Here is a 69,824-nt window from a genome sequence, read left to right on the forward strand (position 1 = left end):
TCAGCTGCCTTTTGCCTTTAAATCCCTCCTAAAATGAAAATGTCCAACCACAGCTCCCATCTGTGCCTTTCCTTACACCCAGTTCTCACCATCCCTGAGGGGTTTTTATTCCTTTTTTTTAAAGTCTCAATCAGTTTTTAAGGACTGTCTGGAAGAGTTAACAGCACCTCTGCACTTGCTGGGGGTTAAGGAGTTGCCTCTTCTCCAAGGTAGGAAAAAGGAGCACAGCTTGGTTAATTGTGCTCAAGGCCACTGCAGATTATTTATAGACCCGGGTTTACTCACCAAACACAAACTGTTCTACCCCATAAACTGTTTTTCTTCAAGAAACTGCAAAAGCTTCTTCTCCTTTTCTTTTGCAACCAAAAATGGGGCCTCTCTGCCATTCCCTGGTCAGGTGCTGCTATCTGGTGGCCCAGCACCAGCAGTGCCAGCAGGGTCCCCAAACCAAAGCACATTTAAACCCTGCTACTTTCCCTCCGTTTTGTGGGATTAATGAATGTTTTGGTGATTCCCCAATTGTTAGGGAATTCCAATAGCTGGCAATGCACAGGCAGCATGGGGACACTGAGGGACAGCCCTGCCAGGCTGGCCTAAGCCCAGGGCAGCTGGTTTGCACTGGGACAGGTGAATTTCTGCACAGAGGTTTGTCCAGGGGTGTTCAGGGTTTGGGATAGGACAGGGATGAGGACTCAGGGATGTTTTTGACCCCAACTCAGCCCAGGGACAGCCCAGACCATGGTGGAGGGTCCTGGTCAGCATACGGAGCTGAGGAAGGAGAAGGGAGACAGGAATTTTGGTGATGGGAAGCGCAGGAAGAATTCCATGATTGCTTTTAGCTTTCATTTTACCCAATAATTTGCTTTATGTCAACGCACAGGGCTCAGGTACCACACACAGCTGTAAAGAGGAAGGCACTTGGAAATTGAGGGATCAGGGTTTGCCCTTATGGAGGGGAGGATTTCTGCTGGGATCCTGGGGAAGGATTCATGGGAATGGCTCAAGGGGAAACATTTGGTAGCGTCTTGAACATGAAACATTTCCTGGAGCATCTGTCCCAAGCTCCTTCCACCTGGCACTGCTCTAGGAACTTTGACAGACTGTAGCTGCAATACAACTACAGAAATACAGACTTCGATAGCAGTGGATTCAGAAAATGCTCTGTGTCATCACCAATGACTGCTGGAAAGGCCACCCAGAGCCACCTCCCCAGCCAGCAAATTCTCCAAATCCAGTCACCACGGACCTTTCCTGCAAGGTCAGATACTTCAGCTAAAAATTCCCTCAAGACCAAGTAATTATCCAGGATTTTACACCTGGAAGATTTAAGCTGGACTTGATATCAAAGGTCTTTTCCAACCTAGTAACTCCAGGATTTCCTGCCACAGGTCAGGAACAACCAGTTCAGAGTTCTCCCAAAATCCATCCAGAGCCTAAAAGCTCAAGCAGCACCTGGTTCCAAACCTCTTTTCCCACTGCAGTGCCCACCTGGGTCAAGCTCAGAGAAGCAGCAGTTACCTGGATTTAGGTTGTTTTCCCTTTATTTCCACAAACAAGTGAAGGCAGAGACAGTGTGATGCCCATTAAATAGTTTTTATTCTTTAGGACATGAATTGCATTTCCACTCATTTACAGTACTTAAAGTGCAATGGTATCATCTCCCACCTGTGCACATTTTCAAGTATTTAAAATGCCCAGAAAATGTTTTGTTTCATTTTAATTCCTTTTTTTTTTTTTTTTCTCTTTACAGCAGCTCAGTTATGGAGTTCTTAATCTGGCAAGATAAACCCAGATGTGCCTACAGGTTTGGGTCCTTCACTCCAACCCCCAGGGGTCTCCTCCAACACTAACTGCTAGTGGAATGCATTTCCCAGTGTCCTTAGTCCACCTCCTCGATGGTTGGGCCAGAGGAGGCTCCCCCAGATGGAGGAGCTCCACCCCCAGGGAATCCTCCAGGCATCCCACCGGGCATCCCTCCTGCACTCTGGTACAGCTTGGTGATGATGGGGTTGCAAACCTTCTCCAGCTCCTTCTGCTGGTGCTCAAACTCCTCCTTCTCGGCCGTCTGCAAGAGAACAAAGAGCTCAGGTGCTGCTGCTGGCCCTGGTGGACACAGCCCAGCAGAGAACCAGCACTACCCTGGATCACACGTTCCAAGATCTGGGCTGGTTTAGCCCCACCAAGCCAGACTTGTATTAGACAAAGATCATTTCTGCTTGGTTTAGCATCTCCCACTGCTCCTGGAGCAACAGGATCTTCTCTAACACATTCCTGGAAGAAAACCAGCCAGGAGAAGGAGGGATTGGAAACTATTTGTGCTCCCAAGCTGTGGTCGCTCAGACATCCAAGGAAGGTACTTGGACCAACAGCAGTCTTTCGACTTCTGGTGGAAACTACGAATGGCTTTGGAATCTCTTTCATCACAGCAACCAGGGCTTCTCCTCCATCCTGACCTTTCCTTGTAGCTCAGCCAGAAACTGGGAACTGAACATGGAATCCAACATACCTGGTTCTTGTCCAGCCAGTTGATGATCTCATTGCATTTGTCCAGGATCTTCTGCTTGTCCTCATCAGAGATCTTGCCCTGGAGCTTCTCATCTTCCACAGTGGCTTTCATGTTGAAAGCATAGGACTCCAGGGAGTTCTTGGAGGACACTTTATCCCGCTGCTTCTCATCCTCTGCCTTGTACTTCTCTGCCTCCTGCACCATCCTCTCAATGTCCTCCTTGCTCAGTCGGCCTACAGAGAACAGAAGTCTTGAGTTTGGACTCAGTCCTTTATAGGGAAGGATCACAAATCCCCCAAAATTACACTTCAGGCTTTGGGGGGGGGACAGAGGAGGCCCAGAATGTGCCTTCCTAGGAATTCATTAATTGCTGCACTAAAAATGAACGCCCACAGACATAAATCCATGTGAAAATGCCAATGACAGCCAAATTCAGATTACAACAGAAGGCACAGCTTGACGAGGCCATTTTTAAGCCCTATCCAGTGTCCCACCCTCAGGACAGCAGATCCTTACCCTTGTCATTTGTGATGGTGATCTTGTTCTCCTTGCCAGTGCTCTTATCCACAGCAGACACGTTCAGGATGCCATTGGCATCGATATCGAAGGTGACTTCGATCTGGGGGACCCCTCTGGGAGCAGGGGGAATGCCAGTCAGCTCAAACTTGCCCAGCAAGTTGTTGTCCTTAGTCATAGCACGTTCTCCTTCATACACCTATGGAGAGAAACCATCAAGTTACATCACTAATGCCATAATGACTTATTTATTTATTACCCTGAAGGGATGTGGTCGCTCAGACATCCAAGGAAGGTACTTGGACCAACAGCAGTCTTTCGACTTCTGGTGGAAACTACGAATGGCTTTGGAATCACTTTCATCACAGCAACCAGAAACTCACAAGTTACAAGAATTTAAACACCTTTGGCCTAACAGTTCCTTTAAGCACCAACCAGTAAAAGCATGGACAGTGTCTTGTTATTGCCCCAGAGCTCTCTGCTTACCTGGATCAGCACCCCAGGCTGGTTGTCAGAATAAGTTGTGAAGGTCTGGGTCTGCTTGGTGGGGATGGTGGTGTTGCGCTTGATCAGGACTGTCATGACCCCTCCAGCTGTCTCAATACCCAGGGACAGGGGAGTGACATCGAGCAGCAGCAGGTCCTGCACGTTCTCAGACTTGTCTCCAGACAGGATAGCAGCCTGCACAGCTGCGGGGAGAGACAGAGCATTAAAAACCCTGCAGAGCAAACACTCTACAAACTGTCAGGATGCACATGGCTCGCTCAGACATCCAAGGAAGGTACTTGGACCATCACAAGTCTTTCGACTTCTGGTGGAAACTACGAATGGCTTTGGAATCTGATTCATCATTGCAAGTCCAAGGGAAATTCCTACAGCTTTGGAAAGCTTTAGTGATTCAGGAGGAAAACCCAGGCCCTACACCAGTTCGCACCACTACGAGCTGCAAAGCGTGAGTAATTAATTACCTGCCCCATAAGCCACAGCCTCATCAGGATTGATGCTCTTGTTGAGCTCTTTGCCGTTGAAGAAGTCCTGCAGCAATTTCTGGATCTTTGGGATGCGTGTGGAGCCACCCACCAGCACGATGTCGTGGATCTGCGACTTGTCCAGCTTGGCGTCCCTCAGCGCCTTCTCCACGGGGTCCAGGGTGCCACGGAACAGGTCGGCGTTGAGCTCCTCGAAGCGAGCCCTGGTGATGGAGGTGTAGAAGTCGATGCCCTCGTAGAGGGAGTCGATCTCGATGCTGGCCTGGGTGGAGGAGGACAGGGTGCGCTTGGCGCGCTCGCAGGCGGTGCGCAGGCGGCGCACGGCACGCTTGTTCTCGCTGATGTCCTTCTTGTGCTTGCGCTTGAACTCGGCGATGAAGTGGTTCACCATGCGGTTGTCGAAGTCCTCCCCACCCAGGTGGGTGTCCCCTGCTGTGGATTTCACCTCGAAGATGCCGTCTTCGATGGTCAGGATGGACACATCAAAGGTGCCGCCACCCAGGTCGAAGATGAGGACATTCCTTTCAGCACCAACCTGAAAAAAACATCAATTTTCATTACTCAACTCACCTTCTACTACTACTTTTAACAGTTTACTCACTGGCCAAACACAGTGATCCCTCCGTACCTTCTTGTCCAGCCCATAGGCAATGGCAGCTGCTGTGGGCTCGTTGATGATTCGCAGGACATTGAGCCCTGCAATGGTTCCAGCATCTTTTGTAGCCTGGCGCTGGGAGTCGTTGAAATAGGCTGGGACAGTCACTACTGCATTGGTAACAGTCTGCAAACAGAACAAACAGATCACTTATGGGTGCTAAATGCTCAGAGAAAATTACTGATCACATTTCACTCTAGTCCTAGTCTCACCTTTCCAAGATATGCTTCTGCAATTTCCTTCATTTTCGTTAAAACCATGGAAGAGATTTCTTCTGGGTAGAAACTCTTTGTCTCGCCTTTGTACTCAACCTGGACCTTAGGTCTGCCAGCATCGTTCACCACAGTGAAGGGCCAGTGCTTCATGTCAGATTGCACCACAGAGTCATCGAATCTGCGCCCAATCAACCGTTTTGCATCTGGAAAAGATGATTTGACCATGTCAGTGTTTATTCACAATTAAAAACATGGAATTCTTACTATGAAAGCAAAAAACCCTGAACCACCATCCTTAACCTGGAATTATTACTGCCTTGTTAAGACTCAGGAGGAGACACCAAGTTTCACCTCTTTGATATGCAGAAACTCAGGCTCTCACTCTAAAATACTGCAAATGCTGAGCCACAAACCAGCTTGAGACACCTCATATTAAGGCTATTCAAGACTGACTGCCCAGAAAAACGTGCTACAGGGCTAATAAATCTTAACTTCCAATAGCGCAGTTGCAGTCAGGCTAGAAATAATTAGGATGTTTTCATTTCCACGAGAAAGCTTAAACCTTGCTGTTAATAATTCTCCCAACCAAGAAAAATTTCTTTAATCACTAGCAAGTGTGTCAATGCTGCAGGCTTACCAAAGACTGTGTTGGTTGGGTTCATGGCCACCTGATTCTTGGCAGCATCACCAATGAGCCTCTCTGTGTCTGTGAAGGCCACATAGCTCGGCGTGGTGCGGTTGCCCTGGTCATTGGCAATGATCTCCACCTTCCCATGCTGGAACACACCAACACAGGAATAGGTGGTGCCAAGATCAATCCCGACAGCTGGTCCCTTCGACATCTTGTCTGAAAAAAAAAATTAAAAAGAACAATTTAGTTAAAAGTGAAACTGATACAGCTTGCATAGAGAAATCGTAGCTAACCCAGGCTTTAAATGTTCAAGAGCAGGCTAAATAGAGCTAGGAGCAACCCGGTCTAGTGGAAAGTGTCCCATTGCAAGGGGCTGTTAACTGGATCCCTTTTCTGCCAAAACCGCTCCGGGAATTCCGGCCCCGTTATCCCACGTGGCCCCAGCAGCGCACACCGGATGCATTCTCCGCTTCGGCCGCTTGGCGTCCCCCCCGCACACCGCGTTGCGCGGGACTCCAAGTCCCAGCGTGCACCGCGCCTCCCGCGCAACGTGACCGGGGTTGCGGGGCGTGTCCGGGGGCTGCCGGGAAATGGAGTCCCCGCCGAGCGGGCCGCGTGTGCTGGCACAGCCCCAGCCCCGTGCGACACCGAGCCCCCCCTTCCGAGCCACCCCCCCCTCCCCACATCCCACACGCGGCCGTTCTCCACCCGCGCGGCTTCCTCCCTCCGCACGGCCGGGCACTGCAGCCCCCGCTATGCTCCGGCACCGCCCCGGGCCGCCCACCAGGGAGGCGAGATGGACGCTGCGTCTCCTCGAGCCCTCCCCTCTTTTCCCCTCCCCCGTTCCAGCAGAGACTAAGGGGGGCAGGGGAAAAGAACCGAGTCTCCGCTCCGCCCCACCTCCCGCAGCAGATCAGATTTAGGAGACAAACGCGCAAAAGCCGGGATTAAAAAAAACTACCGCAGCAGCGAAAAACGGCTCTGTATTTAACATTCCCTCCCTATCCCCGCAGCGGGACGATCCCTGAGGACACAAAACCACCCAGGAGTGCCCCCCGCCTTTCCCAAGCCGCCCCAGAGCTTCCTCCGGCACCCTCCCTACGCCATTCCAAGGTAGCTGCACTCCCGCACACCCTCCCCGTGCCCTCCCCCAGCCCCGTTACCCGCAGTCCGGCCCGGTCTCTCGTTCCCCCACAGTACAGGACGCCAACCCGGCTCCGGCTCGATCAATGCCCCGCGCCCGCCGCGCCGCCCTTTTATACCCACCCAGAACCTTCCAGAAGGCCACGCCTCCCTCTCACAGCTCTGACCAATCAGCGCGCTGCTCCCGCCCCCTCGCCCGGCAGTGATTGGCCCGCGCCGTGCGTGACGCGCGCCGGAAGGGGGCGTTGAGCGCCGGCCGGCCCCGCGTTCTCGAACCTTCATGCGCTTTCCCCGCGCCCCCCCGAACCCCGCGGCGGGCGCGGCTTTCCGCGAGTCTCGGCCAATCAGAGGCCACGGCTCCGGTGACGACACGGCTGATGGGCGGGGTTCGGGGTTCGGGCGGGCGCGGCAGCCAATCGCTGCGCGGCGCGCCGAGGGCTCGTTTGCATATTTCGCAATGGGGCGGGAGGGGCCAATCGGCGCGCGGGAATGGCGGGTGATTTGCATAGAGGGCGGCGGGGAAGGCGAGCGGCGGGGAAGGCGAGCGCAAGATGGCGGAGCCATGAGGGGTGGCCCTGGGCAGCGCGGCCGGGGATCCCCCCGTGCTTCCCCAGCCCCTCTGTGCCCGCCGAGATCCCTCCTTCCCCTCAGGAGTGGCGGCATTCCCCGTCCTCATGCTCGCAGCCATTGCCTGGCGTTTCCCTTGTGCTCCCCGCAGCGTGTGCTCAGTAAATCTCCCGAGTACAATAGTCGGCATCTTCCATGTTCCCTTCTGCAAGGCAAAGGAACATTCCCCGGTTTGCCCCCGCGCCCTGTTTCTCTCGCAGGAAGCCGTGTTTGTGGTGTTTTGGACAGTGGCAATATTTCTTCCACAGAGCAAAGCCCATCTGAGCAGCTCCATGCTTTATAATCCATCCTAAATGTTCCCATCCATCCTAAATGTTCCCATCCATCCTCAGCTCCAAGCCAAGCCAAGGACGCGGTGTTGCTCCTTGGCGTGCTGGTGCTGCTCGCTGCATGGATAATCCAGCTGCCAGCATGGATTTATTTCCATAGAAAGGAGAATGGTGGAAAACCGCGGGTGCTTTGTGTCCCTGGGGATGGGGGGAGCTGGGCAGAGGTCGGGAATCGCCTGAGGTCACACTCAGGGCTGTGACCTGCATCCAGTGCATCCAGTGTTTGCACGGAATAAAGGCCGAGTGGAAAAGCCGGGGAGTTTCATTTGGAGCAGGGAACACAAGCACCGAGTCCTAGCCAGGCTCTGGGACACGGCACAGTGGGAAAACAGGCAAAGGAACTTACATTTAAAGGGGTAAAAACTGCACAAAAAGGCATTTCGGGTGCTCCGAGGTTGGCTTTGGACAAAAAAGCTCCTGCTGATGCTTAAAAGTCCACTACAGGGACACAGGAAGAGATCCCCCAGCCTCTTCCTTATGTTTGGCTGTGATAACTTGCTGTGTGCAAGCCACATCCTGAGACAAGGGTGTCAACGTTGCTTTTCATGGCAGTTTTGGGTCACCTCAAAGAGGGGACGTGACGCAGTCCCCCAGCCTGGCTGGTGACCCGCTGCCAGACCACGAAACCAGTCCCACACCACCAGTGGCAGATGTGCTGGACCCACGGGAAGCCACTGGTGTCGAGCCAGTTTGTGGCTCCTGTTCTTGCTCTGCCACAGAACCTGAGCAGGGACTTTAGGGTGGTGTTTTGGAGCTGGAATCTGGGTGCAGAAGGTTAAAGCCAGGACGGGGGAAGGGGCTCTGTGTCGTGGAGCACCAACTGTGCCTCTCAAGATGAGGGCACTCCATACAAACCATGCTACAAAGCACACTCCACCCTGTCCAGGGTACAGGCTGCTGTGGTATTCTGCTCCCAGCTTACTCCAGAGATGCTCCTCAGTGTAACTCACACTGAACCCACCATGGGAGCCGTGCTGTTCGCCGGGGGATTGCCTTTGGGGTGGTTTTTGGGGTTGTTTTTTTTTAAAACCATGGGCAGAATTTTGAGGAGGGCCTAAGAACAGCACTACCTGCACCTTGGGATGCCACAGTGACATTTAGATGTGCAAGCACACTTTGCAGAGCAGGCTGAGAGCAAGGGGAAGCAGCCTGAAACTGCAGTGAGTCAGTGCAGGGAGGAGGGCAGTTTGCAAATGACTCATTACATCCGAAATTAGAGGCTGTTAAACTGGACAAAAGGAGCTCATTTACTGTATATCACAAAAATTAAGGCTTGGCAGGCTGGACGGGTTTTAGTGTGGAGGGTTTTTTCAAATTGTGGATTGAAACGTTATTTTTGGGAGTGAATTTAGTATATGAAGGATCCAGCACTGCTTCTCCTTTAAGTGTTTAAAACAGAATTGGGAGGAGAAGAGAGATTATCAAAGGCGTTCCTCCTGCTCACAGCAGCAGCGCTTATTTATACAACACTTGCATCTGCTGAAGTTTGAAAATCACACATTTCCAAGGCCATCCCTTCCCTTTCCCACGGAGGGGTTCCCCCCCCCCCCTCAGTGTGTCAGGACAAACTGCTCCCGGTTAAAAATAACCCCAAATTCCTGATCCCGTACAAAAGTCTGCAACTGCACAACTGCTCTCAAAATGTGCATCACCTGATCAGGGTTTTTAATGCCATCAACTCCAGCGGGAGCAGGAACAGCGTTTGCTCTGGAATTAGGGACAGACAGGACACACCTGTGAGACCACTGTGTTGTCACCACGCTTTGTTTTAAATACTGCCTAATTATGTTGCAATTTTTACTCCCAGATTTCAGTAAGGAGGATTGCTGATGTCTGGAGATCTCTGCAAAACACCCTGGGGGGAAAGAAGGCTGAGAGAAACCAAGCACCAGCACCTTTAGCTACCCTAAATCCCACCCACAGCTCCTGGCTGGAGACTCCTGTGAGCTGGCTCCAAAGGTTTATCTGCAGAGGAGATCTGAACTGTCTGAACACAGCTCAAGGTTTCCTCCTCACCTCAGAGCTCATGAGGAAAGCCAAACACGTGGGCTGGTTCAGCAATAAGGTTACAGCAGGGCGAGGATGAAGCCACCAGTTGTTGTTGTGCTGGCATTATTTATTTACCGCCCTGGCTTCCAGCACCTGCATCCTCAGCCAAAATATCCCAGGTGAAATGGCCACATGGAAAACAAAACGTTTACTTCCATGCACGCAGGGTTTTGCATCTTTTGTGAAATGTCACCTAATTTAGACTGAAAAGTACCCAGGAAAAAGCCCAGCTTCCCCACGCTTCCCATGCAAATATGCACACAGGCCTCCTTAGCTTCAAAATGGTATTTTTAACTTCATCCTTTTTTTCCCCCTTTGGATTCAGCTTGACAGCATGAAACACATCCCAGAAAATGGTACAAGTTGAGTTGAGCTGCAGCACTTCAGCTGCAGCACCTTTATTTATAAAACAACCAACCAACAAAAAAAAAAAAAAGTTATGAAATCATTGATTCAAAGGAATCAATAATAAATATTTGCTTTCCTCTGAGTTGTTCAGACACAGTACAAGTACACCAATCATAGCAGGTAGCAGAGATGGAAGCTTAGTTTAGCTGCTGAGAAACAAAAAGCTACATAACATGGTAGGCATTTAATCACACAAGTAATAGCTGGTATATGACAGTAAAAGCTTTAATACACTATTTTACAAAACAGGGTTTGGCTTATTTGCTTCCCTTGTGCAGCTCCTGGTCATCTGGAACTTGGAAAATAGAATACCTTTGGAGTGATCCCTTTCTCCTGTTCCCTTTGGATGATGAAATTTCCCCTTCCCTGTGAATCCCTGATGTGTGGGCTGGAAGCAGATACCTGGACAGGGCTTGGAAATTCCAAGCTGATACCTGGACAGGGCTTGGAGCAGCCAGGATTGATCCCCCAGACCAGGTTTCAGCCACTGCACCTCTGACTGACCTTCCCCAAGGCTCCCAAACCTCTCAGCCCATGCCATCAGACAGCTCACGGCACAAGGAGTGGCTTCTCTGCTGCAGGACAGGGCTGCTGTGTCCTGCAGCCCATTCCCAAACGCTCCAGGAAAGCCCGCCAGGGCAAATTCTCCTCCCTCCAGGCTGCAGAGCCTCTCTCAGCTAATTACCAGTCTGGGCTGTGACTCAAAACTACCCCAGAGCCTCAGCTGTTGGAATTGTCACCCTCAGTTTGTGGTGAGGAGCTCCTGGATGCTCAGGGATGCACGGGAAAAGCACTCCTGGGTCTCTGTGCAGGAGTGAGGATCCTCAGGTGCAGCACAGGGAATGTTAAGCACAATGAGCACCCACAGAAGAACCCACAAGCTGCTTTAGCCATCCTATTCCTGCTCTTGGGATTTTCCCAGCTCTGGAGTGGTTTGGGAGTGCTTTGGAGAGCCTGAGCCTTCAGGGCTCAGGAAAAGAGCAACTGCAGGGGAATCACAGACACACAGAGCTGCTGCTTCAAACAAAGCTGATCCAGGGGTGTGTTCCCGGAGCATCCAGGGTGAGATGACAGAGAATCCACCACCAGGAGCTGTCATGGGAGGAGCAGCTTGTCAAATACCTCATAGCAGGTCTTCTGTATTTAAAACTGACTTGGGATTGTTTTCCTTGCATGGCATCAGGAATTTGTCCTGCCAAGGGTTAAATCTGGGGTAGAGAAAGCAATGGAATTTTGGTACATCTGGTGGAAATGGGTGGCTGCTCCTAGGAAGAGAAGTTCTCACATGGTGTAGGGCAAGTTTGAAAACTATCTCCCATGTGGAAGTAGCCCAAGCAGGGCTTGGCTTTCATCTGGTTGTTAAAGATCTCAAGTAAAGAAATTAGAATTCTGGGTCTCAGTCAGAAAGGGAGATTAATGACAGTCCAAGAGTGAAAGAATTAGACATCTGTGGTTCTTCTGTGCTCATCCATCTTCTGTAGGCTCTTTCCACAAATTGGAGAAACCCCTTCCCTCCCTCAAATGGGGAAAAAACCCCAAAACACCCTCTTTTTTAAATAGAAAATCACCAGTCTAGGAATACAGGACTCTAGAACCTACGAGCTCAGTGTCTTGTGTGTAGCAGTGGTCAGAGCCAAGTCCTTCAGAGGAAAATATCAGTGACAGAACTCTGCATCTGTCCCTACCTCCCATCCTTTCCTAACTTCATATTCCTTGGAAATGCTTATCCTGGTTGCTCACAAAAAATATTTTTTACAATTCCTGCAATTTTTAAAGAGTCTTGCTAAAGGTTTCAGCCTCAGCTCTAGCACGTGGCCCAGCATTTGGTGTAGGAGTGGGACAACGCACACAAAGGTTTCCTAATGGAAGCAGCGTTTTGTGCTTGTTTACCTGTCCCAGGTGTGTTTTCCTCTGTCAGGGAATCCTTCAAGCCTTCCCTGGGGGTCAGCTCAGCAGTGCTGTTCCTTCAGTCTCGGGAAGAACTTTCCATAAGGCTTCTCCAGCACAGCTCCCCCCAAACGTGGCCAATTCTCCACCTGGCAATAGCTGAGAGCTCTTCCAAATGCTCCATCCAGGCTTTTTGGTACATTGGTGGCCCTTCCCATTCGGGGCCCTGCCTCCCTGCTGGATTCAGTGCCCAGTTCTCCTCTCTCTAAGGCTCATTAGCCATGGGCACCCCTCCAGTGGGGCTCCCGTGGCTCTGCAGTGCTGCCCACGAAAGCAGAGTCAGGCTCCTGGGCCTATCTCTGGGTGCATCGTTAAGTTTATTCTGGCAATTAAAGCACCTCTGTTTTCTTGACAGAAAAGGTCCTTTCTTTTTAGTACAGAGTTTAGTTCAGACACCTTAATACTGCATCTCTTGTTCTTTGGGAGTGATCCTTTCATTTCCACTTTAGTTACAGCCTCCAGTACTTCACTGAATGCAGAAAATGTGAAGCACCTGTCAGTTCCCTTTGAGGCTGGAAACCCTCAGCCTCAAAATCTTCACTTAAGACAATACATCTTTGAGAAACTTCTCCAAAACCAGTCCAAGAGACTTCTCCCTCCTCACAAAACCTCGCTGGAATATTACGCATCTTTAAGCCTCTGTTGATCCCTTTTAAAAAATCCTGAGGTTTGGCTTCTTTTCACTCGTACAGCGCTTTGCTGTCGTAGTTTTTAGATGCTCAGTGTTCCATTTTCAAGAGAGGAAAAAAAAAAAGATAATTTAAAAAGAAGCTCCCTTTTCCCTCCAACTTATCTTTCTTCAGTAAAAGAAAATTCCGTATCAGAACCTCAGTGTGCTGCAAGACGTTCAGAAAGAACTGAGTGGGAGGGCTTCTCGTGGTGTGAATAATCCCAAGTGATTAAGATTAAGCTGACCAGGAAGAGAACTAGCTACCCTAACGATCGCTACGTGGCTGGTGGTGTGTGTGAGGTGTTTGTTCTGGACAGGGGACACTCGCTGGGCAGTCACACGGTCTGGAACGCCCGGCTCTGGGCAGGCACCATCACCGGCGTCACTCCCATCTTCACCAGGTTGTTGTAGTCGACTTTCTTTGGCTCCGTCTCTTTCCTGTCCAGCTGCCGCTGGCTGTACTGGGGAGGGGTGAGGTGGGGAGTGGCTTCGGTGGACAAAGTCCGCTGGCTGCGGGAGGCACTGTTGGCTGTGGACCTGGTGGACGAGGAACCCGAGCGGGAGCTCCTGGAGCCGGAGGAGGAGGAGCTGGGCTTGACGAGGTGGGCCTTGGGTGCCTCTGCATCCTCCCTGCAAGGGAACACACACAGGGCTCAAACACCACGCGGAGAGAACGGGAACACTCACTGAACCCCTCTGCAAACCACCAGGGTATAGCCTGCGTTTAAACTGTCCGAACTCTGTGCTGTGTGACTTTGTGGGCTGAACTCCCCTTTGCCCCGCAGAGCTGTTGGTAAATGGGTTTGGAATAAACACGTTGCTCACAAACAGCTCTGTGCGTGTGCAGTGAACGCCAAGTGTCGGAGCAGGCAGCGCAGATAGAGCTGTCTGCTCTGTAATCCTCAGCCAGAACGACAAATGGCCTGGGCAAGACTGCCTGGAACCGGTTCTTCCACTTAAAACCACCCCTGTGGGGAGTGAAAGAAGCGCAAGAGCTGGGTCCTGACAGAAAGAGAGAGAGAAGGAGGGAGAGGAGGTAACAGGCAGGCATGAAAGGGTGATACAAGAGGGTGAGGCTCAAACTGAAAAGGCAAGATGAGAAAGCAAAGGAGACGGGAAAAGGGGAAGAAATCAGCAGAGGCTGCCTTTGTGCTGGAGCAATCAGCAGCTGCAGGGATTACGGAGGTGCCTGATGGCGCAGAGATGTCACACGAGGCCAGGCAGCAAATAGACACAAAGATGGATCAAGGGTTTTGTTTCTTCGAGGGCGGCAGCAGCTCAAACTCATTCCTGGAAATAAATCTTTCCAGCGCCTTCCTTCCTGAGGAGTTTAGGCCGGGTTGGCTGGAGCCCAAGCTCTGCTTAGGGGAGTTCAGGGGCCAGGCCCCAGGCAGGGAACAGATGAGCTCCAGGAACAGGAGTCAGCATTCCCAGTGCTCCTGCTCCCCTCCGCACTCGGCTCAGGGTGTTGCTCACCCGGAGCTAAATCCAGGGGAACAGTTGTTCAAAAGGCTCAAGGAAGGCTCAGAGAAGCTGTCAGCTTCATGGTGGGTCCAACAGAAGCTGCAGTTGAAAGGAAAAAAGGGGGAGAGAAGGGAGAAAGGAGGAGGAAAGAAGGGGGAAGGAAGGGGGAAAGAAGGTGGGAAGAGGGGAGAAAGAAAGGGAAAAGAAGGGAGAAAAAATGGGGGAAGAAGGGGGAAATGAAGGGAACGAGAGGGGGAGAGAAGGGGGAAAGAAAAGAGGGAAGAAGAGGGGAAAGAAGGAAAGAAGAGGGGGGGAGAAAGGAAAGAAAAATAAAAAAAGAGAAAAGAAAGAAGGAAAGAAAACCACCCCCAAACCCTCTCAGAACCACAACGGTTAAGCTTTAATTGAACACCATAAAAGAATATGCAAATACTTCAAAATACCGAAATTGCAAATGTGAGAGAAAACAGTTGTTTGAGGTCTGTGCTAATTCGCCCGGGGGGAGGAGGGGGACTTTCCTATCATTTTCTGGAAAGTCTTCATCACAAGGATTCTCACAATCAAGAAATTTGTCGGTGAAAGACTTTAAAAGCTTTTTGGAACAACCTTTGAAGACACTTAAAGCTACTTACAGTTACTTAAAACGGCGGTGGAAAGACGTGTGAAACTGTGAGAAGGGAGTGGGGGAGGTGGGATTAAATAAAAGGCGTTACCTGATTTCATTCGGTGCCTCCTCTTCCTCATATCTCTTCTTTTCTTTCCTCCTTATCGTCAGCCTCACCACCAGGAAAAGCAGGGAGAGCCCCACCACCACTCCACACACTGCCCCGGCGATCATGCCGATATTTTGTGCATCTGTTGTCCAAAAAACAAATGTATTGGTGAACCCTTGTTGGTGTGCTCAGGTTCTAGTCCACGCTACCCCTCCCAGCACTGGGTGTAACTCGGGACAGAACGTCGTAGTTTATTTTTTTAGGCGTGTCTCCGCACTGAAGTTGAACCAGTTTTTTCTCCAGCTAAAGCTGAGCTGACAGCGAGTGAAGCAATCACCTCTGGAAAGGTGAAACCACAAGTGCTGTGCCTTCAGCTGTGGGGCAGTGATGAAGTAAGGAGGCAAAATCCCCTTGTAAGAGCACAAACCCACAGAAAATACAAAGGCAGGACAGCCCACGTGTGACACGCGGCACCAGGCAGCGCCCCAGAGGCAGAAGAATGTTTCATCTGTAAATGTTTCCCCATGAGGATTTTTTTTTTTCCCCCCTTCAACTCCCTTTGAACGATTACAACCCACTTGAGAACGAATTATTCAAATGTGGGGGAAAAGTGACCTGGCTGAGGTAGACAAAGGAGGAAAGGAAGATCATCCTGTGCGGGGCATTTTTCATCCAAACCAGCCAAGATCATGAGAGAACATTTCCCATGGATTGTGGGCCCTTCGCTGATGCTTTATGACAACCTCTTCTGCTAACAGTGGTTAGGTTGGGCTTGGCTGAAAGTTGTTTCCTTAAGGCTCAGTCCCTACGGAGGGTTTAGCAAAGCCAAGTGAGGTTTTAAACCAGTTCACTTCAATTGGCGTTAAAGCTGCCTGGGCGCTTTTACTTCACATGCCTGGGGCAAACCGGTTTTCCTTATTCCATATTCCAGTTATTTCAGGCTCGGCTGGGCAGAAAAATTCCAAAGCTGTGGAATCTCCAAGACGAAACTTCTTTGTTAGGAGTCTTATCACAGCAGTTCCAGCTGGGAAAGCTGCTCAACTCTATTGTTGGGGTTTGGGTGATAAACTCCACCCTTTTCCTGGTATGCAGATGCAAAGGACACCCTGCCGAGAGCTGACACACCCTTGGTGGGTTAATCAGGAGATCTTAACTGCTGCTGTTCAGGACACAAATGGCTAAATCCCGATTAAAACCAAACTATGTCAAAAGTTACTTTTTATCCTGCGAAAATCCAGTCAGCCTTTCCAACTGCCTTTAGATATTTTGCTGTCCCAAGTGCAATCAGTACGGAATTTGGAGTGATGGAATATCCAGAGAGAGAATTCATACCCGGGAGTCACCCCATGCAATCACTCCAGTCAGAAGAACCTCTAAACTCACCAATTTCCCTGCTTGTATTTCCTGAATCATTCTGAAAACCAAAGGTTCTAACACACCCAGACCCATCTAAAGTGATAAAAACATCGTTTGGGCTCAGGTTTTGATGCTGTTACCGTTTTAGGTGAGGGCTGCAGTGCGAATCAGAAGCGCAATAAATAGAGAGATGTATTTTTATGCGATTAGAGTATGAAAGGGCAAAGGTGCAGAGTTTTCCAGGTGGGAGAGCTGGGAGCAGCGTGTCCTACGTGGAGCAGGGACACGGCTGTGGGCAGTACTTACGCTGCACTGTCACCTGCACCACGCAGCTCTCCTGCCCCGCCTCGTTGGTGGCCACGCACTGGTACAAGCCCGTGCTCATCTGCGTCACGTTCTTCAGCAGGACCTGCCCTGGGTTAGAAATGTCTGGAAAATGGGAAAAAACACCACTGGGGTTCATCAGATGCACCAAGAAACTTCAGCTGTGGGTAGTGCACAGAGGCTGGGTTGGAAATGTGTGGAAAATGGGAAAAACACCACTGGGGTTCATCAGATGCACCAAGAAACTTCAGCTGTGGGTAGTGCACAGAGGCTGGGTTAGAAATGTGTGGAAAATGGGAAAAACACCACTGGGGTTCATCAGATGCACCAAGAAACTTCAGCTGTGGGTAGTGCACAGAGGCACAAATTGATCTGTGGCGTCAAATCAACTCCAGAACAATGCAGAGGGGGAAAGAAGGGGAGAAAGGTGGAGCATCCCCCCAGGTGCAGCCGCAGAAGTGGGAGGAGTGTTTGAGCACCACTGTCACCACCACCCAGTGACCCCAGAGCTCCGAGGGAAGGAGGGCTCCACTTACTGACTCTGGCGTTGGGCGGGAGGTGCTCGGCTCTCTCGTCCTCCTCACTGATGCGCTGCCAGCGGTAGGAGATGGGGGCAGTGCCCGAGGCGGAGCGGCACTGCAGGGACAGCTCCTTCCCTTCCAGCATCTCCCCCTCCAGCCAGCACTTGGGCTTGGAGGGTTTCTCTAGAAGCAGCAGGAGACAGGTCATGCAAACACAGCAGAGTTTGCTCAGTGGAAGCCCTTCCTTTGGCATTTAAACAGCTCCCAAGGCAAGGGCTGCCTTCCCTGGAATGAGTTAAGGAATCACACCAGCGATGGTTTTTAGGGGACTTCAGCTGCAACCCCACAGAGGAGCCATGGCAGTGTCATTCCACCACTCTGTGGCACTTTGCCTCGTGGCCACTTGCATCAGTGGAGCTCTAGCACCACATTCCTCTTCCAGGCACAATTTGGAGAACATCTTTCCCTCCCTTTACTTGTCCAGTTCTTCCTTCTCCCCACAGCGCCTGGCAGGCCGCAGGGTTCTTCCACGGGATCACGGAGTGTGTGAAAAGCTGAGCAATAAACTGAAATCAGGGAAGGGAAATGCCAACCTCAGCTGCTTGTTTGTCACCTGCACTGACTTGGGTCGGGTTGCGGGGCTGGGACATGAACTGCCAGTCCCCAGCAGGAGGTCTGGGCAGGGTGATGGTCAGCTGAGATAGAATATCAGCCTGCTTTGGGTGATGAGATCATAGTGATCATTTGGAAAGAATGGTTGTGCAGCTAATCACACCTACCTCAAACCGTTCTTCAGGCTCTTCTTCTGGCCTGTCCTTTGCCAAAAAATGCCAAGGCAGATATAAAGTTGGGCACTGACACTAGATCTGGAGGTGTCTTTGTGTATTTATACCCCGCTGAAACAAATCTCTCCCCAGGAAGTGAGTCTGGGTTTCTTTTTATCCCTTTGGGAGAACAATATACTCTCCTTACCTACAACCTTGAGGGTGATGCGAGCCCATTCGTACTGCCCAGCGTTTTTCACCTTGCAGATGTACTTCCCTGCATCGCTGGACTGCAGGGAGATGATCTGTAAGGATGCATCTCCAGCAAGGAAGTTGGAGGTGAAGGAAACACGGCCCTTCTGCTCCTCATTCAGGTCATCATAAACACGGCCCCCGGAGTAGGTGATCACCTGAGGAGCAGAGCAAACACCGAGTTGTCATTTTATTTTCACACAGATCAACAAATCCAAGCGTTTCCAGGAGCTGCACACCACGGTTAAGTGACTTGTCAAGGGTCACACAGGAAGCCTGGGGCAGGGTGGGAAAGCAAACCTGGGTTCCTACCCTGAGAATGATGCAAAAAGTGAATTTATGCTGGAGATTTACATTGGGCACTTAAACAAGTGTCAAAATAGGCAGCAGTTTATGCCACAACACATCAAAGCAGGCTGTGGGTTTGGCTGTGCTAATTTTAAGTCACTGCAGACCTAATTTTTATAAGGACTGAACTACTGTGTTTTGTACTGAAACCAAGGATTCGAAAACTGGGCCTGCGAAACCCAAGGTTGTTTTGAAAGCCTGAAGGGCACTTCTGAGCTTTATCTAATGAAGACTGACTACATTAAAAAAAAAATTCCATTGTAACACAACACACGTGGATATCAAATAACTTCTACACGTTATAAATCTCTCTGAATCAGCTCTGTTTTCTAAACACTGCTCTCGTCATCAGAATAACTTGCAAAGATCATCACAGGAGTGCTGTTAAATCGAGGGCTGGTGGTGTGAAGGCAGAAATAAAGTGATTTTCTCAGCAAACCCACCGCTTTCTGCACCGTCTCGGAGATGTGCAGCAGCCACTCGATGTCCAGGCTGCCCTGCTCCAGCAGCCCCAGGCGGTGGTGGCAGGGCAGGGTCACGTTTTCTTCAGCCACTCTCTTGAATTCGGTCTGAGCCTCGCAGAGCCAAACAGAACAGGAAGCTGGAAGACAAACGCCAGTGCTCAGGGTGCGTCTCTGGTGGGGTTTGCTAAGCCAGGTTTTGCTGGATTCTTCCTTGTTTTCTCCACAGCATCCAAGCAAACCCCCCAGCTCGACTCCCTGCACAGATCACAGCTGATTTAAGGAGACAGCTCTACGTTCCCAGGCATTTTCACACTGAGATTGAAGCAGGAGCAGATGGCTTCACACTCCGGAGCTGTCAGTGCTCGAGCGGCACCCACACCCTCTGCACACTCCAAATTTCAGATAACCTCCCCAGCTCTGCCCTCACCTCTTATTACCTGATTTCAAAAGCAGTATTTCCACCCAGAAGACCTTCGATTTATCCCTATATCCCTATATCTGACAAAGGCTTGGAGTCTCTTCCTTAACACCAGAGTCCCTTCCCTAACACCAGATGATATTCGTGTATTTCAGCAATAAGAAACCAGCCTGGGAAGAAGAGGGTTAAACTTAAGGAAAGCGTGGAATAAATAGGGTTGGGAAGTATCTTTGGATAGCAACGTCCGAAAAAAGTATGAGTTGTCAAAGACGGTTTGTCAGGATTTAAAAAAGAAATGAAAAGGAAACTGCCAAGCGGACCCACTAGAGGGAAGCAGAGCCCTTGGAATGCGAGACAAAATCCCCCAAAACGTGTGTTACCGCCCTAAAACCTGGCCCAGGAGATGATGCACCGCAGGAGAATGGGATGTTCAGCCAGCACTACGTTAGGCACTGTTTATCTGCATCCGCGCTGAAACTGAGCAAAAATCTGCCATCGATCCTTGGCTTTGCCCATCTCCGACTTGTAAACGTGGACCCACCGTGGAAAGTCCAAATTCAGTTAAAACTGACTCACAAGGTCAGGGGAATGGGAAAGTGGCAGGCGTTGGGGCCAGGGATCCCCCAGGTCAAAATCAAGAATTTCCCAACCAAATTTCCGTGGGGCACCGATGCCGTTTGCCCTTGGGGTATGAATCTTCACAGGGCACTTGGGTTGTTCTAAAGTTTTGCTGTTCGAGACAAAACCCTAAAACCATTTCTTTTTTTTTTTCCCTGTGAAATGAAGTGGGAGGAAGTGTTTTGCTTCCTGGGCCAAATATTGTGAAACTGATGAAAACTGGGGACGTTTCCAGCACTGGGAAGTCCCATGTGTGACTGAACACACAATCCTGGGGTGGCAGAGCAGCAGCACAAGAGGTTCCAGCTGCCCAGGCTGGATTTGTTCCTATACTTTTTATATTATTACATACTAATGATATACTTTTGTGCTATTTAAACAGCGGATCCTGAACCTGCAAGTGAAAAACAGACGGAAAATTGACGTCCAACATGATGCTTCCTCATCTTTTTCCTCGTTTCTTCGGGACCAACTTTTAGAAAATTCCTTCTGTTCCTGCTCGCATTCCCAGACCTTCCTCTGAGTCACCACGACCATCCCTCAGCCCCCGAGATTCTGGTATTTCATTTATCCTTCCCAAACACTTTAGCAGAAGTTATCACCTACTACGTGCATTAAATACCCAGAATTTTAAGGCAGGTGGAGCCTTGCCAAAGCTTCAGCTCTCCTCCCCTGCCGGAACTGCTGGCAGTGAAAGCTCCTTTTCAGCCACATGAGCTGCTTTCTTTAACGGGAAAAGTAATCCAGTTTATCACTGGATTCGCTGGTCTCAAAGCTCCATCTGCCAAATACAATTAGAATTCCTGCCCAGGACGAATCCAGCTTTTCCCTGGAGCCCACGTTGCTGCGGGCTGCCCTCATTAGCACTGACACTCGCTACATCACTGATCAATAACTTTAATTTAGGCACCACAACAGGGACATTCACACGACATTTGCAACATTTCCCGAGCCTTGTGGAGCTCTGAGGGTTTGTGCAGAACCTCGCAGGTGTTCTGGGTTTTAAAACTTAATCCTGGGTGAGGTTTTTAATGTAAAATGATACATATTTTGCCAGATTATGACAGCATTTTCATTCCTTTCTGTTTTAAACACGCTGGGTTTAGCAGGGCTCACACCTCAGCCTAATTCTTGCTGCTCGCAGGAAATATCTGTGGATTTAAGGAAGAGTCCTGTGCCTATAATCTCATCATGTGAATGGGGAGAAAAACCAGGGAGACATCCAGTGGAATAATGACAGATTCCTATAGCACCCTTTACTTTTTCCAAGAATCAGCAACAATTCGGAGCTGATTCACCACTGAACCAATAACCAGATTCTCACACACCATGCAAACTTTTCCATAACGTTATTAGGAAAAAAAAAAATCTTATTAGAAACCCCCCCCCCCGCGATTTGTCTCTTTAATCCTTTTTAATGCTTTAACAATGCCTGAAAACTCCCAAAGGAGTTTAAGTTTTGCAGGTTCTCTAGACAGGACTCTCACTTTATTTCCTTCCAGTCACCTGCACCTGTTTGATCAAAAGGAGGCTCAAAACAGCCTCTTACAATTACCCAACCTAAGGGCCAGGTAGAGAAATTCCCCACAAAAACATCCCAAGAGAGCTCAACATGAGCAAATCTCACATTTTCCCTAGTTTGGGTAGGGTCTCGCTGCAGCAAACAGGGATGAAATGGTGATTTATGTTTGGATATGTGCTGGAATTTATGGCACATGAGAGAAAAAGGAGCTGGAAACAGATGCAGGGGGCTTCAAGGTTTTATTGTCCAAAGAAGAATAAACGCTCCCCGAAGCTGTCGGTGTTCCTGTAGGTGAGACCTTGCAAGGACAGGCCAAATAAATGAGATGCTTTTAACCATTTCCGTCCCTCCCCAGCTGAAGTTTCACCTAAAAGGCTGCCAGAGGAACATCTGCTCGTGGCCAGCCCCTTCCAGCAGCACTGGCCAAGGCACAGGGCTGGGTTGCAAAGGGATTTATCCCTGGCATCCCTTTGCTGTTCCAAACCTTCCCCTCATAAAGCTCCGCAGCCCTGGGTGGCCTCAAGGGCTGGATCCTGCAGACAATGGATGAAAAAAGGGATGATTTTCCCAGAAATCCCATCCAGAAGCAATGCCACATTTATGCAGGCTCCACAGTTCTTACCCAAAAAACCCTCTTCCCCTTTCCACATCCTGTGGGCAGCTCTTTGTGCTGCGAAGAATTCGGGAATCGCTGCTTTTGGCTTTACTCAGCTCCCGTCCCATGACTCCAGGAGGAGGTGGGATTGGTTTTCCTGCTTATGCCAACTCTTTTTTTTTTTTTTTTTTTAATGCTTTTGGAAGCATTGGCCTGAAGGCTTTGGGTGCAGTGCCAGGCTGGGTGGCACAGCAGAGGGGAGGAGCAGTGACCCTGGGTGACTGTTCCCATTGTTCCGAGGACAATAACTCACCCCACACCCTGCAGACCAGGGACAACCATCCTCTCATCCCTCCCCATGCTTAAATCTCCAGGGAAAACACAGCAACAAAGATTTTAATCAAGCCCCAAGCCATCCAGACAGTGCCCACATGAGCACGGGTTGAGCAGGGGAAGGACTCAAAGGGGTTTTTCGCCCTCTCAGCCCCTTCTGCCTTGCACACATGGCAGAGTTTAAATTAAAAAAAAAGGATACGGACAACAGCCTGGATCCCTCATGCAAAGATGTCAGTCTTGAGGAATTCCTCAGAACTCATTTCAACGTTTTAAGGGCTTCTCATTGTGAGTGTATGTCATAAAAGGGTTTGAATTTCAGCAGAATCAGCCCTTTGAAATGGGTGTAGAGGGAAGGGGCCCTTGCAACACAGCAAGCAGCAAATCCTGAGTACACCAAGACTCTATTTGGCCTTATAAATTGTGTCCATCCCAAGCAGTGTTTTCATGCCTGAATCCTTACCAGGCTCCCACATTTTCATGTCCGTGCTGTGCTGAAGCCCAGAGCATTTCCATACCCGTTACAGCTACATGTCCACAAACACACACATCCCAACATCAAATATACATTACCAGACAAGCAGAATCAAAGGGAAAATAAATGCTTTGCTGACGTTTTTATTTGTAGGCAAATTCACATCCTAAAAGCTAAAGAGCTTCCAGACTTAAATCTTTCATTAAGTTCAGAAGGTTTGAATTAGGGAGCAATGCTAAAAATAGATGCTACTATTTAAAAAGTAATAAGTTGTGCTGTATCACTTAACTGCTGGAATTAGGAGGAACAGCCTAGAAAAGATTCAGAGAATCAGGATAAAAGAAATGCATAATAATCGTTTCTATGGCCCAAGCCATACCTACACCAAGCTCACTGAAGATGTGAATATCCATACTTCAAAAATTTCAGCTTCTTCAGGAACATCTGTGCAGTTTGTCCTTCAGCAACGCTTTTTATAATTTATTTTGGCTTTTTATCAAAGACGACATTTGCAACAGACTATTCCAAGGCCCTGATGCCCAGGGAGGAGCAGAAAGGCCACCTGTAATTTTCCTGCAGCTCCAGACGTCGGAAGTGACTCAGGAAACGACCGGAATCTGCTGCTGAGGGAAACGTTCTTCCACACCCCCAGCAAGAGCAGGAATTCCAGTGGTATCCACACACACAGTTTGTACCCTGTCCAAACAATTCCCAGCTCACCTGTGATAGGTGCTCTGCCTGCTTTTGTTCGTTAAGATCAAAATGTTTCCTGGGTGGAGGTGGGACAGGAACAGAACGAGCCCTGGTGTCAGGGCACATCACGTCCTCCCTGGAACAGGAACTGTCCCCTGCAGATGAGTTCTCCAGTGCATCGTTCTGTGGGATACTCCTAAAAGTCATCCTCACTTCTCTGACTGGAAATGGGATCCTTCCGAGAAGGAATGTTTGTCCCTGTGGTCCTGAGTCACACACTCTTCCCAAAATCCAGGCTGTTGGAAAAAACACCTCAGCGCATCCAGAAATCCCATGTTATAGCTGCTCTCAGCTGGACCTGAACTGCTGAAATACTTCATTTTAGTAAAAATAATCCAAATATGCAGTAACTTCCTACTTAAATCAGCTCAGAGAGAATAAACATCCACAGAGCTACACCAGAGCATTCCTTCAGCTGAATAATCCTGCATTTGCCTCGCTATTTGGTGCTAAAATCAAAGTATCTGGAAACAGAATGTGTCTAAATTAGGCATATGCAGGGATAATATGTTTGGGAGCTCAAAACAAAAAGCCCAGGACAGCCTGCCATGTTGCAGCTCTGAACCACTCCCTCACGCCAGGAATTTAAGACATTTCACATCTGTTGGAGTCTCATCTTGCTGGAGTCTTGTAGGAAATGATTTACTAAGTTTCCTTACGAAAAAGCAGGAGCCTGCCCCCCATCCAGTGCTAACGAGAAAAACCTGAGTGTTTTGCAATCAGCAGATTGAGAATTTTAGCTGCCGGAGCAGGAGGCTGACAACGACTTTTATGGCCAAGGAATTACATCTTGAGTCAAACTTGCAGGGCTGCTTGCGTGACTTGGGAGTTAAACCAGTGGAGTGCTGAACACACCGCAGACGAGCTCCACACTCAAGTATTTAAGGCTCAGTGGGCCTTAAAATTAAACTCTTGAGAAACCAAACATCTTCCCCCACTGGTGCTGTTCAGCAGTGATGACAGACACGGGCACACGAAGGCTTTTATGTCCCCTTGGACTCTCTTCCCCAGTTTCTGCTGCGGGTAAAGCGGGACAGGGAAAAGCTGTGTTGGTTTATCCTGGAGTTATGAGGAGAACCCAGAAAGGTTGACACCCCCGCTCATGCTCAGACCACACCAGCCCTAAGAGTTACCCCGACAGCATTTCAGGCCAAAACAAACATCAAACAGTGTCTTCTTACAGACAGCTCTGCTGCATTCCTCGCACAAGGGAGGAGAGGCTGGAGGCGGCCACAGTCTCCTGAGGATAATTAAGGGAGCGCAGGCTGCGCTCTGGGACATCTGCTTTCTGTATTCCTTGGCTGGCACAGACACAGAGGCCAAGGGTTGCCTTCTCCCGAGAGCTCCAGTGCTCCCAGTGACCAAGGCCTGGCCCCAGCACGCTGCCTGCAGCCCGCCTTGGGTTGCAGGAATTCGGTTGTGAAGCGAAAGCATCCCAGCTACGAAAAAGGCCAGATAAGAGGCGGCTCCCCCTCCCCAGAACGGGCTGTGGTGAAAGAGAGGGGTCAGCCCAGCCCCATGCTGATCCACACAGCGCTGCAGAGCCTCTGGAATTGGAGCCACATGTGCTGAGGCCGGGGGAGGCTGTGCAAACAGAAGGCACAGGGGAAGAGTTCTGCATGCAGCCGAGTTTCCAAGTGGTGACGTGAAGCGTTTGGAATTGAGGCTGCAGAGGAGTGAGGAAGGCACAGGGAGAGCAAAAAACCAACATTTCACAGAGCAAAGCCTCTGGTTTTTAGAGGTTTGCAACAGCTGAGCAGGAATTCCAACAGCAGGCTGGAATTGGGCTGGTGATGCTTTACCTGCAGAAATACCAACAGCGCCCACCAGTCCTGCCTTGGAAATCTTGGCTGAGCCAGGGAAGGGATGTGGGATGGCTTCACCAGCACAGCATCAGTGCACGCCCTGTGGGAGTAAATGCGCTGTTCCTGGTGTCTAAGTGAGGTGGTTCATCAAATGCCTCCAGCAGCGAGGGTTCAATATTCCTCAGGGAAAATTTAAGGTTCCTTTGTGGATTAAAGACAAGTGAAAAACTAATCCTTCAGTGCCCAGCGACCACATGCAACTAAAAATCCTACCTACAGTAAAAAGGCCAAATTCTGTCCCTGAAATGCCAGAGTTAACTTTCAGCACCAACATACATTGGATCCAAAGTCTAAAGAGGCTTGGGAATATTGGAAAAAAAGCATTGAAGCACTCCATTAGCCGAGGACCTTCCCAGGCAGCCAGCAGCTGTGGATGTGCTTTCCTTTCTCTCACTGCACTTTAAAAAAATCCAGTGCAAGCAGGAGATTCTGGCTTTACATCCCTGAGGACTCAAGAACAGAAAACAAAGCACTAGCACTGCATCTCCCAATTCAGTGGTTCACGGAGTGCTCGTGCACAGGAATGTGTGAGATCCCTTTGCCTTTGGTCCAGGCAGTTTTATCAGGGAATTAGTCCAGGTGTCTCCTGTTTCTAGCACCAGCTCAGCCAAGCCTTCAGTGATGCAGCTGGGAGTTTGTCAGTGCAGATCTCAGATTCCTGGAGGGAAGAAGCACCGATGGCTGTGTGATATTCCCCTTCTTTCCAGGCATCTCTGTGCTGCTTTGTGTACCTTAAAGCTTTGAAAGCAAGAAAACTAAACATTCCATCCCTAAACATCAGAAATTCCGCTCCTTCCGCCTGGTTTCAAAAATACCGTGAGGAGGAAGATGGTTTCAGTAATAATTTCTAGGATTTCTTTTGTCTGAGAAATATTCTTAGGCCTCCGTCTCCCAGGAAATCTCTTGTTGCTGTCAGTTCAGGGACACACAAATGAAGGCACACAGAAATGAAGTTCTCTGCCCAAGGCAGACACCGAGCAGAATCCAGAGTACAAACCCAAAGAGACAGCAACAAAACTGTTTTCAAAGCAGTGTTTGTCCATCAGATCTTTCCTCACCCATTCTGAAATCCAAGGAGAAGGTTGCATCAGCTAACTCTGAAAATTGGGGAGGTTGGAAGAGACTTGAGAGATTGATAAGGATTCCCAATAAAAATGTTGTGATGAGGATTCCCTCTCCGTTTTTTTTGTCCCTTTGCAGCAAGGCGTAAGATTTTAATCAGCAGGCGGTGAACTGATTGTGCTTTTCTGCTGCTTGGTGTCCTGGAAATTCAGCTTGTTCTAAACTTGCCAAAAAAGGGACCAGGAAACTCAAGGTATTCACAGGGGGAACTTCATCCCTCCCTGCAGCTTTCCTTCAGATCCCATTCCCGGCAGGGTTGGGCAGAGTTTTAAGGCACAGCCTTCACTCCCTGCTCAGCACATCCCCGTTACCTCCACGGGATGTTCATCTGTGGGCTCATAATTGCACGTAACAGGCTATGACATCTCACTTACCCACTACAAGCACCACTAATATGATACAAAATGAATGCCTAATGTATTAACACCCTGTCACTTTTCATCTCCACTCAGCCTCAAACCCTCGGCCACAGCTGCCCTAAGGCACAAAATGAACAGCAGCAGCTCCTCCCCAGCACCCCCAGAAGTCTTGTAAGGGAGACATTAAACTCTGCAACACTTCAGGGGTGGAGCCAAGGTACAATCTGCACAGCACCAGGAGCAGCAGCAGCTTCACTCCAGAGTAGTGATGGTCACACTCTGCCAATCCAGATGTTTGCAGCTTCTTATCAGTCCTGTTGTAGGCAGGATCAATTATTTTGTATTAATCCAGAGGTAAGAAAATTAAAGATGCCTCATTCTTTAATGCTCATCTTTCACTGGCTTTAGTATGAACCTGACGTTAAAATAAAGGATCGAGGTTTGAATTCTTATCACTGAGGTTCAGATCCCTGCCTGCACTTTCCCTGGAGTTTGGCACAGCCCTGTGCCAGCTGCAAGCAGACTGGGAACATCTTTCCTCTCACTTTTTCCACTCCTAGCAGGGCTTGCAGCATCTGGACGTTGCACTGAGCTCTCAGAGTGGAGGTGGAGTTTTAAATCCAGTTTCTGAATCAGCACTGCCAGTGGGGATTACTGAGGAACGCAAACCCCACTGGAAAGGCTGGAAGAGACACCCAGCTGCGTTTTAGGGAGCTGGAATCACACAGGGAATTCACTGTCGCCCTGCACACTCCGTGTGAGCTCACAGTGCACTGAGCGCGGTCTCACCTCGCGTTTGGAGAGGCCCTGTGCTCCAAATGATCCCAAATTTCTTCCCAATAACACTTACAAGCCAAGGATTGGACTGAACACTGTATTTCTGAGAACGTGGGTTGACTTTAAAAGTATTTGGAAAGGATTCTCCCTTCCCAAAGGGGAGCACAGCAGCTCTTTTAACTGACAGCACTGCACAGCTGCCACAAGGGATCCTGAAATTCAGGAAAAGGCAGACACAGGAAAAAAAGAAATGCTATTTGACACCAAGTACGATAGATTCCTGAATATTTATATATATATATATATATGTGTGTATGTTTTTGTTTTCAGTGACCCAAGGTGTGCTCCTGCAGTGACAAGAGCCAGAGACAAAAGCCTGAGGGGGATTCTGCTCCCCACAGGGTTCCAGCCTGGGAGCTAAGGGCCAAATCCCAACTTCTGGTGCCATTCCACTTGACAACAGACCACAAACCTAAAAAGGACACGATCATACACAATAAAAAGTGCAGCAACACTGCTGCAGCCTAGGAAACAGTCTAAGAAAATGAAGAAATATTAATTTTTGGTTTGCTTCTGTCAAATTTTTGGGAAGATTTAAAAACATCTGGAAAATCATGTTTATTGTTTTTTTCAAATCATGTTTATTGGTTGGTTTTGGGATTTTTTTTACTTATAAAGCTGTGCTCTTTCTTTTTCAGTTTTAGTGTAGATGTACGAAAATCCTGATCTTTAAAAGTTCAAAGCACAAGTTAAGTCACCAAGTTAGATGCTTGGAAAAGGCATAAGGACTAAACCAGAAAGCAGCTCCATTTCCCTTCCCTCAGAAAGATGCTCAAATTACAACTTTTCAATTCCAATTTTAGCAGCCTGTCAAAAATGCAGGTGGGAAGACCGAAAATAAAACTTCACTATTCCTTGAGGTAAAATAAAACCTGCAATCTGTTGGGAAGGGGGACAGAGAGGGATGGTATTCCAGAGGCAGAGAGCTCCATCCCTCACAGCTGAACCGCTCTGAACTCATTCCTGACGGTCACATCCAGCTGCCTCTGGAGCAGGGATGGGGCAGGGAGGGAAGCAGATGCTCCTCCCTGCCCACCACGGGCTCCCCTGCCAGCAGCTGAGATGTTACACAGATTTTTCATGTTTGCAAATACCAAGGGTCCTGCAGAGCCACCAGATCTGTGAAAGCCCAGGGCTGTTGCTGGGGGGAACCCCGAGCGAGAAGATTTTGAGCATCGCGCCTGCCCAATATTCCAGTGACCTTTGCTGGGAAAGAGCAAAGGAGCTCCCTGGCACAGGGCCCTCCCTGCAGAGAGGGATGCCCCGAGTGAGGCTGGAGAGGCAGAGCCCTTTGGAAGGACAGGAATTGGGGATCAGCCTGCTGAGAGCAAAAAAAAAAGCCCCTGACTGAGAGCTACAGCACAGAGTCACAGAGCCAGCTCAGAGTTTCCAGGATGCTGAGCAGGAAGAGGGGCTTGGAAGGGAGGAGGAGGAGGAGGGTGAAAATGGGATTCAGGCAACAGTTGAAGTGTTCTGCTAATTGGATGTGAAAAGGTCAGGCATCTGATCAGGAAACACGCTGGAAAGGTCAGGGGAAGGTGGAGAAGTGAGGCCGGGAGGAATGGGGGCACCCATGACCAGCTCCACCACCGGGGCTGGGTTTCTGCCCTCCTCTCCAGTCCATCTCCCAAGCCTTGGAACCATCACCCGGCTTTTCCTGTGTCCTGACTCAGACTGAGGTCCCTACCACAGCTTGACCAACTGATTTCCTCAACACCAAGAAGTGTTTTATCAGCAGCCCTGACTTATCACAAAGCTGAGGTCGAATCAATATTGGAAAGCATTGGATACAACAAAACCAGACTGTACCGCACTGCTCCCATCTTGGGAACAGCTGCTGTGGGTTTTGTTTGATCAAAACATCATCTTTCAGAGCCGCTTTTTGAGGACAAGGAAATACCTGTAGCACCCTCTGTAAACTCCTGGTATCTCAGTTTTACCACAAATGCTTTAGAACCACAGGACAGAGGAGGTCAGAAGGAACCTCCCAAGAGGTCCAAAGTCCTGCTCCAAGCAGACACTCAGTCCCTTAATCATCCTTGTGGGCCTTAGCAGGACTCATCCCAGTATTTATCTCGCAGTGGGGAGCCCAAAACTGGACAATATTTTAGCTCAAGTTGAAAGAGAACCTCAAGCCCTGATGCACAAGTTTGGTTCCCTGGACAAGCTGCAGCTTCTCTGATCTCACTTCTGTCCTTTCCAATCTGTGTAAGAAAACCTGCAGTGCCTCAGGGGGGAATGTGTAAAGCTGACAGAGGGAACAAGAAAATTAAAGGAATCAGAGCCAGACTTCTCAGAGGTGCACAGCTGGATGAGAGAAGTCCTAAAGAGGGGAATCCCGGTCAGATTTTAAGAAAAAGATTTGCTATGAGAACAGCAAAGCACTGGAATAAGGGCCCACAGGTTGTGGAATCAGCATCCTTGGGACTATTCCAAACTGGACTGGCTGAGCTGGTGTGAACTGGCCCTGCTTGGAGCCAGGCACTGCCAGAAATCCCTTTCAATTTGCTCTGTTCTGTGACATGCTCCAAGTCTGGAGTCAGAGACAGATGAGAGTGAAATCCCACTCCTTAAACCTTCAGCTTTCACTGCAACTTCTAAACTGCCCCAAAAGAGCACGGGAAGCTCTTCTCCCACTACAGAGAAGTCCCTGAAGTGCCACAGTTGGTCACACCCCAGGCAGCCGCTCCATGAGGGAGGAGGGGTCTCCCTGATGAGCTCCAAACCCCAGCTCCCCCAGCCTGGGTGGTCTGTGGGATAGCTGAGCTCAGAATGTGATGAATTCAGCCTCTTTTCCTGCTGAAATTTGATGAATTCAGCCTCTTTTTTGTGCTGACAGTATCTGTGAGCAGGTCCCAGCTGTCCCCACTTCCAGTCCAGTACCAGCTTTTTCCAATCAGGTGGAGAGAAAAATAAACATATTGGTGATCAGATCCATCATCTGATATTGTTTTATGATTGCCTGAGTCTGCAAGTAAAAACATCCATGAACTATTGGGGTTTTCCCAATATTTACTTGGGCAGCACTGAAATTTCGAGGTGCCAGAAAAATGACTGTTAATAAATCACGAACTGACCACAGAGTAGCACAAAAATGGGCACGGAACGTGCAAATATTAAGGTTTTACCTTAGCAGAGTATTTGATATTATTCAACAAAGCTTTAATTTGGGGAATTGAGGCAAGAACTGGGGAGCTCAACCACCCCAGTTTGCTTCCTTTGGCTCCCTTCCCTGTTGTGTTCCTGGAAATGCAAACAACCCCAGGTTTACATCTGCAAACCCCACAAAATCTGCTTTCCTGCAAGGAATTTGTACTATTGCAATTCTGTGTTCCAATGGGTTCATTTTGGCTTCAAAAATTCCCAGTGTTCTGGAGCCAGAATAGCCTCGAGAAGCCACCAAAATATTTGGCTGCTCTGTGCAGCACTCGTGGGGGTTTTTTTGCTGGCTTGAATTCTCTAGAAAAACTCATCTTCTGTAATAGGAGCTGACACAACTTCTCCCCCCTACTTTAAAAAGGCATTTTCAGGGAGAAAAACGCCCAGATAAAAGCACTGAGCACTCTGGGCTCTGCTGTTCGCCCTCACCCCCTTCACCCAGGGCAGCCCCAGCTGGAAATCTCCAGCACCTCTGCAGAACAGTCCCAGAAAAGCTCATCCCTAATTGGTTTTATTTCACAAATCCAGGAATTGGGGATAATCACTCAGGGAGATGTTGTTGGGGTGTCCTGTGCAGGGCCAGGGGTTGGATTTGATGATCCTGATGGGTCCCTCCCAACTTGGGATTCTAAGCCTCTCTCAGGGATGTGGGTAGCAGCAAAGAGAAGTAGAAAATTGCACAGAAAAGGAAAAACTGTGTTCAGTAGTGTGGTTATTTACTTTTTTAAACCTCCTTATTTTCACTTTTCTTTCTTGCATGAGCAAAGACATCCCACAGTGCTGCCTGTGCACGCTGGACAACGAAAAAGGACAAAAGTCACAACTTTTGTTGTGACAACCTCCCTGCTAAAATCTCAGTGTTCTCATCACTGAAGTCCCCAACTCTCCCTGTTTTCAGTTTGCAAAGGAAAAATCAGATTTTGAAAGCACAGTGGATAACTCTGGATGTAACAAGACTGACCAAGGTTGGAAGGAATCAGATTTTGGGATAAATCTACAATCCATGAGGTCCAGGCAAAGGAAACCTCTCACCAAGCTTTAACTCCAGCTAAATGTATGGCACAGTCTTTTTGCTTAAAAAAATGTAAATTTTATGGAGTGTCATGCAAGGTACCCATGGAAAAGAGGCTGCACCCCCCCTGTGCTGACTTCCAGAGACTGACACCTCACTGTGGGAAGGGAATAACCCCAAAATCAGCTCATTACTTCTGGTTTCCAGCTAGGCCAGCGAGTGAAGCCAGCCCTGAGCTCAGGCTGTGAGGAGGTACCTGGCTTCTTGCCCAAAATATCCCTTCCTTTTTCGGAGGCCCCTCCAGCTCCACATGGCTAAAAAAGGCAGTTGGAGAATGTTGTCCTGGAAGCACGAAATGCTGCATCTCTGCCTCTCTCTGCCTGCCTGCGGGGAGCAGCTCTAGGTGAGCTCTAGGTGGGCTCTGGCCGAGCTCTTCCCACTTTGGAAGAGCTTTCCACACTGTCCTTGCCCCACAAAGTGTGGAAATAATTCCCATTCCTGGCACTCCCCATATTCCCAGGTGTCAGGTTCTACCACAGCCCCTGCAGCTCTGAGGAACCCCAGGCCCTGAAGAAAAACTCTCAGTTTCCTTTTCACTCCGTGCTGGTGCCACGGGAGCTGAGCTGGCAGCTGGGAATGTTTCCTCCTGAACCTGGCACCGTTGTTACAGGAATGAAATATTTTCCCATTATTACTAAAAATGGCAACAAAAAACGGCCCGGTTTACACTGGAAGAGCCAAAGGGGTTTTTGTTGGAGTTTGGGGTTTTTTGTAAGGTCTTTTCTGCCTGGAATTGTCGCAGCACCAGGAACAAAGGCTCCACACCAGCTCTTCTCCAACATTCCAGTGATGGATGGAGCAAAATGATCCCGTTTATCTTCACCTCCTGGTGCTGGTTAAGAACCCAGTGTGACCCTTTCTGTGCCAGTGCTGAATATCTGACACCGATTTACTGGCTGGGGAATGAAACAGCTCTTCCACCCCGCACTCCCACGTGGAGAATTCCAAGGAAACCCCTTCTCCTTCCCATCCCAGCCACCCCTCCCTCCAGGACCTCTCCATTTCGGGACCAGTGGTGGGGAAAGCAGTTACATAAGTGCTGCAGGAACTGAGGGGGAGAATGAATGTCAAAGCTCCCTGGAACATGAACCCGGGAGCCTTGCGGATTCAGTCTCTAGCATCCATCAAACATGATTAATTTTAATGTCACAACATTTTAATGTCAATTACTTTTAATGTCACAGCTTCCTATTTACTACCACAGCTGCATTTCTGAGCTGATAAAGAGATTCCCCCAAAGAACTTTTAGGATCAAATAAATAAACAATCCAGGATAAATGCTACAAACAAGCAGCAGCCTCCCTGCTTTTGGAAGGATGTGGGGAATCTGTTCCAAAGGCATTGAGAAATGGAGCATCTGAGGCTTTCACATCTAAGGCCAAATTACTACTTAGTAAAAATTCTCTTCTACTCTTTTTTTCTGGCCGTACAATTTGGCAAATTCCAGATGCCAGCTGGAGATGTGGCTTGATATTATTTGCATTAGCCAAGGATGTGTTTTATTTAGGTGCTGCATAAAGAATAACAGTGCTGTGATCCGGGGCATCTTAAAATTTGTGTGCAAAAAGAGACACCAGGCAAGCTGAGACGGATGAAGAAACTCATAAAAGAGGGTTTGAGACTTCAAAACTTTAGGTTCTCAAGTGGCTGAGAGAAAAAACAAACAGCTGAAGTTTTTTTTGCAGTGCAACTCCTCACAATTTAAAACCCATTTAAATGCCACCCATTTAGCAGTCTGGACTTGCACTCAAATTCCTCTGGCTTTACATTTTTCCTGAACTTCTGTTTGCTAAATGTTATTTTAAATAGCTGGTGAGGTTGACAAAGCCTCCAACTCCCCGGGGTTTCTCACGAGAACAAAAGCAGCCTTGTGGATATCTTTAGAACAAATTATAACATTGAGGAGAAGTCAGGCCTCTAATATGAAACTGAGATGGGTCACAAAAGATACTTGAACAGACAAACTGAAGTCAAACAGGAAAGCGAGTCAGACACCTGCGTGGTCTTTTTTAGAGCCCAAGCACTGGTCCAGTCATTGAAATAAATTCCTGTACCTATATTTGCACCTAGTGGTGATTCGTGAAGCAGCTTTATCTCAGAATAGAGATTTTAAGCCTATCAAAATTCAATGGGACCCTTTAAGTGAATAGTCCCACCAATTTAAGTCCCAAGCAATATTCAAACTGCAAAAATGAAATGCACCATCTAGCAATAGATCTTCCAAAGCAGAATGGGTGAGTTTGGATGGAGTTTCAGCCGTTTTCAGTGCAGCAGAGAGCACAGAACATCACCACGGTGTTTGCAGCTCGAGGGCCTGCAGTTCCAGCAGCATCTTTTCCTGAGAAACAGCCCCGCTTGAAATTTAGTTTCTATCCTGCATTTGCCAGATTTCCAGCTACCGGACCTTAAAGCCCCTCATGTTTCCATTTTTGAGAGTTCTCAGAGGGCTCTGCAAAGGCAGCAGGGGCTCTCCTGATCCCAGGGGGGTTGAGCATGAACCAGCCTCAGTTGTCAGGTGCTGTTAAGATCCAGGGCTCATTAAGAATCGAGGCTGGAATTTCCATGACTCAATGAGCTTAGATTCCCTGAAAAGAGGGAGGATTATCACAGCACTCTGCCTCTCCATCTGGGCTGAGTGTAGCACACTTGTGTTCACCTGGACACGGATCTGGGAATATTTACCCTTAAAGGTGAGCGGGTAAAGCAAGAGGTGCCAGACAGCACAATCTGACAGAATTCTGTGTGTCTGACAGCAAACACAGCCTGGAGTCATCTCCAGCCTCCCAGAGTTCACATTCCTTGAGCTAAACCCAGCTCAGCTGCTGAGAGCAGCCTGGGGTTTGCTGCAGGGCTCTCTACACTGACCCAGACTAAGCAAAGGCTCTCCAGGCACCAGCTCCTAAACAAAGCCCCACATTCCAATTATTTACACATTTCTTCTGTCCTGAACCAGCCAGAGAGCGAGCCTGGAAGGCTGCAGGGAGATGTGGGAGGGCAGCTCTTCACCCCAGGCTACCCAAAACTCTCCCAAAGCCAAGGCTCAACCCCCTCAACAGGTTCCTCAGCCTGTTTTTGGTTCAACTCCTCCATCACTCTGAGAAAACCTCTTTTCTCTATTACATCCAACTCATCAGATCCACTCAAATTCAGCAGTTCAGATCTATAAACTCAGCCAGTGTCTGCACTTTTTATTTACACTCAGATGTTGGCCATGAAACATGAAAAGTCTCAGTCAGCTCAAGTTTCCTTCCTAGTTTGGTTCCCTTTTTCCCATGGCCAGCTGGGTCCATCCCATCGAGGCTGTGTAGGGGCTAAACAGCATCCCAGGTTTTATTCTGAGCACTCAGTCCTTAAAATCCTTTAGAAGACAGACTTGGAGTTACAGTAATAAAACTGTACCGGCAAGACCTGACACATTTTCCTTTCCCACAGCCCAAGAACAGCAGAAGCAAAACTTGACTTTGCAGTTTTTTAAACAGATTCCCACCTTTCCTTTCTGGAGATTTCTAATCCTACAGAGCAGGGGTTATTCCCAAAACTGGCCTCATTCATGGCATTGGGCAGAAGATGTGATGCTAAGCACTGGCAAAAGCAGAACTGGAGCCATTTTCCTCAGGAATTAAGGAAATTATATCAAGAAATGGAACATCCAACTGCTGCAAAACAGATTCAAAGTGCTTAACTCCTGTTCAGAAAGACATTTCTGTCTGTTGAGCCTATTTGGGAAGCTCAATAGCAAGTGAAATTAGATTTATTTCTTCCAGAGTATCAATACATGCTTTCCCCCAACTGCCTAATAATCAGCAATGGGTTCTCTATAAAACCATGTGATTCCCCATCTTGTGGGTTATCTTTCACCCCCACCCGATCCTGGATGATTTCAGAGTGAAACAATCATTGAATCAACTATGGTTCCTGGCTCCTTATTCTCATGTTTTGTCTCAGGCAGGAGCCTGACTCGCTGCCTGAATCCAGGCAAGAGAAGTGAAATTCTCATCAGGCTGCGCAGAGTTCCCTGATGCAACTGTGAGAGCTCACAGAGCTGAATCAGGGGCAGGAATAACTCAGACAAACCCAGGGGCCACAGGAGGAGGAATTCAGGCTAAACGAGTGCATTGGCTCTTGCTGATGGGGAAAAACTGGCTAAGGAAAAGTCAGGGGTTTTATTTTTTACCCTATTGCTGCGTTATCTCCCTCAAACCAGCGCCTGTTAATAACTGGAAATAAGCTAACAGCCTATGTGAGTATCTTAAATAGTTGGAAACAAGAGAACAGGCTGAGGAATTCTTTTAAGAACTGGAAACCAGCAGGTATCCCAGGCCTGGCTGTACCTGCTCTTCTGTAACACATCCTCATTACATCCTGGCACCCAGTGCAGGACTCAGCTTTAATGTGTGACTCTTAATTAACATCCCCGTTTTCTCCTCTTGCCGCATCCGGAGTGACAGGAGTGCACATCCCTCACTTCCCTGCTTCCAGCCTGCATTTACCCTCCCAAACCTCCTGTGCTCCTCCAGCCCAGCCAGCTCAGCAGAAAGAAGCAACAGCTTCGTAACGCTGGAAATTGTTTGTTATTTTTGCTTAGTCGAGAAGGGGGGAAAAAAAGAATAAAAAAAAAAAAAATCAAATAGTTCCACCCTGCAGATTAGAGCAGCCCAGACTGCCCCAGCCTCCATCTGGCCCTCATTAATATCCAGAAACATCCCCAAAGTGTCTGCCAGGCAATATTCGACATTCATACAGAGCAAGCCGAAGAAGATGTGCCCAATGCAGGGTGCTGATTGATCCTGGAGGATTTTTTGGGGTGGTTGTAGGTACCAGCATGGCTGGAGCGGGCAGGACGGGGTATCCTGAGCAGGATTTGGGTAGTGGTGAGGCCAATTCCCCTGCTCAGAGCTGCCCCCGGCATCCTGCAGGATCCAGGCTGCTCTGGGGGTGGTGCAAGGGGAGTCGTGGCCATGGGTTGGCTCAGGAATGTTTTATTCAGGTTGTTTATCCCCAAAAGAGCGTTTTCTTTTTAGATTAAATTATCTGGACTCTGTTTATTCTAAACACAGGAGACAGGACTCAAGCATTTCCTCTTTTAGGAAGTATGGTTGAGTGTATTTCCTACAAAATTTATAAAGAATTCAGGCAAGGGCTTGTGTGGCTCCTTGAGATTTCAAACCCTTCTTCCCTAAATGCTGAAAGAGCTGGCTCTGTCAGGGCACAGCTCCATCCCAGTGACATGGAATACAAATACAAGCAGACAGCAGCTATAAGCTCTTTGGAAAGGGCAGCCTGATAAAAACCATAATCAAATTATTTACTGATACTTCCCATTTTGTCTGAAGACCATAAACTCCATTACATAATGAGATATTTCTTTTTTTTTTTTACAGCTGGGGTAGCCAAGGCTCCAAAAGGACTTGTTAAAAGCCCCTCCTGGGACTGGAGGTGAGATGAGATGAGTTAATCAACAACAGAATTGAATTTTAGCAGTGAAAATTTTCATTCCAGTAGACAACAGAGTCACCACTGGAACTGGAAGCAAACCCACGGATTCCTGTCTTCCCACCTCGGCTCCTTACAAAGAACTTTTGACTTTTTTGCTCTAAGGCATCATGTTTTAAATGCCATTTGCCATGCTTTAGTCACTGTGCTTCCTGCAGGACATGGCTACCTCCGCCTGAAGCACGAGGGAAGTGTCCTGCTCCCTTTTCCAGGACACCTGAACGCCGGATCCTGATCAGAGCCCCATCAGGACAACCTGCCTGAACACCAGAGCTCAGCCCAGGCCTGATGCTCCAGGATCTTTACTCTCTCCCAGCTGCCCAGGACATTTTCCCTGGCATCTCTCCAGAACGTTCATCTATTATGCACAACTCCTGGATCCGAGAGGGACAGGAGGAGATGAGCAGCGCTCATCTTTAAACTGCTGTTTGAAGTGGCTGCAGGAATAACCCCTATCTGCTCCGTCCAGCCCTGCCTGTGCGGCTCCAGCAGCGAGGGAGGGTGTTCAGGCACCCTCATCAGCATTACCTGCTTAATTACTGCTGGTAGAATGCGTGGCTGGCACCAGGAGCTGCCCCTCCTGCTGCTCCACCAGCTCCCTCCACCAGGGGAATTCTTCCTGGTTTATTTTTAATTCTGCCTCATAATCAGGCCCTAATTTTATGCATATTGGCTCAGGATATTTTCCCCTTTCTTCTACATTGTCAGTCTGCTTGTCACATCCTTGCTGAAGGGGATTCCTCACTTGAAGTCCTTCTCTTGGTAGGGTAGCACGGCCTCTTCTGCTTGAGGATTATAGGCTCTGACAGTGCTGACACAGAAAAATAAAGCCCCAGAATGATTTAAAACCACGAGCAGGGCTGTTTCCTCCAGATCAGGAACACGGAGCTACTACTGCCCTTTCCTCCCAGAACCCAGACCCAGCCTAAACCCAGCTCCTGCTCCTCACCCAGAGCAATCCCAGACCCTCTGACAGCCTCCTCCCATCCTCCACTCCTCGCTTGCTGATAAGATTAGCGAGTTTTAGTAACAAGGAGACCACACACTGTGTCCCCAGCATGAACTAAAGCTTTCGGTGTCACAGCAGAAGTTATAACAAAGCTGGGACATTAAATCATCAAGGGAAGAAGAGAACTGGATATACTCAAAGGCAAGAACATCACAAACCTCCTAAATCCAGGGCAATTAACCCTCACTGCCAGGCAGACCCTACTTCCAGGTAGAAGACATCTTTTCTAGGAGAGAGCACTGGGTGAGCTCAGTTCCAGTCTCCACACAGATATTTTAAGAAAACAGGATTTATTTGCTTTTTAGTCTTGGGGTTTTTTTTTTTTTTCCTCCATTCTGCTTTTACAAGATGATCATAAAAAATGAAGCAGCATTTAGATCAGCAGCGAGGGGGGAAGAGTAGTGCTAATTCCTGCCTGAATCAGCTCCCTCCTTGCAGGAACTGGAAATTAATTTGCCTTCTGCCTTTGCTGAAGCTGTTCCTGAGCTCGACTTGCTAAACCAGGTGCTTTCAGTGTAGAGAAATGCCAGGGACACTGCGAGAATCAGAGAATCCCAGACCCCACCAAAGGCTTAAAAAGCCCCAAAACCCCCAAGAGAAGACGCGCACATGGAGTTAAAAGAGCTCCAGCGCACTCCAAGCCTGTCTCATCAGCACCAAGGCAGCCAGGAGCTATTGGAGCTGCTGTTTTTTCTGGGCAGGCTGGGTTTTCCACGCTGCAGAAAAGGAAATATTGAGAGGACAACCCCGAGGCCAGGAACTCGAAGGAAAAGCTCCAGCCAGCAGCGAGGGATGCTGCACACATGGGTTTGCATCACAGCGTGGGGAGAGGCTCCGAGCCTGCTCTGGGAGGAGGGAAGGCGGGCAGGAGTGGCACTGGAAGGGGAGAGGTTCTTGCATATGCCATGTGCCATTGCAAAGTGATAAAAAGGATTTGCATTCAGAGCCTTCTCCTCGGGGAAGGCGAATTTTGTTGGTCAAAATAAAGGGCAGCACAGCCTCCATTAAGGGATGCTAAAAAAGGGTGTGAAAGCAAAGTAGCAAATCACTCACAGCAAATAATTAAGTTTTTAATTCACTTAACATTCACTCAGAGGGGGTAGAACGTGCCCTACACCACCCTTAAAACCGAGCAGGTTGTGCTTTATCAGAGCATTGGTGCCTGTGAACAAAGAACATTCCCCAGCAGCGCTCAGAAAACCACTAACAGGGCAGGAAAATGTCAATATTGCCTAACTGGCTAGTTAAAATCATTCTACATGCATGAATAATCAGCTTTTGTTATCAGCTTTGTTTTATCCCCCTGCATGTTCTTTGCTTAAAGGTGGCTGTCAGGAGGAAGGGAAGCAAGTAAAGAACTCATTTAAGCTGGATACCTTCAGTTCCCAGCTTTTCTGCAGGAATTCGTGCCCTGGAATGACACAGAGAGATGCTGACCAGGTGCCTGGCTTGTTTGGGCAGCAAGCAGGGACAAAACCAGGTTTAAGACCGCTTAAAACTTAGGATTTCCATGCAAACCTTCGAGGCTGCAGTGCTGGAAGGAACAGTGCAAACAGGCGAAGAAACAATTCCTGCCTCAGAGCACTTAAAACACAGTAAAATACCACCCTAAATACTTCTGGCTGGTGCAACAAGGCCAAATCTCCTCCATTCACGCCCTGCTTTCGCCTTCTCTCGTGGATGATGTGGAGAGGGGAGGATGCCTGCTGACAACCCCGCAGCCTCCACTGCATTCAGAGCCTTTTCCTAATGGGAACGCATTCCTTGCTGCCCCACAATGGAAGCAGCACGCCCAGGGCACTGCTCAATAGGGGAAAGATGCGAGCGCGAGTCATTAGAGGAAGGAGCCTTGTGTCATTCAGGATGGTTATCTGCAGAGCAGAGGAGCCCACGAGTTTCGAGCCTCCCTCGTACCAGGTCACACCGGGCCTGAATTAACTGACAGCTGCAGAATTGTGGTTTTTGTTGACTCCAGGGGTAGCCTCGGGCTAAAGTGGAAGGAGCTGACAAAGCCAGAAAAGCCGGGATGCATTTGGCACAGCGAGTGGCGCCTATGGGAAGCCTCTTCCCCCATTAAACCAGTGGCTGGCTGGACTCCCCAGCTCCATTCTGCAGCGATTTCAGGGCACTTTGCAGCTCAGGAGGGAAAGGCTGGCTCGTTCTGAGTGCTCTTAGTCTGCAGAACAAGCACAAAGCAGATTTCCAGTGCATCCCCAAAGCTTGGGATGATTGAAGGACACCTCATTCGGTGTGACCCAGCTCGGGCGTCCCCACACTCACAAATTCCAGAGTACTAATCCTTTATAACGCTCAAAACGGAGACACTCAAAACTAGCAGGCACTTAAAAATGAAGCCTGAATCACTAAATCATGAATCACTGGCAAAATCCAGGCTGGAACCTCGACATCCTGAATGTTTCTTTGACCAGAAGACACTCACCATTGCTTCAAATTCCCCTTTGAATAGAAGAAAAAAAAAAAATCATAGCATTTGCCAACACAAAAGCTCTGCTTTGTCTGGCTAAAATTCCCTTTGTCTCCAAGCAAGAGCTTGGAACAATGGAAACGAGGAGAGGTTTTGCCCAGAGCACAGACCACAGACAAAGCTGCACTGAGGGAACATCTCCATCACGTTGGATGGATTCAAACAGTTCCTTCTGTGAGATGCTGAGGCTCCTGGGGGAGCAGCACCAAGCCATCCCAAAGTGCCACCTCAGTGACACTCAGCACTGGATGTCTGCAATGAACCGACCTCATCCAGGCATCCAAACAGAAAATGCCACAAAAGCATCAGAGCTGATGACCAGGAATCCTTTGAAGGTCTCCACACAAGCGTAATGTCAAATTGCTCAGGTGGAACTGAGCTGCTGAACTTCACTGACAAAAGATTTGTGGTCTGCTCCGTGCTCAAGTGACAAATATACCCCGTGTTTGAATGTCACAGAAGCAGCAATTCTACAAAGACATGCTGGTTTTGCCTTGCAGGAAGGGATGGAGCTGGCACAGGTGGCTCCCAGAGACATCCAGCACCTGCAGACCTGAATAAACACAAGAAAGGGAACACTCCCAGCACTCAAACAGCAACAGGGGGTGAAGGCAGAGAGAAGCAATCACCAGAACACCACTCAGCCAGATCACTGATAAACAGAATTCCTACTTTGAAAGTAAAGGGTTCTCAGTCACCACATGAAGCTGAATTTCATTTGCTGCTGCTTTGGAAATGTTCAGGCTCAGCATCCCAAATTAACTCTGGTTCTTCAACGGCCGGCTCTAAACACCACACCAGGCCTGCTGCTCATCCATTTGCACAACGTGCAAATAGTAAATAATCGTGAATACAATATAAAAATCCCCTTTTTGCAGAGCCCAGCTCTTGCTGGGGCCTTGCACCACTGTGAAGCAAATGAAGCAAAGAGCTGCCAACAACCCCCGCACTCAGCAGAGCCTCACGGCCCAGTGCAGCATCACTGCGGGAGTGAGAGGCTTCACTACGTGTGATTGAAAGCTCTGACACCATTTTAAGACTGTTTTTATGCTCGAGGAGTTCCAAGTGATGCTACCAGAGACTTCTGGAAATCAGGCAGTGCTCCTGCTTCATTTTTTGAAGGGCACAGCGGCCTGGGCTCATCTGGACCAAACACACTGCACCAAATCCTGTGTTTGGTGTCCCTGGAAGTCACTCAAGCTCCCCCAGCAGATTCCTGTGTCCCTGGGCAAAACAAACCAGCACCAAATCCTGTGTTTGGTGTCCCTGGAAGTCACTCAAGCTCCCCCAGCAGATTCCTGTGTCCCATTTTGAGCTGCTGGCTCTCCCTGAGCAGCTCCTGTGCCCGTTCATGTCTCAGGAGGGGCAGGGAGGCTCCAGCAGCCGCTCGCAGGAGCCTGATGCTGCTGCTCTGAAGCAGTGCTAGTGCCAGCCAGTGCCTGGGGAGAATGAAGCAATTTCCCTAGGATTGCTCAACAAGGCAGGATCCACAGCAGCATTCCCAGCACCCCGCCAGACGCCGGCCTGGAGTCTCACTCCAGCAGATTCACTCCGGAATTACCCCGCCGCAGCACAGCTCCAAATCTGGCTCTGCACCTCTCCCTGCAGAGGTTTGAGAAATGGTGCTTTGTTCAGGAAAAGGGGAAAGGAAAACAAACAAAAAAAAAAGCCCTGATGCTGGAGAACGTGGCTCCTTTTTTTCCTCTTGTCCCTGGAATTGTGATTGGAAATAATTGGAAGTGTCACTGGAAGTAATCAGAAGTGACAGTCCCTGGGCTACAAGGCTTTTGCTTCAAGTCTAACGATCCCCCCCCGCAAAACAAAACCTAAATTTAAACAATGAAGTCATAAAGTGATTTGCCTTCAAGGTTGAAAACCCTGCAATATTTTTTTTTTTTTTTAAATAAAAAAAGAGAAGTGCCTGACTCTGGTTCAGTTCAATATTCCAGGCTTGCTGTGTTATATGACAGCACAGCACACACAAAGACACCCCGTGATTCTGGCCCTACCTGGCCAATAAAGGTCCATATCTCTATTAAATATTCCTGTGACCTTTAAAATTCCATCAAGTCTTTAAGGAAAAACACAGCCTGGGTAATGTGAGCTGTGAGACTCATCCAGCACACATCTCAAATATTCCAAGCACTGGAAAACCACCTAATTCCAATATTTTGCTGAAGCACAAAGGGAATGGGATGGAGTAATTATTTTTTTTTTAACTCCAGTTCTGAAAAGGCCTCCTCACAGCCCATCCAGGAACTTAGGGAAAAAATCAGCTCGGAGGAACTCACAGCCACAACACACTCCAGGTATTTGCTAGATAGAAAAACTCATTTTTCTTTTTTCATATGCAGCACAAAGTAATTCAGAGACCCAGCACACAGAGCCCAGGATTTCCTTTCTATGAGGTTTCCACTGTGAGTGTGAGTGGAGTTTCTCAGCACATTGTTACCAAAAAGCCATTAATTTGTGATAAATATCTTACTAGAACGTGAGGATAACTCCCTCCAGGTGGCAGGTGAAGGATTTCAGCTTGGTGGATTTGGCTGTTCGTTAGTGATCTGCACATCACTGCTTGTACCCGAGTTTGGGGTCACATCACAAGGAAAATGACTTTAAGTCAGAGCTGCAGAGGTTTTAGACAAGTTCCAAGTGCTCCATCACCGTCAGCAGTGTGCACCCATGTGAGTCTGAGCTCCCTCCTCTCTCAGATGGGCTTTGAATGTTCTCTGGGCAGTATGGCCCTGCTGGAGGGAAGGAAAGCTTTATCTCACCGTGACCCTCCCCACTGCAAAAGCAGCAGCAGGGCTGGGGCAGCCCAAACCCAGCCCGGCCGTGGTCATCCCTTGCCTCTAACTGTGCACGCTCCATTTCAGAGCAGTTTCCAGGAGAGCAGCCTCCCTCCTGCCAGGCAATGTCACAAACACACCAGAATTCTCACTGACCTTTTCCTTCCAAAGGCAATTAAACTGCAGGCACTAAGCTGAACTCCAACCTTTCCACCCAGTCAGTCGCATCCACCGAGGGTTCAGCCTCGTTTTCCTGCCACAGAAAAATTCGTGGCAGCTCCCCAGGAGGAGAGAGAGGCTCGGAGCGTGCTGTGATGTGTATTGATCCTTGTGGGACAGCAAATCTGACACCCTGGATCTGGGGCTGGCCCATTAAGGGAAACGCTGAGTTAAACATTTGCCTTTTTCAGCTGCCAAATGATTTCCTGGAGAAAGGGAAGGAGCAGATGAGGACAGGATGGGTTTTGTGGCCTTCTAATCACACTCACCGCCTCAGAGCTGCTCAGTCCTCTTTACAACTTGTTGCAGAGAAGAGACAGAGCTCATTAAGGAGTCAGATAAATAAACCAAGGTACCAAGGTGTGGCTGAGGAGAGCCTGGCCTGGTGCCCACCCTCCTTCCCTAGGACTGGGATATTTCTGGGAAGAAGGAGCAGCTTTATCCTGGGTTGATAGCCCGGTGTGGAGCTCCAGGTGCCTGTTACATTCACCTTCCCTGTACTTTGCCCAAGGAAACACATTTTAGCCTTGGCTGGCAGAGGTGGCTGTCACTCCCTGAGCAATGCTGAAGGGAGGAGAGAGTGCAGGAGAGGAACAAGTTGGAATTCAGCCTCGTGCCTGTTGACTTTTCACACATTTTCCATCGTGGTGCTTCCTGCCCCGCCGTTCCTGCATCCTGCACTGTCCTGTCATTCGAGTCTCTATTCACAGACCTCCCTGACCTGACTTCACCCTTGACTTTTTGCCGGGCTGCTTCTGTAAACCAACCATTTCTAAAAACAGATGAAGACACAGCTTTGGGGGGGAAAAAAAAAAAGGCAACAAAGCCCAACCAAAACAGACCCATTCATCTTTTCAACAAGGCACCACCAAGCTCCCTCTGCACCCAGAGCAGCCTCTTCTGTAGCACACAGGATGTGCACAGTAAAACCCATTTCAGAGGCACAAACACTGCCTGCAGCCTGGGCTAACACAGGGCATTGTTAAATTGGAAATACGAGGTGCATTTTTACTAACTCTGTGGGGGAAAGGCATAGGAAGCAGCTTGCAGCACCCTGTTTTATTGTTACTCCACACAGTTTTTAGTCCAGTGTAACAAAGGATCAAACACAAAAGATTTTCCAAATACATTTAAGGCTGGCAGAGTGACTGTTTGCATCTCTTTCCAGTTCTGAAAATGGACAAATCCCAGATTGCAAACCTGCTGAATCCCCTACAAAACCCTGTGTTTGCCTGGAGGAGAACAGGGGCGTTTGTTGTGATCCTGAGGATAAACACCAGGATATCTCCGAGCCAGTTGTGCAATGGCATTTCTGGGAAGGAGCTTTTGCTGCTCTTACACAAAATGTCCCTCTGAAGTGGGTCAGGGCCCCCCCAAAATCCAACCACTAATTCTATGTGGAGGAGACAAGGCCAGGGTGGGTACAAAGGCAAAACACCACTTGTTTTCCATGGGAAATTCAGAAAAGTTGCCTTCCCTCAGGCTCTATTTCCCATAAAAATGAATTCATCTCCACAGTTTTGGCACGCTGCTTTTCCTCTCTCTGGCAGGTTACTCTTTTCTCCCTTGTCTTCCTCGTGGTAAAATGGAAAAAGAAGAAAGGATAAAAAAACCCCCTCCAAAATAAACTGTTGGTTTTTAGATGTTAAAAATCCCAACTATTTCATATAAAACAAAGCACCACTAGAGAAAAACAAGCAATTTATCATCAAGTGTCCTGACAGCAAATATTTGATGCAAACCATCCCTGGCTTTGGAAGAATTGGAGTGTCTCACAGGAAGTGTTAACCCTGATATTCTGCCAGAGAGCAACTCTGCTGTGTCTGGCTCCTTTGAATTCCCCCTGGAGTGCCAAATAGATCCTCTGCTTCCCTTTCCTCAGGTATTCCCAGAGCAGTGTTCTAATAAAGAGCTCTTTGCCCTGGCCTAGAATTAAATCCACACTCCTCTACCAGGCTGAACATCTCACACCGTTGATGTTTTGTTGCCTGCCCTTGGAATTTGAGAGGAATTACTATCAATCCCATGAAGCTGTCCTATGGAGAACAGTCCTTTTTTTAAGCTAAATACACAACCAGGTTCCCTGCGTTCCTCCAGATGCCAGGGACAAAGAGGAAGTGAAATCAAGACACGAAAGTCACACACAAAACCCCTTTTCACAGCTGCAGGTTGGTTTTTCACACCACTCCTGAGCCAAGGATTTTGCTGAATGTTGTAAGAACGTGGGGGCAAAGCCCTTGTAACACCAACCTTCAACATCATGAAATGGCCAAAGGCAAGAGAAGGAGCCGGAGAAAACTAGAAAATAGCAAATATTTTATATATTCTAGTTATGACTGAGGAATTTTGGAAATATCTGGAAAATCAGCAGAAACAGAGATCCACAAGCTTCGTTTTAAGCAATGTGAAAACTGTCTCCTTCGGAAAATCAGTAGGAATAAAGGTCCACAAAGTTTGTCTTAAGCAACCTGAAATCTGTCTCCTTTAGTTTTTACTCCTGGAAGATCAGCAGCAAACAAAGGTCCACAAGCTTTGTTTGAAGCAACCTGAAATGTGTCTCCTTTGGTTTCCACTACTCCCAGGCAGCAGCAGCCCATTAAATCCACAATTCCCAGCGAGCTCACCGGGAGCGCCTTTAAAAAACAAACACCGCAGTGGGTTTTGCTTTGCTGCGGCGTAGGATAGAAGGGTTTAGGGAACAGGATCCCGAGGACAGGGCACCCTGCAGGTTTGCTGAGCTCCCAGAGCAGCAGTGGACAGGGTTTTACACCAGAGCACAGCCCCAGGCAGCCCCAGCACTGCTCAGCGCAGCTGCTCCCGCATCATCTCGGATTTCCCAGCTACCAGCCCGTGGATACCTGGGCAAATGCCGGCTGTCAGAGCCGATTCCTCATGCCAGCAGGCCCTGCAAGGAGCTGCTCCATAACCTTTTTCCCGGTGCAGTGAGACAGGAGGAGTCTGGGTGCTCAGTGCAGCAGCTGCAGCCCCCTGGGACAGCGCTGAAAGAGACTCCTCGACCTCGGAGCGTGGAGGGCAGAGCTGAGCCACACAGGAGGCACTTTTTGCTCTCAACACCACCCCAGAATGACACCCCAGCTCCCACTGAGCACATCTCTGTCAGACAGTCTCTACTGAGGTGACTATTTCACGGGCATTGTGGGGGATGACCCCTAACACTGCTGGAAAGGGTCACTGCCCACAGCAGGACGTCAGGAAGGTGGCTGAGTGATTTGGGCTGGCACATCTCCTGCTTTGATCCCTGAACCCAGCAGTTCCTGCAGGGCAGAGCACTCACACCAGCCTAAAACTAAAGAAAAAAGCACACGAAACCAGTGACAAAGCCAGGCATACAAATAATCACAGTTCTGATGACGAAAAAAAATCAGCTTTTTCTTTGAATGGAAGGGCCATTAAAAGATTCATGACTGACTTGGAGTGGGGCAAAGGCAGAAGAGAATTCCCACCCCATAAAATTTAAACCGAATTCAGGAGCACATTTAAATGAAAGCACTGGCTACTTCTTTACTGGGTGAAAAATGCAACGTTCTATTATGAACTTTTTCTACTCAGAAATGAAGAAACGCTTCAAAATTCTGCTTTTCAAGGGTGCAGTGTGCTACAAAGGGAGTTTGTGACACCTGATTCTCAGTCCTCAGCCGGTCACAATCGTGTCACATTTACAGGTAGACCCACATGAGCATTCCACACCTTCCCGTCCTCACTTCCCTGCCTCCTTTCCCCACCCTCTGCTGGCAAAGTGAGCCTGGCCATGCTCTTGTCCACACTCAGCAAAGTCTTTCATCTTGCCTTGTTTTAATAAAGCTTCCTTCAAACAGACTGGCTCCTGTTTCCTGTCTTCTCACACAGCTGCTCGTGTGCCCCAGAGAGGTAAACAGTGGAAAAGACAAGAATTGTGCATATTAGCCACGTTATTGGGATGTTTAATGATGAAAACCCAAACCTTCCTTTCAGGGCTTCTCTAAACCCTTTTCTTTCCACCTTAGTCTTCACTTTATCAGCAAAAAAAAAAAAAAAAAAAAAAAAAACAAACCAGCAAGACATCATTGGCAGTTCTGTACTTTTTTACAGCAGAAAATCCAGGCTTTAGCCAGCAAATCAGACTCCCCAGCCTCCTTGTGTTCAGGAGGATTGAGGAACGGGGAACCAAAACACTTCCTTACTTTTCCCTGGACTTGCTTCTAGTATTGGTGAATGAAGCTGGACAAGGAGCAGAAAGACCAAGTCCTCTACTGTCAAGGCAGGTGAAGCTCGGGGGGCTTTCAGTGACCACTGTAGGACCAGGAAACAAAACATTCCAGGCTTTGCTCTGAGTTTTGAAGCCGATTCTCCCCTCACCAGTGCTTGGACAAGACAGGCTGAGGAACCTGACTCCAGGTGAGGGGCAAAGTGTCTTTTGCTGGGCATTCCTGTGTCCCTGCCACAGTGGAGATGCACAAGATATATTGATAAAGCCAATTGTGTTTTACAGATAAGAGCAGCAAAGCTAAGTTATCATTATATTACAGCCACAACCATCTTTCCTGTGGCAACAGTTTGTTCCTTTGGCTCCAAACCTTCAACATGTTGGGATAATCAGCAGCTGAATAGGATCAAAGACTTCAATTCCCATTGTCTCCATCAGCAAGGTGAGCAACCAACCCTTCTGTCTCCCAAATTCCCACAGAGCCGCTTCCTGAAGGGCTGAGCAGCCCCTGGCAGGAGCTGAGCTGCTCCCAACCCTGCTGCCTCATCCCCTGGAGTCCCCTTCAAGCACTCCCCACCACAGAGAGGCACAAGTGGCCAGAGCAGATGTGCAGGGGCACAAAGTGCCGCCTGCCCTCCCCAGACCCTCCAGCCCATCCAAACCCCATTACATCCCTGCAGCTCCAACCTTTGCTAACAGCAAAAGCCACTTCTGTGTTTACCAGCAGCTGTAGCAATGCTGGGTTTCAGATCACCAAACATCCCTCTCTAGTCCACGCTCCACACCTGGGAGGCTTAAACTGGGCTGTCCCTGCGACAGTTCTTTAAAGCTGTTTAAAAATCCTGTTCTGCCTGTCCCCCATGCGCTGGTGCTCAGCTCCTCCCCGGGAAGCAGAGACCAGCCCACTTCCTCACACCTGTACCCAGGTTCCCAGCACACAGGAAGCCCTGGAACTCCCCGTCTTTGCCCAGCCAGGGCAGGGGGCTGGGCTGGTGCCTGTCAGCAGGACGTGGTGAGCAGGAGGGAGGCAGGAGCTCCCTCCTCACCTGGCAGTGCCCCTGGAGGAGCAGGAGCCCGGCTGCTCCTGAGCCAGGGTGGGCGAGGAGCCCCTTGAGACACCTTAGGGCTGCCAACTCTTTTCTCCACAGCCCGTGGCTTTAACAAACAGCTCTCCAGCTTTCCTTCACTCTCCTTTTCCTTCTCTTTTTCCATTCTCTGCTCCTCTCAACAAATCAGCCCCTCTCTCTTTTCTTTCCCTCCTTCCAGCAGCCCTTCCTCGCATCCCTTTCTCCCCCAACTCCTCCCGCCTGCACTCCAACACATCTGTTTCTAATCTTAGCCATCCATTGGAAACAATAACCCCTTTTTATTTTCAAGATCTGAACGCTGAGTGCCCAAGCGAATCAACACAGTTACACAAATTTGACACTCTGCCTGAAACAAAGACATTTTATTCACCTTGTTTCGCCGGAGAGGTCCAAGCCCTTCTCTCCTTTATCCCTGAAAAGCGCTGCCCTCTTTAAACAAAAAACACACGTTCCCAAACGAGTCTGTTTAACCACCACTTTTTAAAATTAACCCAGATATTCAGAGGTCTCTGGCTGTCAACCTGCTCAGAAAGCGACCAGAAAAGGGTCAGAACTCAAACACCACTGAAATTACAGTTTTCCATAAAAGTTTTCTCCTTACAAACCCCTTTTCTCCAACTCACCAGAAATGAATTTCAGGCACACGGAGCAGGCTCGTGGAAGTTTGATTAAATAAAAAGCGAGCAACACCAAAAAGCCAACCTACCTAAAAAGAGGATTGAAAATGCAGACATTCCGTCTCCCAGCAAGAGGGACTTTTCCTCCCTTTCTCTTCCTTTCTCCCAAGAACGGCAGGCAGACCTGCACAGGATTCAAAGGAACGCCTCTGGAATGCACTGAGTGTAATTGCATCCATGTGCCAGAAAAATAACCAACTTCACTCTTTCTTCCCTCCTGCTATTCATCTCCCGGTCCATCTTCCATCCAGATCCAGCCAGAGCTTTTTTTTTCTTTGGGATCTCCGGGGCTGCGAATTCAGGGCCCTGGGAGTTTCTGGGGGAGAAGAGGCAGAGGCAGCACAGCGAGGACTTCACATCCACGGCAGCACAGAACAATTTTGCCTGTCTGGAGAGGAGAGAAGCAGGGGGAAAACACTGAGCTCAATGTTCACCACATGGCTGCCTCCCACCAGAGCCCCTCCCTGCCATCAGCTGGGATTAATAGTGAAGACCAGTCATGTGGGTGAGGTAGAGCTGATTTCTAGCAAGCATATAGATATTTAAAAGAGAAACAAGAGGATTTTTCCAGTGGCAAAACAGTTAAGTTTGGAGGCAGCAAAAAAAAAAAAAAAAAAAAAAAATCCAGCATGGAAAAAAAAAATCAGATTCGTCACCCAGGGGTTGGAGGGAGACTCTTGGAAAAAGCACACCCGCTCCTCAGGAGGATAAACACGCTCCCCTGTATGTGTTAGCTTTGGGGTCTTTTCTGCACTGGAAATGGAGGTTTTAGGCTTGCTGGAACGCTCGCTCTGCCTGCTTCGTGGTTTTCTTTTTGCGTTTTCAGGAGAGAAAGAAAAGCCCTGCAAACGGAGTCAATTTCCCGTTGTAGCTGTGCTTCACCGGTGAGGGGAAAGCCCAATCAAGCAGAAATTGGTTGCTGTGGGGTGCGAATTTTAACTCCCTCCCAAAGGGCACTTTAAGGCACACAGAGAGACCTTTACAGCCCATCTTCAGCTTCACCCTCGTGCAGGGGAGCAAGTTTTTTAAAATTACCTCAGATACCCCATAAAGAAACGCCCATCACACACAGCAGGAGGTGAATAAAGCAGATTCACCCACCTTGGTGATGAGGGAAAGCCTTGGAATACAGCGCAACAATTCTTCCCCTTAGAACAGTTATGGAAGTGTTTGTACAGCCTCAAGGAAAGCAGCAAACCGTGGGCAAGGCTGCCAGCCTGTGGTTTGGGACATCACACTCTGCTTTTCCAAGCTTTCTTTCCTTTCCCTGTGTAACTCCACCTACACACAATTTATACTCTCCCCATAAAATCAGGGATAAAATCCTGCTCTGCCTCTCCAGGGATGAAAACAAACCCCGTGCAGAGCCAGGAGCTGGACTCAGTGATTCTTTTGGTCGCCTTCAGTTCAGGATATTCTATTTTTCATGAAATACAGAAATATTTATGAAGCCCTCAGCGAGGGGCACAACTCTTGGAAGCTCCGTAGGAGTCTGGTACCTTTAGTGCTCATGACAGAGCTCTGCAGGCATTTATGGGAAGACAAGAAACAGTGAACAAAATCAACCCCTAGATCCAGATAGTTCCAGAGAGAATAACAGGGATAAAAATTATCCTTCTGCCCCCAGTTTCATTAAAGTTTTATTTGCCCCTCCCAGCCTCAGATGGAGACAAGAGCAGCATTTGGCACCTCCCCTCCAGAAGCGATTTCCCCTCTGTATCACGATGTTTTAAACAGCGTTTTCATCTCATACAGATTGACTATCCACATCTAACCCGGATTAGGTGAATATCCCACTTCCCACAGAGCAGCTCTGTCCATCCCACCGAACCAAAGCCCAAGAGCAGATTCCTCCAGAACTTTTCCCCACACCCTTGACCAAACCTGCTGCTGGTTTCCTTAATGAAGGGACCTAAAACCCCCCTTGAACCTCAGTGCAGGACGTGAATCAATGGAGAAAAATTCATTTAATGCCTCCCCCGCTCTGCAGGCCGGGCAGCACCGAGCTTGTCTCTGTGCATTACAAGTGTGACAGAAGACATCCCGGGCTCTGCTGTCAACTCCCAGCGTCCTGGTGGCTTTAACAGAACCAATTCCTCCCCGGGGAGGTGGAGAGGAGCGCTGGCACCCTGCACCGCCTGCCCAGCCTCCCCCAGCCCCACGGAGCCCGGCTGTGCAGGGCGAGGAGGATGGAGGATGGAAGGGGAGGCTGTGCCTGCAAGATCTCCCCTTCCTCATCCCATTCCACAGCCTGATCCCACATCAGCTCCTCCTTTGGGGTGCGCTGGGGATTCTCCTTCTGTTTTTTGGTTTCTGCAGCAGTTCCAGTGAGGGCACAAACAGGGACACAGGTGCTGCTCACCCACACGTCCTCTCTTTGCTGGTTGTGGCTGGGGGAAAAGCTCCTCCCTGCAGCATTTTGTTTTTCCAGGAGTGGAGAATTTTTTCTGGGAGGTTTGTGACAGCTCTCACCTGGTGCTGCACCCAGCGTGGGAGATGGATCAGGAATTCTCACCAGGAAGAACCGGGAAAGAGAAACTGATGTTGGAGATAAGCTTTAAAGAAAAAAATTTGTAGAAACCTTGGTAAACTGAGTTAGTTTTTCAGTATTTCAGAGCTCCTGTACTGCTGTTGACAGACCCCAACTTTTAAATTCAGATTAAAACACCTGGATACAAAAATCTGCAGAAATCCTCTTGGGCCAGACCAGGTTTTGTGGACCTCTCTCAGTTTCAGCCCCTTGACATTTGGATGCTCAAACCTTTCAGAAAACACACTCCCTTAAATCTTAAATCTTAAAAAGTCTCACATCCCAAGGACCTGCCCAACACCCTTTAGCTTGTTTTTATACCTCACCTAGCATGTGTGGGGACTCTTTCTCTAATCCCAACTGATTTTTTTGTGCATCAATTTATCTCTTTCACCTTGTTCTTCCTCCTCCAGGGAAACTCCTCCTTGAGCCCGAGTTGTCCCCCAGTGCTGCAGAGCTGCTCATTCTCTTCTTAGTGGTGTTTTAATGTCCCCATCACCCAAAATACATCCAAAAGCTACATTTTCTCCCCAAAACTCCCACTATTGCTGCTCAGCTCCCCCCTGCTGCTGATTCAATCATTGTTATCTCTTCTCCAAGGCTCCCTATATCAACTTATCTCACTCAGTTTAAATGATCTGAGCAGCTCCTTGATACAGTCAGTGAAAGAACAAAATTCATTCATCACTTTGAATCTCCTGAGAAAAATCCCCTTCTGTTCTGTTTTTGGGGTTGCAACTGAAAAAAAAAAACCCACCAAAAACACAGGGGAAAAAACCCCAAATGACACAAATAAAACTCAAAACAGACAACAAAAAACGTTGGGGGGGAAATCAGACCCTTCACACAGATTCCTTTTCACAATAAGCCACTGGAGGAAAGGCTGCTTTATCTTTTGTGGGAGCCAGACAGTGCCTTGTAAAGCAGTTGTTGTTCAAGGAGCTCTCCTCTCCCGGCCAGGCTTCAGTCATTGATTAGAAAAGCACGATCAGTCATTTAGTATCAGTGAGAAAATCTCCCTTCAATGAGGCTTAGCACTCCTGGGGTCAGTAAATGTATTTGAGGAAAAGAAAACAACTGAAGAGCTCTTTAAAGCTCCAGCTCAGAGCCTCAGGTTTATTTCTGTTTGTTTTAGGGGAAAACACCCCTGTTATTTTTTCACAGTCTTATTTTCCTCTGTGAGGCTGTAACTCAGTAGTCAAAGGAAATAGTTCCTCACACCCAAAAAGAGCATCTTTAATCTCCTAACTTCATGCTGGTGCTTCAAAACCAAAGAACTGAGCACAAACTACTCACACTGAATTTTTGCTACAAAGCAAACCAGGTCAAAACCGACAAGGTTCAATTTTTATCACCATAAAAATCTTTAAATATTTTTACAACAAGGCCTTTGTTTACAAGCCAAGCTCTAAGAACACTCCTGAGAAGAAAACATCACCCACTGGTCTAAAAAATGCACCGAGGCATGACAAGCAAACAATAATTTCTCTTTACCTTCAAGTTTCAGGCCCCAGCTATAAGAAAAAAAGGTAAGGTTACACAGGAATGCAGGTGTGGAGTGCAGGGGATTGAACAGGGAGGGTCAGGGGACAAGTGGCAAAGCTATGGCAGAAAAAATGTAATGGCGTGTAAGCTTGAAGATCTTAATTCTTTTATTAATTAATTGATGAATGGATATATAATAATATTAGAAAGTGTTGGAGGAAAAGCTGAATAAACTGGCTAGGAAGAAGTATTTATGTGGAAGTAATGGCTCTGAAAAAGACAAATTATTTGTTTCTTTTAGTGCAAGGGAAGCAAAATCCTTGGGTTTTTTAATACTCTGAAATCACTTTTTTCTACGTACGGTTTCTGTGTGCTGGGGAAGGGTTTGAGTGCATAAACTGAACTTCAGTGAGAGTAAAATACAGGAAAACATAGAAAGGGAGAAGCTGAAGAAGGATTGAGTGAGATTGCTTAGGTGTCCCTGTGCCTAAACCTCAGCTTAAGGAGGTTTGCGTGGCTGAGGAGCTTTTCTTGTGACTTCTGAGCATGAACAGTTTCATTCTGATGGTGAATTAAATTAATAATTAATAATTAAAGACGCTGCTCCTTGGGTTGGTGCAGCTTTCTGCCAGAGAAATGAGGGAAGACAAAGATGCTGCTCTTAGGTTCAACTGCTAAAATCCCTTTTCCCAGCTTTTCCTTATTTCTCTGAGCTGGGAGTGGCTTTGTCACTCAGCACTTTGGGGCTGAGAGATGGCCCCAAGCCTTCCTGCAGGCCCTGCCACCGACCTGCTCTGTGAAACTCAGCACCTGGCACCTTCTCTTTCCCATTTTTCTTCTTTTTACCCTTACAGCAAATGTTTAAACCTTTTTAAATGAAAAGTGTTGCAGGTACAAGGTGAACCCTGAGTTTTCCTTTCAGGATTCAACAAATATTTTGACACTTTAACTGTTAATTGAAAGTTTCTTGTGAACAAAATTATAATAATGCTCTAAAATTGCAAGCCACAATGTGCTTCTGAGCTGCCTTCAGGTAACTTCTGTCCAGCTTCTCCCTTCTAAACTCTCCTCTGGTAAACAGCTGACTGAAGTTTACATTCCTGACCCCTTCCATCACAGGATGCAGTTTGTGGGACAGGCTTTTGCCTGCTGCCTATAGGAAAATAAATCCTTTGCTTTGGTTAGCAGAATGTGAAATGTTTTGTTTAACGAATGATTTCGCTCTCAATATTAAAAGATATTGTTTAGAAGTGCTGACCTTGAAAAGAAGTATCTTGGAAAACAGAGAAATAAAGGGAGGGAAGGAACTTTATGAACTTGCTGTCAATGTCCTGAGCCCCACTCTGCTTCTCTTGTATTTCTCATTTATTCAGCCTTAGGGAAGGGGAGAGGAGGATCCAGGAGGTCATTTCCCCGTGGGAATGGTCACTGTGTGATTCCCACAAGGCTGCTCTCTTCACTTCTCCTCTCTCTGTGTTTAATTGTGCTGCTCACCACTAATGTAACTGCTCTATTTAATTACTGCAAACCAGGGTTTGAAGTCCTGTTGCACTAATAAATAAAGGAGGACAACTCTCTGTAGGTAATCTGAGGCATTTCTTTAAGGATTTCATTAAATCCCTGTGATTTGGGGGTGCCTGACCTAGGGAAACTCAGATTTTTGATTTTTAAGGAAGGTAACCACAAATGGGAGGCCTCCAGCCTGCTCAAAAACAACTGTGTCCATTATAAAATCCTGATTTTCAGCCTTGTCATTAATGGGTTTGGGTGTCCATATGCTCCAAAACCTGCTGGAGCTCCTGCGGGGGCCTGGACACTCTTCCGTGTGCAAAGATGTTGTTGTACACTCACGCATAGCTGAGCTACATCATCCCTCAGCCTCTCTGCTGCAGCTTGCTCCAGGCAAATGTCCTGTGAGGTTATGTTTAAATAATGCCATCTAAGATCATCATTTAACATATATTACTAATTTAATGTGAAGTGGAAGGAGTGAGGGTTCCCAGACCTGCTCTTTCAGCTCCTATCAGGATGCCAGAGTGGTCACTGGGGCTGTGACACCGACTCTGGGTGGCTGAAAGACACTTGGGAAGCTTCCTGCTCACTTGCTAAACCTCTCCTGACAGTCCCAGTTGCACCAGTCAAAGGCATTTAAACCCAGAGGACACTGGAGAAGAGAGAGGAAATCTTGAATGAGCACGAGGGGCAGGGGCCATGGGATCTGTGATGTGGGTGATGCTCTCAGAAGTTTCCCTTACAGCCCTGCCTGTGTTTCAGGACTGGATGAAATTCTACCCTGTCCCTCAGAAGGGCTGGAACAGGGGGATGAAAAAGGCAGGAACACAGCAGGAAATGCCTCTTCTCTTCCCCGATGCTCCCATGTTCTCCTCTGTGGGCTGAGCAAATTGTTTGGGCATCGGGGGTGGCCTGGAAGAACCGGGACTGTGGTTAGTAGGAATAATGGGATAATTGCTCAGGCCAGGGCAGCAGGGAGCAGTTGCTTTCCTCCCAGGAGGCAGGATCTGAGCAGGAGCTGTCCCTCCTGCCCCTGGCAGGCTCCTGTCTGCTCTGGTTCAACAGGAACATCTCTTCTGACACCGGATCCATTTCTCATCTCATCTCCTCCGAGGCACTGGAGCCAGGTTCCTGCTGGAATTTCCATTTAAGATCAATGTGCTGGACTGATCCATCCAGTGCCATTCATGTTTTGAAGGAATCCTATTCCCTCTTTTTGCTTCTTAATATGGATCTGCTAAATCTCAGTCCAGAGTTCCTGTTCTGTTCCTCGCTTCCTCCCACCTCCTGTGACCATTCCTGGGAGGTGGCACGGGTTCAAGGATTTGGAAAAGCCCTACCCATGCTGTGAATTAATCATTATTAAATGAATATTTCTCCAAGGTCCTCCTGGCTACCTGAAGCTGGATTGCTGTGGATTACAAGGAGTTTAGTCAGAGCAGATAACCAAGATGAGTTTGCTCCTCATTCTTGGTAGCCAAATGACAACAGCCCAGCATCTCGAAGGAAGCCAATTTTCATGGTCCCAGCAGAAAGGAAAGAAGCAGAAGGATCTCCTTCCCCTGTGCACAGAAATATTCATGAGGACGTTGAGATTGCTAGACTGGAGTGAGAGCACTCCATCAATAAATAAAGAGCATCAGTATCTTACGAAATTACTGAGGAAAGAATGACATCTCTTTTGCTTTTATTTCCTTCTGTTTCGGAACATTCCAGTTATAACATTCAGCTCCAAATGGCACTTGGAGCACGATTCTGAGGACTGGATTAAAATAGGGAATTTGTGTTGTGCTAAAGGAACCCATTAAGCTGAGAGGAGGATGAGCAGCTGCATGAGCCTGCCCTGAACCCTCTCCATGGGCACTGCCATGCCCGAGTCAGGGCATCCAGACCTGCCAGGCAGCTCAATCCGGGCTGGAGAGTCCTGGAGGGATATGAGGGCAGCAGGATGAGCCCATGTAGGGAAGGAAGCAGAGCGAGCTGGTGGATTTTCCACGTGCTCTCAGGGATGGTAGCTGTGGCAGAACAGAAACCCTATTTCTTTCAGAAGGATTAAGGTTTTTTAAAAGTATTTAGTCCAGTACTAATTAGGAGCTGAGCCTTATTTAGTGTGCTATCTGGTCAAATCTTGCTCTAATCGTGCCACCATTGTTCTATCTTGTACAGATAATGAGGGAACCATTTTTCAACTATTCTGTTGCTGAGTTTCCTTCAAGAATTACTTTTTCCTTCCAGATTTCCATGTCTGAGTGATCTCGTTGTCTAGTAAGATTTAGGCAGCCTACAGGCTGTTGATTGAGCCCTAATCAGAAATTCATCACCTCCAAGGCAGCATTCTTTTAATTTGGAATTGTCTGCTTTTCTTGTAGGTTGGTGGCACTGCCCTGATTTTGTGGCTCCTTTCTGAGGAGGAATTCTGCTCTTTCAGGTCTTCAGTCAGTGCCTCCTCTGCTGGGCTGGAGATCTTGATCTCTGGGAGGGAATTGGGCAGGGAACCCAAGCGTTTCCATGCGATTCACTTCTAATCCAAATGTATTTAAACCTAAAACTGAGCAGCCTCTGTACAAATGTGGAATATACCCAATAATTTTCTGGCTCTATGAAGCTCTCATAGATCCTTAGATGCTTCCCCCCCACCCCTTTTGCAGCACAAAAAAGCTCTGGAATTGCTGATATACAGCAGAGCAGGAGGCTGTTCACTTTCTGTATGTGCAGCCCAGGCTGGGAAGGGCTAAAATGCACAATCTTATAGATTTGGGAACAAACCAGACTTTTTCCAGCTGAGATCCTCCCCTTGAAGGCTGCAAAGGGCATTTGAGAGCTGTTAAATATCTGTGAAGTGGAAGTTCCTGCAGTGGCATCGCTTCCATCTCCTGAAATGGGCTGGTTGTTCTTGTGGAGGAATTGCAGAGGGCACAGGAGAATCCCATCAGGATTGGGTCCTGGGCTCCCAAATACCCCCTGAGAGGCAGAAATCCTGTTCTGTTCCCCTCCATCTCCTGCAATGAGCTGGCTGTTCTTGTGAAGGAATTGCAGAAGGCACAACCTGCCCCATTCCTGGCGAGGAGAATCCCATCAGGATTGGGTCCTGGGCTCCCAAATACCCACGGGGAGCAGAAATCCTGGCTGTGGGGGCGGTGTGCAGCTCTGCTGGGGAGGGTTATCCCTGGAAAAGCGATGCTGATGAGCGCAGCTGCGGTGGTGCAACCCTGCAGCAGGGGAGGGAGGGGTTTGGCAGGCAGCTCCTGTTCGGAATGACTTTACCTGAGGTAATCTTTTCCGCCAGGCTGGCTCTGACATTAAAAATGGAAGAGGCCAGGGACATTTTCCACCCAAAGCTCAATGGAAAGTGGCAGGTGTCAGATTTTTGCAAATTTCTTTCTCTCAACTCAGAGGCTTCTGCTGACAGGGACGTGAAGGGTCCAACCTGGAAAAGCTCCAAACTCAAAAATTTTTCGCGACCAGCTTAAAATGCAAAATATTTTTAAAAGGTGGAGGGGAGGGGAAAGGACAGAGAGGTCAAAAGGAATGGAAGTTGTTCGGTGTGGGGGAGAAACGTGGTTTGTACACTGCAGGCAGCTGGAGAGGCTCACTGCTGGTACGCACTCAGAACACGGTGCCTTTGCCAGGAACACGGAATGGGAGCAGGATTTTCCTTCTCCTGTCATTGGAGTGCACATGGAGCAAGCTGCTCACCAGGCAGGCCCTTTGGCTCACCCCTCCGGGGTTACCAGCTGCACCTTCTTTTGTTTGCTGGCTCCAAACTCGTGTATCCTGTGTGTAAGACGATGCTCAGTATCACTGCTCTGCCATCAGCTGAGGAACAGATGCTGCGAGAAAGCGGATCCCAAATTTCGGTGACTCATTTCCTGCCGCTAACAGATACTTGACAGATCTGTCTTGGGCAGCACTCGTGTCTTTTGTCATGGCAATAAATTTCAGGGAATTAATCAACCCTGCGAACGATGACTTGGATGAGAGGGAGTCTTTTAGGACTTGAGGCATGTGATGAAGATAATCTGCTGGAACCAGCTGCAGGGTGATAGTTATTCCTGCTGTGATTGCAGAGTTCGGAGTGTGAATGGGAGGCATCCAATCCTTGGGGATTCTCCCCATTAGCTGCTGTTCAAACCAGGCCAGGCTTGATGTCAGCTCTCAGGCAGCCGCTTGGAAGGAGTGTGTAAATTCCCACCTGGGAGGGAGTGCTCTTCCCTCTCCAGCTCCCACTGGTGCTGCCTTAGAGGAGTAAAATCAAACATTAAGCCTTTGATTTAAGAGATGTATAAAGCTGAGATGTAACCTGGAATTTTTCTGGCTCCATGTGCAGGAGAACTTCTGTGCAATGATTACTTGGAGGAAGCTGCTTTGCTTAATAACCAGCAGAGTTTACAGTTAATTTGTGTTCAGTGCCTTAAGAGATTGAAAAAAAATAAACTGTTTTTACTCAATAGAGCTGGGGAAATCAAAGATAAACCCAATTATTTTGATCTGCTCTATTAATGATAAATACATGGCCCGATTTTTATCTCCCACTCCAAGCCAGGGCTCCTGTGGAACTTCACAAAGCATTTAACACGGGCCACTGTGTGCTTGTAATTCTGCATTTAGATAAGGTGGCCTATCAACCTCTGCCTGTGTTACAGGATCAAGGATTCCTGTGCACAACTGAATCCCTTGAAGCACCTCCTGTGTGTGTTTTTGTGCTCAGAGCTGCATTATTGCTGTGCTCAAACAGCTTTACGTGCTGTGTGTAACAGCACTCAGATGATCTGTGATTCTCTCTTCATTCTCTCTTCTTTAGCTCCAGTCTGTGTACAAAGTTGAGCTTTGCATGTTCTTTCAGTATGTAGCTCTGAATTATTTATGAGTGACCTTCAAAAAGTAAAGGGAAAAAAAAAATTTAAAAAGGGGGAAAAGCCAGTTAATGGAAATGCTTTCAAAATGTAAATATCTTTCCCCAGAACATCGTGTGTCTCTTTGGAGCTGAAGACAAAATAACATGTCTGGGAGATGATAAAGCAAAAAAGCTCTCGGGGAGATAAACTGTAGGAACTTGTGCCCTGCTGTCTCTGAGCGGGGGGATGCTGGGTGGTCTCACCCGAGGGAGGCGAGTTCTGGCACTGTGAAGTGTGCAGATGGAGCCTTTCTCTACTGCTTGTTCCCATTCTTTACAGAGAGAGGAATAACAGGGAGAAAATGCACCAAGAAGTTCATTTCCTGGGAAAGGGGGACACTGGATCGCTGATATTGCTGTAGGTACCTGAGGAGGTTTTGCTGGTATGTGGGGCAGGCCACAGTCTGGCCTTTGCCTGCCATTACCCTGCTTAGTTTTAATTAGCCTGTTTCAGTTTTTTAGTTTAAATTAAACTGATCTTGGCTTTTCAGAATAAAAGGGTTTTAACACCGACTTTTCTGTGACATTTACTTGGCTGTTCTGACTCTTGGTCACACTGGATGTGGCACTGAGGGCTCTGGTCTGGTTGCCCAGAGGGTATTTGGCCAAAGGATGGACTTGATGATCCTGGAGGTGTCTCCCAACCTTTGATGAGCTTTTCCTGCACCACCTCCCTTTGTTTGGCACGTGGATTTTGATCCCTTCAGTGAATAACTGGAGTTATGAATCCTCTGAGTTTCGGAAGGGAAGAAGAGTCAGAGTTTACTTTGAATTCCACCCCCACAGAGGGGCAGAGAAAGGTTTCAAAAAAGGTTTCAAAAAGGCAGCTGTGCCTTCTAACATCTCCTAGGAATGTAATCTGCCGTGCCCTTCTGCTGAGACAACTTTCACCTGTCCGGGTGATCATAAATGTGATAAAATCTCTTTTGTGCAGCTCCCTCCTCCTTTCCCTGCCCCGCACTTTGTTCAGTGACTGAAAGCTTTGCTGTTGTTGAAGGGTTGAGGTTGAGGATGGAGGGTGGAGCAGCAAATACCCCTCATCTTGGGGAATCAAAGTGAGCTCTGAAATAAAGACTCAGCCCAGCTCAGGGTCAAGTGATTTGTTGCCGGTTGTGCTGACTGATGCCTTGAGAGTGGCTGCTCACTCCGAGCTCTGCACTGACAGCTCCGCAGCCCTCGATTTGTCCATTCCTGGGAATAATTTGGCAGCAGATCTGACAGGACCTCGCTGCAGGGGAGTGATTGGATGTCTGAGGGGCAGCAAGGGGGCTGGAGTTACGTAATAGAGGAGGCAGACACGGGATTAACTCGAATGTCTCCTGTGCTGATCAAAAGCGTGATGCCAATGTGAACTTCAGGCTGGATGTGCACCTCAAAAATTGGGTTTCTTGGTGTTTGTTGGGACTTTTGGACTTTCTGGGAGCTGTCCCTTGGTGTCTGAATAAAGCTCCACACTCTACTGAATGTTAACTAAAAGCCTGTTAAAAGGGAAGGAGTGTTCCAGGCAGCTAGGCAGTTTGTTACAGATCATCTGCCACATCCTGTGGCTTCTTCAGTGTCTGACCACAAAAAGGAAGGAAAACATTGCTTGATGAATAACTCACAGGTCGTGCTCTGTTGGGATCAGTGCCTCTAACTGGGCAAATGCCTGTGAGCGTTGCTGTTTCCTGGAGCCTCTGTTGCAATCTTGGTTTCTGGATGTTGATTTTTGGAAGTTGCAGGGTCAGATGGAGGAGCAGTGCGAGAACAGCCGGGAACCAAACATTCTGCCCTCATTTCTGAAGGAGCTGGGTTGACCTGGGAAAGGTAAAAGAGAGAAAATTCCTTTATTTTCTAGAGCTTCTGATGAACAGATCATGGATTGGAGAACTGTGTGAAAACCACCCATTAGTGTAGCATCAATTCTGTGCTGGACTGGATCACCTGAGAACAGGTTTGACTTGATCTCAGAGGTCTCTTCCAGCCCAGTTCATTCTGTGATTCTGTGAACCTGTGAATATTGTTGGCTTCTGCTCCTTGTGGTAATTAGAATTCCCAGTTTTTACAAGTCAATCCTCTCATTTTGACCAGAGGAAAGGTCTCCTCCCATTTTATTTTCTTGTCTTCAGTCTGGCATGAGAACAGAGCTCAAAGCTGCTTTATCCAGCTGTGTGCTGGCATTAACTCATTGTGCTGTGAGTTCTCATCTGCCTGATGAGAAAGGACAGGCAGCTCTTGGGAGAAGGGACAGCCCTCTCTTGGAACAGTTTTTTGGCCTGTCTGGGGACTCTTTTCCACAGGAGCTCAGGGCAAAGCTACTCCCAAACTGGAAAACGATGGGGAGGAGAAATGAGGAGGTGTCCACTGCCTGCCCTGAGGTCAGGGGAAGGATGCAAGGTGAGGGAAGCCTTCAGTGGCTGAAAAAGAGGAATTTGACACAGATGGGGAAAATCTGAGCAGATTTTGGGCCTGGTTTTCGTCATTCCTCTTGAAGGAAAACTCATCCAGCAACTTTCCGAGGGCTTTGCCATCCGTGCGTGTGCCCACACCCCGCCTGCCGTGTGTGGGATTTCTCTGGATGTTTTCCCCTCGGCTGGAAAGGTGCTGGTGGTAATTCGGGAATGCAACCCACTCCTGCTTCGTGTTTTGCACAGTGAGGTAGAAAATGTCACCTTGTTTCAGATTCTCCTCTGTCACATCGATTACAGCAGGCCTGGAGAAGGGCAGGGTGATCTTTAACAGCACAAACTCAGGGTTCCTGCAGCTTTCATGCTCTGCAGGAAACCCTTGGAATTGTTCAGCCTGGCTGGGAATATCCAGCGGAGTTGAAACGAAATAAGACCGATTATTATTTTTTTATTATGAAGACAGTTGTGTTAATTGGGGATAAATTCTCTTTTCCTGTGAGTGTAATATTGATGAATAAATCATCCAGATAGGTGTCACTTGTCCCCTGCGCTCAGAAAAATGAAGTGGAGGCAAGGACTGATTTTAACAAACTTTGATCTCAGCTTTGTAAGAGCTGAAGGTTCTGAAGATGAGGTTAATTCAAGGCTGGCATCACCATGGTTGGACTTCCATGAGTTAGGATGGGCTAACATGTTAATTAGATGTACTTAATGTAGGCTTTTAAATTCGCTCCTCAGCTGTTAATTTGTAGCGGGGACAATTTTATTTACATTAGACACCAGCAGGAAATGGTCTGTGGGTATTGGCATCGTTAAACTGCTGCTGGGAGAGGGGAGAAAATGGGGTTATTTTGCTCAATGGAAATGCAACATTTCTCAGCAACTGGCCACAGCACTTGAACAGAAAATGGGAGCGTATTTATCATTTGGAGATGGAAACAGGAAAAATCTCAGGCTTGGAGCGAGGGAGAGGAAGATGGAAGGCCTGTTCCAGTCATTAAATATTGAGGCAGATGTCAAAAGCAATGGAACTGATGAGGGCGCTTCTGTTGATGTTATTGTTATGGAAATTAGGGCTGGAGAGGAGATGCACGACAGGAGGAGAGCTCTGGGGCACGACAGGCACAGGTTTATTAAAGCCCGAGTCCAGACAGCAGCTGCTGTTAAAACAAAATATTTATGTTATAGATACTGAAGTGAGGCTCGTCCTGTCCCTCAGAGGGGGTGCCTGAGTGTAATTTGGTTTTCAGGAGAGCCTCTCTGAGCTCTCTGCTGGCGGTGGGTGCTCTACAAAGGCAGAAGAGATAATCTGATTTTTTATTCCTTTGGTTTAAGGGGCAAATCGGCATTTAAGAGCTACTTTGCTGCGTGAAAAGCCAGCTCCCAACTTCAGCCAAAGCTCGGGGGTTGCGGTGGACCGCTGGTTAATGGATTATGAGAGAATTAAATTCCTGAGCCTTTATTCTTTTAGTAACGCTGCCACCTCGTGGGCTCGGGAGGGAGGAAGGGGCTGAAACCCAGGGAGCTGGGGATGCTCCCAGAGTTTGAATTCCCATTTTACAGCCTCACCTTGCAACAATTTCCTTGTTAACAATTATTTTTTACTCTTCTTTCCAGCTCCTCACTGCTGTAGTAAGAGCAGGTCTACTTGGTAGGTTTTAATTTGCAGTTTTCAAAGTAGTTTCTGGGCAATTCTATCAAATCCAAATCAAAGAAATACAGTGCCAACTGCAGCTTATTAGTTGGAAATTTTAATCACGCCAGTTTCCTGGGCTCTGGGTCTTTGCTGAAGATTTCAAAGCACTTTTTAACCACTTTAATCAATGTAGTTCAATCCCACATCCAGGTCAAATGGATAAAAAATGAGGCATGGAGAAGGAGCTTCTTGATATTCCCAACATCTGGGTCTGTCCTGTAACGTTTCCACTCCCCAGGATTGAGGAGAAGCCTTTGAAAATGAAATAATTTGATTTTTCTGTGCTGTCTTAAAAAAAAAAAAAATCAGTTTGTGACAGGAATGAATATATCTTTCTTCATCCTCGTGAAAATATAATAATAGATAAATAAAATAACTCCTCAAAGCCCCTCAGCATTGATAAACCTGAATGGTGGAGGCAACACCTCCTCTTTCCACCTCCATTCCTTATTTTTTGTTTGTTAGGAACCCACCTGTGCCTCGCTAGGGACAAACCTCTCGGGCGCTGGGGGTGTGTGATATATTTATATTATTTTTATCTGCAAGCTGCATCTCTGTGGTTCTCCTAGAAAATGTCAGTGGTAACCTGGAAATGTCTTTGTGCTATCGATATTCTTATTAAAAAAAGATTTTGTGGCCTGAACAAATGCTGTGCACAGCAGTTTTTAATATTTTTTTTTTACTTTGATTTAATTTTTTAAGGATTTTGTGGTTTTGTTGGTTATTTTTTTTTTATTTCTGCAGCACAGCCTAGTCCTGGAAGGAAAAAATGGCCGCTAAAAACTTGGTTTTTTTACCTAAACGCTGGCAGAACCTCGCAAAGAATCCCCTTAAACATAAAAGGGTGGGAGGAAAAAATAGAAATGCCTGCTTGTTAGTCCCTGCTGCCATCGAAATCCCGGATTTCCTGGTCAGAGGGAACAAGTGTGTGCGAAGGCAGCCTGTGGGATGCCTGCAGCTCAGGAGCATCCCTGCAGCTCAGGAACATCCCTGCAGAGCAGGAACATCCCTGCAGCTCAGGAGCATCCCTGCAGCTCAGGAACATCCCTGCAGAGCAGGAACATCCCTGCAGCTCAGGAGCATCCCTGCAGCTCAGGAGCATCCCTGCAGCTCAGGAGCATCCCTGCAGAGCAGGAGCATCCCTGCAGCTCAGGAGCATCCCTGCAGAGCAGGAGCATCCCTGCAGAGCAGGAGCATCCCTGCAGAGCAGGAGCATCCCTGCAGCTCAGGAGCATCCCTGCAGCTCAGGAGCATCCCTGCAGCTCAGGAGCATCCCTGCAGAGCAGGAACATCCCTGCAGCTCAGGAGCATCCCTGCAGCTCAGGAGCATCCCTGCAGCTCAGGAGCATCCCTGCAGCTCAGGAGGATCCCTGCAGAGCAGGAGCATCCCTGCAGCTCAGGAGCATCCCTGCAGCTCAGGAGGATCCCTGCAGAGCAGGAGCATCCCTGCAGCTCAGGAGCATCCCTGCAGCTCAGGAGCATCCCTGCAGCTCAGGAACATCCCTGCAGCTCAGGAACATCCCTGCAGCTCAGGAGCATCCCTGCAGAGCAGGAGCATCCCTGCAGCTCAGGAGCATCCCTGCAGAGCAGGAGCATCCCTGCAGAGCAGGAACATCCCTGCAGCTCAGGAGCATCCCTGCAGCTCAGGAGCATCCCTGCAGAGCAGGAACATCCCTGCAGCTCAGGAGCATCCCTGCAGCTCAGGAGCATCCCTGCAGAGCAGGAACATCCCTGCAGCTCAGGAGCATCCCTGCAGAGCAGGAGCATCCCTGCAGCTCAGGAACATCCCTGCAGCTCAGGAGCATCCCTGCCGCTCCTGCTCCACAGCCAGCGTTGCTGCAGGACCTTCCAGCGGTTTTCCCGTGCTCGCTGTGATTATCCCGGAACGCAGGATGAGCCCTGCCCGACAAGGAAAACCTCGCCGGAAAATGTTCCTGGTGCAGGAAACGCGAGGGCTGAGGGGGGGGTGAAGGTCAGGAGCCGCAGGGATTCGCGGTCTGGGATTCTTTGCTCCAGGCTGGAGTCGGGTGTAGCCTTCCCAGCAGGGATTTGTTCTCGGCTCTCACTCAGGGATGCTCTGGGAAGCGCAAAGCACGGAGGAAAAATGAGATTGAGGAGGGCTCAGAGCCTGAGTAAGGACTGGACATCCAGTTACTGTCTCATCCGGGTGGATCTGCAGCTCTGTGGGATAAGGAACGGCTGCATCCGTGCTGTGACTTCCAGAGGCTCCTGAACTCCCTGCTTAGCTCCTCATCCCTGTTTTGGGGAATCCAGAGCCTGAAACGGCCTGGGAGGGGTTTGCTCCAGCCCTTCCCAGCCGGGACTTATTCTCAGCTGCCACTCAGGGATGCTCAGGGAAGCACAAACCGCAGAGAAAAAACGGGATTTAGAGAGGCTGAGTAAGGTCAGGACATGGAGTTTTTGTCTTATCCAGGTGTCTGCCCCGTGGATCTGCAGCTCTGGGGGGCATGAGGAAAGTCTGTATGGATTCTGTGACTTCCAGAGGCTCCCGACCTGCCTGCTTAGCTCCTCATCCCTGTTTTGGGGAATCCAGAGCCCGAGGCTGTCCCTTGTCCCAGCAGATGGAGCCCCTGCCGAGCCTTTCCATTCCCACTTCTGCCGAACACACCCTGGGAAGCAAAAAGTCCGGGAAGAGTCTCCAGGCAAGGGTTAGTGGGGCAAGGAGGAAAGGGCAGGAGCTGAGGCTGGTCTCTTGGCAGGCGCTGATCCAGGAGATAAAGGAATTGCTGCACGGGACGAGCAGAGATTTTAAAAATTGCCCTGGCAAACAAACCCAGTGCACTAAAAGAGCTGGAGAGAACAGAAGTGGTTCTGCCCAGAGCCTGGTGCTTCATCCCTGGAATTCAGGGAACAGGATGCAGGGAGCTGGATCACGATCTAACAACAGTTTGTTAAGTCTGCACGTCATCCCACATTAAAGCTTAAATATGTTTCTCCCCAGGCCTCCAAAGGAACTTAATGCCTTTCCCCAGTGCTTTTATCTTTCCTTTCCCTATACTTCAATTATGAACATTGCTGCTTCCCACAGCAAAATTTTTTTTCTAGGTCATGATTTTTATCTGGAAGTGCAAGTTAAGCAAGGCTAGCCTAGGTTAACAAGTGAATAAAGACTTTTAAATGAACCCCAGAAAGTCTGAGGATAGATTATTTATGCTGGATTTCTTCTTCATGGCTTTGGCTGAGCATGAGATGCATTTGTGGTGTGAAGGAGTGAGGTCCTGATGGCACATGGTCACGGTGTTGATGGCACTGCTAAATGAAGTTGGTTTTGGCTTTATTTCAAAGATTTTGTCTGCTCAGCTGGATTATTTCATCACAAGGACAGATTGCCTGGTTGGTCTTAGTCCTACAGTGTTTGTGGCCTGCACTGGTGCTGTTTGTAGGACCTCTTAGGGGTGCTGTGCGTGTAAAATGTGCTCCAGTGTTGGTGCCAAGTGTCAGGGCTTGCTCCCTGAAGAGAATTCCTGGGGCCCTGCAAATCCAGGATGAAGATGCTCCTGGAGTGGCCATTCCCTGCACAGGGACACAGGGAACATGTGGAAAGCAGATGGCAGCCCCAGCTGCTCCCAGATGTCACAGCAAGGTCCTTGCACTGCACCTGACAAGAACCTGTGCCTCTGTCTGTGCTGGATGAGACAAAACCCCCCAAGGCAAAATACAGAGCCAGGACTTGTGCATTTAATGAGATTTGTGCAATCCTTTGCTTTTTTGGGCAGAAGTCCTTAGTGCCGGGCTGGCTGGGAAGGGTGTTAGCAGTAGAGAAAAGCAAATCTGAGCTGGAAGGTGGTGATGAAGAGCTGGCCTGGGTTTGTTGTGTGCTGCTGCTGGGGAAAGGACGTTTTTCCACTGGAAAGGAATTTCATGCAAGGAAAAATGGGCACGAATATGTCCCGTGAAGGATTCACAGGGGTTTGTGCTCTGGGCTGCACACTGAGGTGTAAGAGGGCACAGGAGGACTGTGGATTCTCCCAACTGACTCAAGAACAGCTGGAGCAGGGATGCCCAAAGGCAGGGATGGGCTAGAGAGGGCACTGATGGTATTGGGGGAGTGATGGTGCTGCCAAACAAACATTGGCAGGGATTTTCTATAAAATCCTGCTGAGTGGCAGACCTGCATCCCTCACCGTCCCAAGGGTCAGGATGTCAGGTTCATAAAGGTAGGAGTCAGCAAAAGGCTTTTCATGACTGAAAGACAAGAACAAACCTGTCTGATGGCACCACAATTTCCCATTTGACCTCAAAAAAGGCCTTCCAAAGGTGACTGGTTTGAAATGGTGTCTGACTCCTGCCACTCAGAATAACTTGAAACCCACTTGTAACTCCCCTGAGGTGCTGTATTAATCCCCCAGGCCACAGACAAAAATAAATGTATGTACCTCACTGTTTAATTATTATAATTTAACATTTAGGAGCCTTAAGCATGGGCAAGGTGTCTGTTTAGCGAGGTGCTGTATAAACACTGAGCAAAATATAGTTCCTGCCCTGCAGAGCCACTGCATGCAAATTAAATCAATTACAGAAAGCTTAAAATAAGTCCAGCACTGCTGCAAAGAGGCTCTGCCACATCCTGCTTGCTGGAGTTTTGTGGTTGACATCTGAGCAGCTTCTCCAGGCTTAAAGACGGCTCAGGGGAAAAAAAATGCTGGAGTTCCTCTTTTTAAGGAAAATGCTGCGCTTTTTTTCTGAAAAGGGAAAGTTTCTGCTCTTTTTCAAGGGAGTGAAATTGTGATTCCTGTTGGAGCTTTTATATTTTCCTTAAGGATCTCTGGAAGGGTGGTCAGCCTACTTAAAAGCCCAGGGGTGGTGGAATAGTGAAGAGGCTGTGCTTGTAGAGATGGTCTCTTTTCCTGTGAGGTTGAACAGTGGCACAAAAGGTGGAGTTTTGTCAAATAAAGTCAAATTTTGCAGAGTGTGAGGCTGGTTCACCCTCACCTTGAGTGCTGGGGGCAGTTTTGTGTGCCACAATATAAAAAAGAGATAAAGCTGTTAGAAAGCATCCGAAGGAGGGATGTGGAGATGGGGAAGGGTCTGGAGGAGGCACACAGGGAGTGCTTGAGGGCACTTGGTTTGTTCAGCTGGAGAAGGGGAGGCTGAGGGGAGAATCCTTGGGGGCTGCAGCTCCTCCCGAGGGGCAGCTCCATCTCTGCTCCCTGGGACAGGGCCCAGGAGTGGCTGGAGCTGTGCCAGGGGAGGGTTTAGGGTGGGTATCAGGAAAAGGTTCTTCCCCCAAAGGGTGCTGGGGCACTGATCAGGGAATGGGCCCGGCCCCGAGGCTGCCAGAGCTCCAGGAGCGTTTGGACAGCGCTGCCAGGGATG

General features: G+C 48.5%; 2 protein-coding genes and 3 non-coding genes across 5 annotated transcripts; all 5 read right to left on the reverse strand.

Moving 5' to 3' along the window:
- Positions 1-1,574: 1,574 nt before the first annotated feature.
- HSPA8 (heat shock protein family A (Hsp70) member 8) lies at positions 1,575-6,781 on the reverse strand. The gene is made up of 9 exons (XM_039564768.1): positions 6,676-6,781; positions 5,519-5,728; positions 4,879-5,084; positions 4,640-4,792; positions 3,991-4,546; positions 3,509-3,711; positions 3,023-3,221; positions 2,507-2,739; positions 1,575-2,065 (listed from the first exon to the last, which is right to left on the reverse strand). The coding sequence occupies exons 2-9, from the start codon at positions 5,721-5,723 to the stop codon at positions 1,880-1,882; spliced, it is 1,941 nt and encodes a 646-aa protein (XP_039420702.1). The 5' UTR covers positions 5,724-5,728; positions 6,676-6,781; the 3' UTR covers positions 1,575-1,879.
- Positions 2,333-2,429, reverse strand: LOC120411255. Its single transcript, XR_005603639.1, has one exon. It is a non-coding gene; the product is annotated as a small nucleolar RNA SNORD14 (small nucleolar RNA).
- LOC120411257 lies at positions 3,297-3,393 on the reverse strand. Its single transcript, XR_005603641.1, has one exon. It is a non-coding gene; the product is annotated as a small nucleolar RNA SNORD14 (small nucleolar RNA).
- LOC120411256 lies at positions 3,783-3,879 on the reverse strand. The gene has a single exon (XR_005603640.1). It is a non-coding gene; the product is annotated as a small nucleolar RNA SNORD14 (small nucleolar RNA).
- Positions 6,782-10,233: 3,452 nt separating the features above from the next.
- LOC104692113 (CXADR like membrane protein) lies at positions 10,234-50,157 on the reverse strand. Its single transcript, XM_010403882.4, has 7 exons — positions 50,013-50,157; positions 18,871-19,028; positions 18,036-18,237; positions 17,079-17,246; positions 16,525-16,647; positions 14,863-15,004; positions 10,234-13,315 (listed from the first exon to the last, which is right to left on the reverse strand). Exons 1-7 carry the CDS (start codon positions 50,038-50,040, stop codon positions 13,021-13,023), a joined length of 1,116 nt encoding a protein of 371 aa, XP_010402184.4. The 5' UTR covers positions 50,041-50,157; the 3' UTR covers positions 10,234-13,020.
- Between the last annotated feature and the right edge of the window lie 19,667 nt (positions 50,158-69,824).

Source organism: Corvus cornix, chromosome 24, assembly GCF_000738735.6.
Source record: "Corvus cornix cornix isolate S_Up_H32 chromosome 24, ASM73873v5, whole genome shotgun sequence".
NCBI classification, from domain to species: domain Eukaryota; kingdom Metazoa; phylum Chordata; class Aves; order Passeriformes; family Corvidae; genus Corvus; species Corvus cornix.

What these genes read in the sequence shown, in the direction of transcription:
- HSPA8 (XM_039564768.1), bottom strand. Translation starts at nt 5,723, where the DNA reads ATGTCGAAGGGACCAGCTGTCGGGATTGATCTTGGCACCACCTATTCC. An exon ending in CAGAAGCATATCTTGGAAAG is followed by an intron (nt 4,793 to 4,878) that starts GTGAGACTAGGA and finishes TTCTGTTTGCAG; the next exon opens with ACTGTTACCAATGCAGTAGT. An exon ending in AGCCTGGGGTGCTGATCCAG is followed by an intron (nt 3,222 to 3,508) that starts GTAAGCAGAGAG and finishes TTCTCTCCATAG; the next exon opens with GTGTATGAAGGAGAACGTGC.
- LOC104692113 (XM_010403882.4), bottom strand. Translation starts at nt 50,040, where the DNA reads ATGTCTGCATTTTCAATCCTCTTTTTAG. An exon ending in CATCACCCTCAAGGTTGTAG is followed by an intron (nt 17,247 to 18,035) that starts GTAAGGAGAGTA and finishes TGCTGCTTCTAG; the next exon opens with AGAAACCCTCCAAGCCCAAG. An exon ending in GGTGCAGGTGACAGTGCAGC is followed by an intron (nt 15,005 to 16,524) that starts GTAAGTACTGCC and finishes TTTGGACAACAG; the next exon opens with ATGCACAAAATATCGGCATG.